General features: G+C 36.6%; 3 protein-coding genes across 4 annotated transcripts; 1 reads left to right on the top strand and 2 right to left on the bottom strand.

Moving 5' to 3' along the window:
• Positions 1-47,204: 47,204 nt before the first annotated feature.
• Positions 47,205-52,042, top strand: LOC140860105 (rab GTPase-activating protein 22-like). 2 transcript variants are annotated; one of them, XM_073262898.1, is made up of 6 exons: positions 47,205-47,783; positions 47,900-48,114; positions 49,485-49,620; positions 49,741-49,790; positions 50,383-50,436; positions 50,531-52,042. In XM_073262898.1, exons 2-6 carry the CDS (start codon positions 47,951-47,953, stop codon positions 51,768-51,770), a joined length of 1,644 nt encoding a protein of 547 aa, XP_073118999.1. In that variant the 5' UTR covers positions 47,205-47,783; positions 47,900-47,950; the 3' UTR covers positions 51,771-52,042. The 2 variants fall into 2 exon arrangements, with proteins under 2 accessions (XP_073118999.1, XP_073119000.1); XM_073262899.1 differs by having other exon boundaries at positions 47,894-48,114.
• Positions 52,043-52,675: 633 nt separating this feature from the next.
• On the bottom strand, positions 52,676-54,292 carry LOC140860098 (cytochrome b5). Its single transcript, XM_073262877.1, has 4 exons — positions 54,217-54,292; positions 53,985-54,098; positions 53,234-53,300; positions 52,676-53,128 (listed from the first exon to the last, which is right to left on the bottom strand). Exons 2-4 carry the CDS (start codon positions 54,069-54,071, stop codon positions 52,878-52,880), a joined length of 405 nt encoding a protein of 134 aa, XP_073118978.1. The 5' UTR covers positions 54,072-54,098; positions 54,217-54,292; the 3' UTR covers positions 52,676-52,877.
• Positions 54,293-61,122: 6,830 nt separating this feature from the next.
• On the bottom strand, positions 61,123-64,949 carry LOC140859958 (metal-nicotianamine transporter YSL3). Its single transcript, XM_073262625.1, has 9 exons — positions 64,792-64,949; positions 64,430-64,675; positions 63,803-64,184; positions 63,456-63,628; positions 63,210-63,307; positions 62,955-63,089; positions 62,670-62,859; positions 62,471-62,582; positions 61,123-62,355 (listed from the first exon to the last, which is right to left on the bottom strand). Exons 3-9 carry the CDS (start codon positions 64,158-64,160, stop codon positions 61,421-61,423), a joined length of 2,001 nt encoding a protein of 666 aa, XP_073118726.1. The 5' UTR covers positions 64,161-64,184; positions 64,430-64,675; positions 64,792-64,949; the 3' UTR covers positions 61,123-61,420.
• Between the last annotated feature and the right edge of the window lie 7,140 nt (positions 64,950-72,089).

Genomic DNA, 72,089 nt, shown 5'->3' with positions numbered 1-72,089 from the left:
TCAGACATCGAGACACAAAATCAGTGATATCGGACTTCATTGGTTTCCACCAATATCGAGTCTTCAAATCGTTGTACATCTTCCTACCTCCAGGATGAATACTATAACTACTACAATGCGCCTCTTTCAGTAGTTGTTGTCTCACATCAGAAATATCAGGCACTACAAGGCGATTGTTAACATATAAAAGATCATCTCGAACCTGATATTCAGATATATGCCCTGATCGGACTTTCTCAATCGAATTCTGCACATTCTGATCAAGTCTCTGAGCATCTTTAATTCTCAAAAGTAACTCTGGTTCAACTTGAATTTGATAAAGTCGCAGAGGCGGACCATTCGTGTCAAATACTAATCCAGAAAGACAACATTCTTCAATCAAATAGGATATACCAATCGTCGATAAAGACAAAGAACATACCTTTTGACTCAGTGCATCCGCAGCTGCATTCGATTTTCCTGGATAGTATTTAATCTCACAATCAAAATCTTTAAGCAAATCAAGACATCTACGCTGTCTCATATTCAATTTTGACTGTGAAAACAAATATTGTAAGAGTGGGTGCCCAGTGAGCCAACTGTGTGGCTATGGGCTTTGATGACTCTTTGTATAAACAATCTTTTGTTTAATATTATTTACACTTTTATTAATGGCAATGACTTTATATTACTTCATATTGTTATATTGTGATATACTATTGTTGTTTTGATAAAGACCTTGAATATACTATAGTGTATGTAAGATGTGGTAGAACATGAGGATGTCTATCATGAAATACATCTTATAGTCACTGTATATTCTAAAACCGTTCCTAGTCGATTGAGCCGTCCGATAATAAGGATAAGGATCGCTCGAGTTTGAGACTAGCATTTGCGATGCGGAGTACCACGTTTCATTGATAGGGAACATGGAGATGTTCGAAGCATGCAAATGGATATTCATAGGATGAATAATCGAACTACCCTATCCGGACTTTCCAAGTGGTTATCACTTATCGAGTGGATAAAGTCCGCGGTTTTGGTTGTACACCATTAGTCCTTACGACTTGAAACATCATGGAGACTCTATATGCTAGTGCTGTGCTTTGACTCGTTTACCGACTCTATGGGGGTCATCAGGTGTCGAGATTGGGTACAGTTACGACACATATAGGAGTCAATGCATTGTTGTCAAGGATTCACCACATACTTGCGAGTGTGGATATCCTATGCGATCTGAGGAGATATTAGTGTGACAAATCTCTGGCCAGAGTACTTGATGTGATTTAAGAAATGGTTTCTTAGTAGCACATGCGATGTCACTAATTTGATCTTCAAGATGTATTGCATAGTTATCGAATCTTGAGCGACTCTCGATATACCAATGGTTGTTGATTCGATCGGGATATATGGATGAAGGGACCGTACTGTACGCTAACCAAAATCTACTGGTTCTTGTAGGCACTATCAGTGATACCTAGGGAATCATGGGGCGATGTTGCTAGGCGCTTTACCATGATTCGTTGGGCAAGTCGGAAAGTGTTGTTCCGAGTCACAAGGAGTTGTGAGCCCACGGCTAGCTGTATCCCTGAACCATTGAGGGTCACACAGTGTAATGGAGTTTTAATCCCCGTTGAGATAGTTAAATTTAAAGAGTTAAATTTAATGAACTAAGGAGTTGGACTTCTTAAATAAGAGTAAGGGAGTAGGATTTCCTAAAATGACATAGGGATGGACATTTTTGGAAACCACTGAATTCGGATTCAGGAAAATTTATTTTGACTTTAAAATGTGCAGAAATGGTTTCTGTGCACATTGGTGAAATCGGTTCATCAATCGGAGTCACGATGAATTTTATATTAATTTCTGAACGTGCGGGCTTTGCTTGTCGGGCCTTAACTTATGACTAATGGGCCCTAAGCTGTTAGTGGCCTGCATTATAAATAAGTTATTGCAGTACAGAAATTAGACACAACAGGTCATTATTTTGAGAGACAGAATTCGAAACCCTAGCCTCCTCTCTCTCTCACAATTCGGCCGCCCCCTCCTTGCTCTGTCAGAGAATTTCCGGTCTGTGATTTTTAATTGCAGTCAGGAATAACGAATCAGATTCGTTTAATCTCTTCGCAGAAAACTTCTGACAGATTTTCTAGTGCAATCTGTCAGAGGGATTTAAACCCCATTCGTGGACCTGATTGAAGGAGTTCATCAGTTCCTGGGAGATACAAGAAGCGCAGAGAAATCTGTGTGGTGTCCATTAATCTCGCTTCGAGATTGGAGGTAAAATTTAATTAATTGTTATTTGAATTTTACACACACAATAATTTAATCGTTGAATGGTTGATACCCACACCATGGAATCGTTCCATGATAAAATTTTTAAACTTCCGCTGCACCGGGTATCAATCGTGATTGATCTGAACGCCAGTTATCCAACAAATATTTCAGACTCTTGTGATCAGAATAGATTTCAAACTGTTCCCCGTACAGATAATGTCGCCAAATCTTCAAAGCAAATACAATGGCGGCCAATTCAAGAGCATGAATCGGGTATCTGGTCTCGTGAGGCTTCAACTGTCTCGAGGCATAAGCAATCACATGCCCTCGTTGCATCAATACACATCCCAAACCTCGATGAGATGCATCACAATAAACAGTGAAACCACCAGTACCTAAAGGGATTGTCAAGACTGGTGCACTGGTCAGTCGCTTCTTCAACTCAATAAAACTGGATTCACAGGCTTCACACCAGATAAATGGAGCATTCTTCTGAGTTAACTGAGTAATCGGCTTCGCAATACTAGAAAAATCTTTAATAAAACGACGATAATACCCAGCCAAACCCATGAAACTACAAATTTCAGGAACAGATGTAGGTCTAGACCAATTGATCACAGCCTCGAATTTACTTGGATCAACAGATATACCATTTCCAGATATGATATGTCCAAGAAAAACAACCTGTTTCAGCCAAAACTCACATTTTGACAGTTTAGCATACAGTTTCTCAGCTCTTAATGTCTTCAACACGATTCTCAAATGTTCAGCATGATCAATCAAATTCTTCGAATATATCAGAATATCATCAATAAAAATTATAACGAAGTCATCAAGATATTTCTGAAACACACGGTTCATCAAAGCCATAAACACTGCTGGAGCATTCGTCAGACCAAACGGCATAACTATAAATTCATAATGGTCATACCTGGTTCTGAAAGCAGTTTTCGGAATATCAGAATCTCTAACTCTCAGCTGATGGTACCCAGATCTCAGATCGATCTTGGAATACACAGAAGAACCTTGCAACTGGTCAAATAAATCATCAATACAAGGCAAAGGATATTTGTTCTTTACCGTTGCCTTGTTCAGTTGCCGGTAGTCGATGCACAATCTCATTGAACCGTCTTTCTTCCTGACAAACAATACTGGAGCACACCAAGGAGAAACACTGGGTCGAATGTATCCCTTGGCCAGTAAATCTTCCAACTGATCTTTCAACTCTTTCAATTCTACTGGTGCCATTCGATAAGGTGCTTTAGAAATCGGTGCAGTACCTGGCATCAGTTCTATGTTGAAATCAATCTCACGATACAGAGGTAGTCCTGGAATCTCATCAGGGAAAACATCCGCAAATTCACTAACCACTGGCAAATCAGCCAGGTTCGGGCTAGCTTTCAAAACATCAACTGTATAGACAAGAAATCCCTCTGCTCCTTTCTGCAAAATTCGTGTCATTGATAATACAGAAATAAGAGGAATCTTAGCTCGAGAACCCTTACCATAGAATTTCCATTCTCCAGCCATCTCAGGTCTGAACCTCACTATCCTCTGAAAACAATCTACGGTAGCTCTGTACTTGTTTAGCATATCAATCCCGATAATGCAGTCAAAATCAGACAAACCAAGCACAAAACAATCTATCTCGATCTCATTACCATCATACCGTAGCAAACAATTCTTAACTATCTGAATAGATATAAGACCTCTTCCCAAAGGAGAAGAAACAGATACTACAACAGGTAATGTTTCAACAGGCAAAGAATGTAATGAAGCAAGTCGTGCAGAGATAAACGTATGGGATGCACCTATATCTATCAAGACATATGCAGGATAACCATAAAAAGAATAGTTACCTGCAATCACGTCATCTGGTGCTCCCTGTGCCTGTTCCTCCATCAGTGCAAAGACATGAGTCTGTTGTCTCGATGACTGACTACCTGTCTGATTCCCTCCTAGCCTTGGCTGTTGCTATGGATGTGATGGTTGAAAGGAATGAACAAAAGAGGCTTGCCTCGTAGGTTGAGCCACTGATCGTGATGACTCTGCACCTCGTGACTGTCCCGAACCTCTCTGAGGACACACCCTCACAAAATGGCCAGTCTGATGGCATATATGGCACCTCCCAGATACACCTCGGCACTGATCGGTTGGATGACCTCCAGCACAATTGTTACAAAACACTCCTGACTTCTGTTTCGTACCACTGGAACTCGAAGAACTGCTCCCTGACTTTTTAAACTGTTTTCCTCGAGCTTGCAAATATCCTTTCTTGCCACTGCTACTACCACCACTTTCAAATCGAGGAGGTTGTTGTGGAATGGGAGCTGGGGGTTGTGACTGTCTCGGAGGCTGAGCGGTATACAAAGCTCCTCACTATTGTATCAAACCAGCTTCCGCTCCTTTGGCACTGTTCAAAGCATCAGCAAAATTATTTGGTCGCCTTGTGTTTACCAAAGTAAAGACGTTCGGATTCAGTCCATTAATGAACTGATCAGCCATAGCCTCATCACTATCCGCAACATGTGGAGCAAAACGTAGCAATGTAGAGAATTTGGCAACATAGTCTTCAATATTTAAGTTTCCCTGCTTCAGATTAGCAAATTCTGCCCCTTTATCTTTGCGGTAAGACACTGGAAAGAAGCGTTGGTAAAACTTAGTTTTGAAGACATTCCAAGTAAGTACAGTTCCTCTACGCTCCAAAGCTTTCTTAGTCGTGGACCACCAGCTCTTCGCAACCTCATGCAACTGATGTCCAATGAGTCTGACTCGCCGCTCATCACCATAATCAAGTAAATCAAACAACATCTCCATATCATCAAGCCATCCTTCACATTCAACTGCATTCTCAGTACCTTTCAGTGTAGGTGGATTGAAAGAGTGGGTGCCCGATTAGCCAACTTGTGGCTAAGGGCTTTTGTGACTCTATGTATAAACAATCTTTGTTTAATATAATTTACATTCATTAATGGCATTTTCTTTGTCTTTCTTCATATTGTTATATTGTGATATACTATTGATGTTTTGATAAAGACCTTGAATATACTATAGTGTAAGTAAGATGAGATAGTGAATAAAGAGAGATCACTATTATGAAACACATCTTATAGTCACTGTATATTTTAAACAGTTCCTAGTCAATTGAGCCGTCTGCTAATAAGGATAAGGATCGCTCGAGATTGAGACTAGCATTTGTGATGCCAAGTACCACGTTTCATTGGTAATGGACATGGAAATGTTCAAAGCATGCAAATGGATATTCATATGATGAATGATCGAACTACCCTATTTGGACTTTCCAAGTGGTTATCACTTATCAAGTAGATAAAGTTCGCGGTTTTGGTTGTACACCATTAGTCCTTACTAATTAAAACATCATTGAGACTCTATATGCTAGTACTGTACTTTGACTCGTTTACCGACTCTATTGGGGTCATCAGGTGTCGGAATTTGGTACAATTACGACACATATAGGAGTCGATGCTTTGTTGTCAAGGATTCACCACATACTTGAGAGTGTGGATATCCTATGCGATCTAAGGAGATATTAGTGTGACGAATCTCTGGCCAGAGTATATGATGTGTTTTAGGTTACTCGATTTTCCTAGTAACACATGCGATGTCATTATTTGATCTCCAAGATATAATGCATAGTTATCGAATCTCGAACGACTCTCGATGCACCAATGGTTGTTGATTCGATCGGGATATATGGATGAAGGGACCGTACTGTACGCTAACCAAAATCTACTGGTTCTTGCAGGCACTATCAGTGATACCTAGGGAATCATGGGGCGATGTTGCTAGACGCTCTTACCATGATTCGTTGGGCAAGTCGGAAATTGTTGTTCCGAGTCACAAGGAGTTGTGAGCCCACGGCTAGCTGTATCCCTGAACCATTGAGGGTCACACAAGTAATGGATTACTAAACCCCGTTGAGATTGTTAAATTTAAAGAGTTAAATTTAATGAAAGAGAAGTTTGACTTCTTAACTAAAAGGGAGTGGAATTTCCTAAAATGACATAGGGATGGGCATTTTTGGAAATCATTGAATTCGGATTCAGAAAAATTATCTTGACTTTAAAAGGTGCAGAAATGGTTTCTGTGCACATTGGTGAAATCGGTTTATCAATAAGAGTCACGATGAATTTTATATTAATTTCTATAATAACAGGCTTGGCTTGTTGGGCTTAAGTTATGGATTATGGGCCCTAAGGAGTTAGAGTCCTAATACAATTATAACTTAATCTAGTCTAGAAATTATCTATAAATACATGTGTAGTGTTCGAAAATTGACACAATTCATTCTAGCAATTTTCGAAATTCATATAAAATAATTCAAGGGGATTTTCGAAAATCCTCTATCCCTTTTGAGAAAATTCGGTCTGTGATTTTTGTGAAAAATTACATTTCGAATTAACAGATCAAATCTGTTTATTCTCATCGATAAACATCTGATTGATTTCTAGTGCAATCAATCAGATGGGTTTCTATTTTCTGTTCGTGGACCTTATTCCGGAGATTGATCGTAAAGCCATCGGTTCCCGGGATACACAAGAAGAGCAGATTAAATTATGTTGGAGTCCATTATCAAGCCTTTGCTTGAAGAGGTAAAAATTTAATTGTGATTTTATTTTTACTTGCATAATTTAATCGTAAAGTTTTGATACCCATGATATAGAATCGTTCCATATATAAAAATAAAATTTTTAAACTTCCGCTGCACCGGGTATCAATTCTTAATTGATCTGAACACGTTTTTCCAACAGTGGTATCAGAGCCAGGTTGCTCAAATCAAACGATTAAATTAATCGATTGTACAAAATTTTTAGCCTCGGTTTTTGAAACAAAACAAAAAATTTTAAAATTAAATTTTGAACAGGGCAACGGGGCAGCGATCGTTGCTGCCCGGGGCAGCGAGATCGCTGCCCAAGGAAGCCAAGGGGCTGCCCTACACTCCACGTGGGGGCTGCCCTGCCCCACGTCCGGGCAGCCCGGAAAATTAAAATTTTTTTTCCAAAATTTTAATATTTTGGAATTTTAGTTTTTGGTCCGATCGAAAATTGTTTTTGATTGGTCCACGAGGCATCGGATCAAATTGTTTGAGTCCAAAATTTTTAAAATTGATTTTTGGATAAATTTGAATTTTTGGAAAATTTGTAAATCTTATCCGTTAAATTAGAATTTATAAAATTAATTATTTTGGTACAATTGATGATAAGATATGATATTATGAATGTATTAGATAAAATATGATTTTATCTTTTAATTATGATGCCATTGCATGTTATCCAATGTTTTAATTATTGAATTAATTATTGGATAAAAGGATGATCGATTGCCATGACCAATATTGTAGGTGTATGTTAGGTACTTTACATTTGGTTTATTGTTGTTGGGTTTTATTAATGGGCTTGGTTTATGGCCCAATTTGAATTGTCATTTGTAATAAAAAGTGAGCTTGGTTTATGGCCCGTTTCCACCCCTTAAATATGTATCCCCTACTTGTCATCGAAATTTATTGTAAATTTGTTAGACTTAGTGGAAGATAAATATTTGAAGACAATGGTGGGCCCAGCAGACGATAAAGACCGAAGAAATGTAAATGGAAGCTCAATGTAATAGGATTGCATTGCATACTTGCATATCACCTAGGATTGGACTTAGACTCGTGATTGGCAACCACGTGTCGATTAGATAATGGGATCGATCATCCTTAAATAATATATGATATTATTGATGTATGCATGTTTAGACTAAATTGTATGAATCCCGCAAGCATACATAAATTGCATGATGAGACAGATTTTCAAAAATTAAAAATCCCTCATTTTAAATATGATTTAAAATGGATATCAAGATAAACAAAAGGGAATTTAAATATTGTTTAAATATTTCTACCTTCCATCAACGATCAATGTATGAGATGCTACCCACGGGAACGGTCCGGCTCATATTATTGGGGGGGCCCGTTCGTCGGAAAGCTGTACATTGGATCGAAACATGTTGTAAGTTGGGTGGAACTCCCATGGGATTGGCTCATATTATTGGGGGATCCACATGGCGACCGTCCATCACAACTTAATATTGATAGGTTATCTTGACATGTCACAATAAACGGCGTCATATTATTGGACCCTTATTGGACATGAGGTAAAAACATGGGGGTTACTTTGGAAGTAATTGGGCTCTACCTTTTGAAAATTATGGTTGGCTGATATTATTCGGGACTATAGTTTGTCAATTGGACTCCATGTTCCCACTAAGGAAACAAGTTTCCCGTTTTCACTAGAGGGTAGTGAAATCGTTAAAATAGTGAGAGTGAAATTCATAAAATTATATTTCGCCATATTTTATGTCTTAGTAAATTAATTAAACAATCATCGATTATTGTCTGTTTCATCTCAGTATATCATTATGATGAATCTTCGTAATCCACATGTTTCAATTCTCAAACAAAACAAACTTTCTGGCGCAACTATACGGAATGGTTCAATAAGTTAAGATTGTCCAGAGTTCGGAAAAGATTTTCTAAGTGTTAGAAAAGGCTTCTCCGAAAACAGCTCCGGCTGATGTAACTGCCGAAAGATTGGCCGAACTAGAGAAATGGTTGGACCATGATCTCAAGGCCAAATGCTACATGCAAAATTGGACAAGTCTAAACAAGTTTTCCATCACTGCAAGAAACCCGGTCATTGGAAACGTAACTGCAAAGGGTATGTTTTACATTGAAATAAATGTTTTACTTAGTACTACTTCTTGGGTATTGGATACCAGATGTAGATCTCATAGTTGCAATGAGTTGCAAATGATGACAAGAAGTAATAAGCTTAGGAAGGGTGAGACCCAGCTAAGACTCGGAAATGGTTCTAGAGTTGAAGCCCAAGCTATAGGAGACATTTATTTAGTTTTGCAGAACGATTTTAAGTTATTTTTTAGAGACGTTTTATTTGTGCCAGATTCGATTAAAAACATTATTTCTATTTCTATGCTTGATAGAAATGGTTTTTCTTGTAATTTTGTGTTGATAAGCCGGTAACAACAAATAAAAAGAAAAACGATAGTCAAAACCCGGCAAACCTTTGGCATGCTAGGCTAGGTCATATTTCCTCAAGGAGGATGAACAAGCTAGTGGGAGAGGGCATATTTGATATGTCTGATATTAACTCTCTACTTACTTGTGAGTCCTGCCTAAAAGGAAAAATGACTAAATCTCCTTTCAAAGGGAAGCCTGAGCGTAGTCAAAATCTGTTGGATTTGATCCATACAAATGCTTGTGGACCATTTAGTATCGGTACTAAATTTGGTCACACCTACTTCATTACCTTTACTGATGATTATTCTAGGTATGGGTATTTATATTTAATGAAATATAAGTCTGAATCATTTGAAAAGTTCAAAGAATTCAAGGCTGAAGTAGAAAACAAACAAGGTAGAAGTATTAAAGCACTTCGATCGGATCGAGGTGGAGAATACTTAAGTACCGAGTTTTTGAGCTATCTAAAAGAGAATGAGATTCTCTCTCAGTGGAATCCTCCTATGACACCTCAGCTGAATGGTGTCTCGGAGCGTCGCAATCGAACTTTGTTGGACATGGTTCGATCTATGATGAGCTTCACTGAGCTCCCTCATTCGTTTTGAGGATATGCACTTGAAACGGCGGTGTTATTATTGAACAATATTCACACCAAAGCAGTGAATAAAACTCCATACGAGTTATGGAATGGCAAAGCTCCTAAGTATTCGTACTTGAGGATTTGGGGATGTCCTGCTTACGTGAAGCAGATAGTGGGAGACAAGTTGGATAGTCGATCCACCTTATGTTATTTTGTAGGATATCCGAAGAATTCAATCGGATATTATTTCTATCATCCTACTGAAACAAAAGTGTTTGTTTTGAGGAATGCCACCTTCATGGAGAAGGAGTTTTTATTAGATAAGAAAGGCAAGATGATGGAACTCGAAGAAATTCGAGAAGAACCTGAGATACAAAATAACGATCCCACACCTCAAGAACCTTCAGTGGACACGCCTACATCTAGGAGATCCGAGAGGACTTCTAGACCTCCTATTCGATATGGTCTTCTTCTTGAAGGGGATCAAAGTGAACCCGACATTGGATGTGATTCAAGAAACTTCAAGGAAGCAATTTATGATGCGGATTCGAATTTATGGCTTGACGCTATGCGGTCGGAAATAGACTCGATGCATACAAACCAAGTTTGGTCTTTAGTAGATCCTCCCGATGGAATTGTTCCAATAGGGTGTAAATGGATCTACAAGAGAAAACTTGGGCCTGATGGCAAGGTACTAACCTACAAGGCACGATTGGTAGCAAAATGTTATACTCAAAGACAAGGAGTTGACTATGATGAAACCTTTTCACCAGTCGCAATGTTCAAGTCCATAAGAATCCTTATTGCCATAGCAGCATGGTATGACTATGAGATATGGAAAATGGATGTAAAGACTGCATTTCTTAATGGAAACATTAAGGAAAAAATCTATATGATGCAGCCCGAGGGATTCACATCCATGGGAAGCGAGCATAAGGTATGCAAGCTTCAGAGATCAATTTATGGTCTCAAACAAGCATCAAAAAGTTGGAACCAGAAATTTGATGAAACAATAAAGAACTTTGGTTTCATCAAAAACCCGGAGGAACCGTGCGTGTACAAGAAAGTAGTTAAGGATGCGGTGACGTTCTTAGTGCTTTATGTTGATGACATCCTACTCATTGGGAATGACGTAGGGATGTTGTAGTCAACAAAGATATGGTTATCAGGTAGATTCTCGATGAAAGATTTGGGTGAGGCCTCCTATATTCTAGGAATACAGATCTATAGAGATAGATCTAAGATAATGATAGGACTCACTCAAGCAACCTACATCGACACCATATTGAAAAGGTTTTCTATGGATGAGTCCAAGAGAGGACATATACCTATGTGTCATGGAGTTTCTCTATCCAAGTCTATGTGTCCCAAGACTGATGAAGAGATAGAGAAAATGACACACATATCATATGCGTCAGCCATAGGTAGTATTATATATGGGATGATATCTACCAGACCGGATGTAGCCTTTGCTCTGAGTGTCACGAGCAAATATCAGGCCAACCCCGGTCAAATGCATTGGAAAGCCTTGAAGGATATTCTTAAGTACTTGAGAAGGACTAAGAATATATTCATGGTTTATGGAGGAAGAGAATTGAAATTGGAAGGCTATAACGACTCTAGCTTCCAAAGCGACGTGGATGACTCGAAGTCAACCTCTGGATTTGTATTCATGCTCAATGGCGGTGCTGTCTCTTGGAAGAGTTCCAAGCAAGACACCACAGCGGATTCCACCACTGAGACAGAATACATTGCAGCATCAGCTATGGCTAAAGAGGCCGTTTGGATGAGGAATTTCGTCCAAGAGTTGGGCATAATTCCTGAAGTTGTTGGTCCAGTTCCGGTGTACTGCGACAACACTGGTGCCGTTTCTCAGGCAAAGGAACCAAGGTCTCATCAAAGATCCAAGCACGTACTAAGGAAATACCACATCATCCGGGAGATTGTGGAAAGAGGAGACATCACTGTCGAGAGAGTGGCCTCTACAGACAATATCGCTGATCCACTTACTAAGCCCTTGCCAGGACCATTGTTTGACAAACATCGCGAAGCAATGGGATTGCGTAGTGTGACTAGTTGGCTTTAGGGCAAGTTGGAGATTGAAAGAGTGGGTGCCCGGTTAGCCAACTTGTAGCTAAGGGCTTTTGTGACTCTATGTATAAACAATCTTTGTTTAATATAATTTACATTCATTAATGGCATTTTTTTTGTCTTTCTTCATATTGTTATATTGTGATATACTATTAATGTTTTGATAAAGACCTTGAATATACTATAGTGTAAGTAAAATGAGATAGTGAATAAAGATAGATCACTATTATGAAACACATCTTATAGTCACTGTATATTCTAAACAGTTCCTAGTCAATTGAGCCGTCTGCTAATAAGGATAAGGATCGCTCAAGATTGAGACTAGCATTTGTGATGCCAAGTACCACGTTTCATTGGTAATGGACATGGAGATGTTCAAAGCATGCAAATGGATATTCATATGATGAATGATCGAACTACCCTATTTGGACTTTCCAAGTGGTTATCACTTATCTGAAAGAGTGGGTTCCCGGTTAGCCAACTTGTGGCTAAGGGCTTTTATGACTCTATGTAAAACAATCTTTTGTTTAATATAATTTACACTTTTATAATGGCATTGACTTTATCTTTCTTCATATTGTTATATAATATGATATACTATTGTTGTTTTGATAAAGACCTTGAATATACTATAGTGTATGTAAGATGTGGTAGCACATGAGGATGGCTATCATGAAACACATCTTATAGTCACTGTATATTCTAAACTGTTCCTAGTCAATTGAACCGTTCGCAAATAAGGATAAGGATCGCTCGAGATTTAGACTAGCATTTGCGATGCCGAGTACCACGTTTCATTGGTATGGGACATAGAGATGTTTAAAGCATGCAAATGGATATTCATATGATGAATGATCGAACTACCCTATTCGGACTTTCCAAGTGGTTATCACTTATCGAGTGGATAAAGTCCGCGGTTTTGGTTGTACACCATTAGTCCTTATTACTTGAAACATCATTGAGACTCTATATGCTAGTACTGTACTTTGACTCGTTTACCGACTCTATTGGGGTCATCAGGTGTCGGGATTGGGTAAAGTTACGACACATATAGGAGTCGATGCTTTGTTGTTAAGGATTCACCACATACTTGCGAGTGTGGATATCCTATGCGATCTGAGGAGATATTAGTGTGAAAAATCTCTGGCCAGAGTACATGATGTGTTTTAGGTTAATGAGTTTTCTTAGTAACACATGCGATGTCACTAATAGATCTCAAAGATGTTATGCATAGTTATCGAATCTCGAACGACTCTCGATATACCAATGGTTGTTGATTCGATCGGGATATTTGGTTAAAGGGACCGTATTGTACGCTAACCAAAATCTACTGTTTCTTGCAAGCACTATCAGTAATACCTAGGAAATCATGGGGCGATGTTGCTAGGCGCTCTTACCATGATTCGATGGGTAAGTCGGAAATTGTTGTTCCGAGTCACAAGGAGTTGTGAGCCCACGGCTAGCTGTATTCCTGAACCATTGAGGGTTACACAAGTAATGGATTACTAAAACCCCGTAGAGATAGTTAAATTTAAAGAGTTAAATTTAATGAAAGAGAAGTTGGACTTCTTAACTAAAAGGAGTGGGATTTCCTAAAATGACATAGGGATGAGCATTTTTGGAAATCACTGAATTCGGATTCAGAAAAATTATCTTGACTCTAAAAGATGCAGAAATGGTTTCTGTGCATATTGGTGAAATCAGTTTATCAATCGGAGTCACGGTGAATTTTATATTAATTTCTATAACAACAGGCTTGGCTTGTTGGGCTTAAGTTATGGATTGTGGGATTTAAGGAGTTAGAGTCCTGATACAATTATAACTAGAAATTATCTATAAATATAAGTGTTCGAAAATTCCATAAGCTTTTAGTCTTGCAATTTTCGAAATTTCAGTCTATATTATTCAAGAGGATTTTCGAATTCTCTGTCCCTTTCGGAGAAAATTCGGTCTTGTGATTTTTGTGAAAAATTACAATCCGGATTAACAGATCATATCTGTTTATTCTCTACGCAAACTTCTGATTGATTTCTAGTGCAGTCAATCAGAGGGTTTTGTTTTCTATTCGTGGACCTGATTGAAGAAACGTTCGTTCATCAGTTCCGGGGATATACAACAAGAGCAGATTAAATTCTGTTGGTGTCCATAATCTCGCTTCGAGATTTTAAGGTAAAATATTTAATAGTGATTATTTGTTTTACTTACACAAATTTAATCGTAAAGTTTTGATACCCAGATATGGAATCGTTCCATATTAATAAAATAAATTTTAAACTTCCACTGCACCGGGTATCAATTCTAATTGATCTGAACACCGTTTTCCAACATTATCGAGTGGATAAAGTCCGCGGTTTTGGTTGTACACCATTAGTCCTTACTACTTGAAATATCATTGAGACTCTATATGCTAGTACTGTACTTTGACTCGTTTACCGATTCTATTGGGGTCATCAAGTGTCGGGATTGAGTACAGTTATGACACATATAGGATTCGATGCTTTGTTGTCAAGGATTCACCACATACTTGCGAGTGTGGATATCCTATGCGATCTGAGGAGATATTAGTGTGACGAATCTCTGGCCAGAGTACATGATGTGTTTTAGGTTACTCGGTTTTTCTAGTAACACATGCGATGTCACTATTTGATCTCCAAGATGTAATGCATAGTTATCGAATCTCGAACGACTCTCGATGCACCAATGGTTGTTGATTCGATCGGGATATATGGATGAAGGGACCGTACTGTACGCTAACCAAAATCTATTGGTTCTTGCAGGCACTATCAGTGATACCTAGGAAATTATGGGGCGATGTTGCTAGACGCTCTTACCATGATTCGTTGGGCAAGTCGGAAATTGTTGTTCCGAGTCACAAGGAGTTGTGAGCCCACGGCTAGCTGTATCCCTGAACCATTGAGGGTCACACAAGTTATGGATTACTAAACCTCGTTGAGATAGTTAAATTTAAAGAGTTAAATTTAATGAAAGAGAAGTTTGACTTCTTAACTAAAAGGGAGTGGAATTTCCTAAAATGACATAGGGATGGGCATTTTTGGAAATCACTGAATTCGAATTCAGAAAAATTATCTTGACTTTAAAAGGTGCAGAAATGGTTTCTGTGCACATTGGTGAAATCGGTTTATCAATAAGAGTCACGATGAATTTTATATTAATTTTTATAATAACAGGCTTGGCTTGTTGGGCTTAAGTTATGGATTATGGGCCCTAAGGAGTTAGAGTCCTAATACAATTATAACTTAATCTAGTCTAGAAATTATCTATAAATACATGTGTAGTGTTCAAAACTTGACACAATTCATTCTATCAATTTTCGAAATTCACATAAAATAATTCAAGGGGATTTTCGAAAATCCTCTGTCCCTTTTGAGAAAATTCGGTCTGTGATTTTTGTGAAAAATTACATTCCGAATTAACAGATCAAATCTGTTTATTCTCATCGATAAACATCTGATTGATTTCTAGTGCAATCAATCAGAGGGTTTCTGTTTTCTGTTTGTGGACCTTATTCCGGAGATTGATCGTGAAGCCATCGGTTCCTGGGATATACAAGAAGAGCAGATTAAATTCTATTGGAGTCCATTATCAAGCCTTTTCTTGAAGAGGTAAAAATTTAATTGTGATTTTATTTTTACTTGCATAATTTAATCGTAAAGTTTTGATACCCATGATATGGAATCGTTCAATATATAAAATTAAAATTTTTAAACTTTCGCTGCACCGGGTATCAATTCTTAATTGATCTGAACACGTTTTTCCAACACGGATGGTATGATTGAAAGCGTTTGAGCAGTGTTTCCATCGGAGTGGCAGTCATATCTATCATATCTCGAGAGGTACTTCCCTGTTCATTGCTCGGGACTGCAGCTTGAGGCACTATCGGTGTTACCACTGTTTGTTCCGGCAGAGGAGTATGAATTGTCTGCTCTGGTATAGGAGTAGGAACCTGTGGTCTAAGAGGAGGTCGTCTAGTCGTCGAGACATATCTGATTATCAAAATGGTTAGGATGCCATAATCATCAAATCTATCTCAGTCCTCCTCTGATCATCTTACCTCTGATCAAGACTCGGTTCTGATTCAATCTTAAAAGAATAATTGACGTACTCAAACAAGACCTGCTTCCAATCAATTCAGATAATCAGGTAGCATATCATAATTCATCAGAACACATGCCTCTAATCATTCCAGATATTCCAGTAAGCATGCGTCTTTAATCATCTTAAATCATACTTGCAAATAAAATAAATACAACATCATGTAATAAAATACTTGAAAGTAAACCATGCTAGCATTTACAACATGTAATTCAATCATGTAATTACATCATAGCATAATTAAAATAAAAAAGCAAGGAAGATGACTCGATGTACCCCACTCGCTATCTAACTCAGTCCAGAATTTTCTTGCTCTGATACCAACTGTTGTGACGACCCGAGTTCTAATCTCTCATTAAACAAATTATCATAAATAATTGTCAAAGAATCAAAGACTAAATAAAATAAATTTTTTTTTAAAAGGGTAGCACCTCGCTATTTTATTTAGTCTTTGATTCTTTGACTATTATTTACGATGATTTGATTAATGAGAGATTAGAACTCGGGTCGTCACATAAAATCTCTTATCATAGGGGTAAATGTGTGAGTTTGTATGACATGACTCATGATGGTTAAATGTGATATATTTGTTAAAAATGAATGATTTATTAGTTTATTAATATTTTTTAGGGGTTTTATGAATTAGAATTTTCACATGAAAGACTAATACAATTAGCCCCTGAATAATCATATATTCGTATCATATCTAAAATAATTGATACTCAGCAAATTTTATATTTGTACCATATTTTCAATGTTTTGTACTGTTTTTCATTTAAAATAGATAAATATGTAATTAATATCAATACTTGCATACTTATTTGAGTACTCGAAAATTATATATATATTAATACCAAATTTAAAATAATTTATGATCAAATATCATGTATTAATATTATATTTTTATTTTTTTTGTTTCGACTTTCATGCAAGAAAAAACATGTGAGCCTTAGGAGTGCAAAAACATTTTTTATGATCAATCAGGGAGTTCAAATAATATAATTTTTTTTTTCTGATAATGACTGAATGCAAATTTAGGTTTGAATTTGGAGATTTAAATCAAATTTACCTTTTTTATAAACAAAATGATAATATTTTTTTGTAAGCATATATAATAAATATTACATATAGAGATCAATTAATGATTTAATTCACACATATCATATATATGGTCTTTATCCGGAATATATAGATGAATGTTTGTATTAAGAGGTGTTTGGCTAAAATTATCAGGTATAACTTATATGCTCAATTTTTAAGCTGGTTTACGAGCATATATGTTGTCATGACTTATTTTAAAAATAAATTATTAAAGTGTTTGAATAAATTTATTTTAAACAAATTAAAGATATATATGTGTTTGATATTATAATTAAGATCATTTTGTTGTCAAAATTATCACAAATGATATAATATTGTAAAGGTTATTTAAAAATATTTTTAAAATTTTATCATAAATTTTAAACCTATATTAAAGAAAAAAATCGTATTTTAATTTAGAAAAATTGATATTATGTGGAATTTTTTAAAAATAAATATTTAATATTTAATGAGTGGAGGACATAGTGTGGATTTATGGAAATATACAATATTATTTTCGGAGAAGTAAAATTTTAAAAGTGTGGTTACCCAAACTTTTGGTCGGTTATAAGTTGTTTGCCAAATTGTTGCCAAAAAAATTGAGAAAGCTTATGCTCCAAGCTATTTTATAGAATTTATAAGCTCGAGTTCTTTTATGGTGCCCAACACTATATGTCCACTTCATGCCCACCATGTACAAGTCAACTCATCTATTGTACCGGTCAACTCATATATTGTACATGGTGGACATGAAATGGGAATATAATGTTGGGCACCATAAAAAAACTCTATAAGCTCAGCCAAACATAATCTTAATACTAAATAGTATCTCATGTATTCTTTTGTTATATATACCCCATTAATTTGCATTCTTGTAATTACTTTAGTTGCCTCGAATATTAATTAAATTCGAATAAAATGAAGTTTGTGTTTGTATACTTATATTTTCCAATTATATTATTAATCTGAGTGAACAAATAAAAAATAAATATATATAGGGGAGTGTTACTTACAACCCATTTTCTGTTAATACAAAAATACAATGAGACGATTTTAAGAATATATCAAATTATTGAGGTAATCTTCTATCCGACCTGATTCATAAAAATATTACTTTTTATACAAAAATTATTTTTCATTGTAAGACGAGTCAACCCGTATCTTATATATAGATTCACGAGACCGTCTCACAACGATCTAATCTTTTGTTAAATACACCCCATACTTGAGTTTTACACTCAAAATTAACAATAAAATCATTTAATTGATTGTATTTATTTTTTATAAAGTCACTTGTAGTATCAATTCTTATGATAAGTTAGAAAGAAAAAAAAAACATAGTTAAATCGGTCGTTTACATTTAATATTACTAGAGATATAAGAATTATATGAAAAACTAAATATTCCCTTTATTGCATCTTAATTTATATTTTAATTCACATTTCTCGTTCTTATTTTTATAATTTTTTATGACATATTTTCTTTAATTTTGTTCATAACTTAATTTTTTTTTTTAAAAATAATCATAATATATAACAGATACATATTTACTACAAAATTTCATTTTCAAATACAATATTGATTATAAAATTTATAAATAATATATTTGTGCATAAGATTCTTCAAATAAAGAGCAAAATATACATAAATTAATTTAATGTTTATTGACATAATGTAAATAAAATATTCAAATAATATCTTTATGTTCTGAAAAAGTAATCATGCTAATAATCTTTAAAAAACATATATATTGAAAATTATAATTTTGGTCTAATAATTTTGTCACTTTGTATTTTTGGTCCTCTATGTTTTTAAATTTCAGTTTTAATCTTGCATGTTTCGATTTTTAATAATTTTAGTCTTTTTCATAAAAAAAATGCTGATTTGACACTATACATATCACATCAGCACTACATTAATGATATATTAGCACCACGTTGAAAAAATTAAATGACAAAAATTATCAAAAAAATAAAAATAACGAACTAAAGTAAAATTCTGACAAAATAGAGCTAAATGACAAATATATATGACTAAAAAACAATTTTTCATATATATACCATATATAAAAAAACAAAAATTCAACATGTTACATAATTCTTCCAAGTCCCATTACTTATGAAAAATAAAACTACGTCAATTTATTTCATCTTATATTTTGAGAGCATAACAGACACGATAAATAAATTGAAACTAATATTTATGGAATTTACCTGATCCTCAAAAATAAGAGAATTTTTTTTTATTTAAATTGAAAAAAGAAAAAAAATCATTTATATGTAGATCGGGTTGACCTCTTCTTACAAATAAATATTTGTGTGTGTGTGTGTGTGAGTCTAACAACGACCACCTCAACAACCACGCTCGCCACATACTGCTCCATGGTCGTATCGCTCACCTCAGGCCAACAATGCAGTTGCTGCCCCATCCTTGGATCCACATATGTTGGAGCAGTTTCAGCAGTTCCTCGCTTCTCAGCCTCATGTGATGTCTGCCTCCTCTCATAAAGGTTTGTCTTTGTCCGATAATTCAGGTAAACCGTCTCCCCTATGGATATTAGACTCAGGTGTTTCTCATCATATGTCTCCTGATATTGATTCTGTAACGACCCACTGTATCAAGACGGATCTTTTCAGCGTGCTTATGCTCTCACTCACAAGCACCCTGAGAAACTTGTCAGGGGGTCACCCATCCTAAAATTGACCCAAGTTAAGTACGCTTAACTTTGGAGTTCTTATATGATGAGCTCCCGAAAAGAAGAGGCACCTTCTTGATATGAGTAGTACATATGAAATATTTTAAGCTCTCCTCAACTATGTAGTCCCATAACTATACAGTCTCAGAATCCCTCTCATTCCGGCAGGATCGGTTCATTCATGTCTCCCTCCGCCTAGAAGCCTACCAGGAGCCACTTATTGTCCGTGCAACCTCTTGGCACCGGCGATCACTCCTTGCCTCCTCAGCCCCGGGCGTCACATGCCCACCAGCTTCCGCTTGATTCGTCCCCGAACCATACCGTACTAAGAGAGGTCGTCTCTGATACCATTTGTAAAGATCCAATGTATCAAGACGGGTCTTTCCAGAATTCTTATGTCCTCACTCACACGCACCCTGAGAAACTTTCCAGAGGGTCATCCATCCTAAAATTGGACCAAGTCAAGCACGCTTAACTTTGGAGTTCTTATATGATGAGCTCCCGAAAAGAAGATGCACCCTCTTGATATGAGTAGTATATCTGAAATCTTTTAAGCTCTCCTCAACTATGTAGTCTCATACCTACACAGTTTCAGAATCTCTCTCATTCCGGCAGGATTGGTTCATTCATTTCTCACTCCGCCTAGAAGCCTACCAGGAGCCGCTCATTGTCCGTGCAACGTCTTGGCACCGGCGATTACTCCTTGCCTCCTCAGCCACGGGCGTCACATATTCTTTTGCGTCTGTTAACTCTGCTCCATCTTTGTCTGTCATGATCGCCGATGGTACTCCAATGTCATTGGCAGGAATTGGCTCTGTTCACACATCTCATTTATCACTTTCAAATGTATATCATATTCTTAGTCTAACTTTAAATCTTGCATCTGTTGGTCAATTGCGTGATTCGGGTCTCTCGGTTCTTTTTTACTTCTACCAATTGTTGTGTTCAGGATTCGCGATCTCAGAAGGTGATTGGGATAGGCCGTAGGGAAGGGGGACTCTATGTCTTGAATGAGCTAAAAATATCAGATGTTGCTGCATCTAGTGTGGATTTGTCGTCTTTTCATTTGAGTCGTTCATATTCTGATTTGTATCTTTGGCATTCTCGTTTAGGTCATGTTTTTGGGTCTCGTTTAAAGTTTTTGGTGTCTACAGGAGTTTTGGGTCATTTGGATAGTCATGATATTTCTGATTGCAGTGGTTGTAAACTGGCTAAATTTTCAGCCTTGCCTTTTTATAAAAGCATTTTTTTTCAATTGCGCCATTTGATCTTGTGCATTCTGTTGTGTGGGGACCTTCTCCTGTATACACCAAACGAGGTTTGAGATATTATGTTTCTTTTATTGATGATTTCACTTGTTATACTTGGGTTTATCTTATGAAACGCATGTCTGATTTCCTTACCATATTTCGTAACTTTAGAGCTCTTGTGAAAACCCAACACTCATCTGTCATTAAATTTTTTCGGTGTGATTTGGGGGGTGAATACACTTCTAACGATTTTTCTCAGTTACTTGCTTTTGATGGGACTATCCACCAAACCTCGTATACAGACACTCCTCAACAAAATGGTGTTGCTGAAAGAAAACATCGTCATCTTGTTGAAATAGCTCGTTCGTTCATGTTTTTAGCCGAGGTTCCTAGTGTGTATTGGGGGGAAGCAGCACTTACGGCTGCTCATGTAATCAACGGAATTCCAATATCTCATAATTCAGGTTTGTCCCTGTTTAAAAAGTTGTATGGCCATTCACCTGATTATTCCTCGTTGCGCGTCTTCGGTTGTACTTGCTTTGTTCTTCGACCACATGTTGAGCGTAATAAATTGTCTCCCCGGTCCGCCTTATGTGTTTTTTTGGGTTATGGTGTTGGTCAAAAGGGATATCGTTGTTTTGATCCAGTTAGTCAAAAATTGTATGTCTCGCGTCATGTTGTGTTTTTAGAGCATATTCCATTCTTTTCTGTTCCTGCTAGTTCACATCATATGACACCATCAGATCTAGTTCGTATTGATCATTTTGATACCGAACCCGATGAAGCTCTATCTGATACTTTGGTTCACGAGGCATCCACCTCCCATGCCCCTGCTCCTGCAACCACCCAAATGTCAGATGCGATTGCAGATGTTCCTCCTCTGCGTAAGTCCACTCGCACTCGTAAGTCTACTAAACTCCCCGATTTTGAGTACTCCTCTTATTCTACTTCATTTGCTTCCTTTGTGGCCTCTGTTCATCGTCTATCTGAGCCTTTGTCCTATAGAGGGGCAATTATTGATCCCATTTTGCAGGTTGCTATGGCTGAGGAACTTACTGCTCTACACCAGATTCATACATGAGATTTGGTTCCGCTGCCATCCGAAAAATATACCATTGTTTCTCGTTGGATCTACAAGATTAAAACCAAATCAGATGGATCCATTGAGCGATACAAGGCTTGACTTGTTGCTAAAGAATATTCCCAGGAGTATGGCATGGATTATGAAGAAATGTTTGCCCTTGTTGCAAAAATGCTGACTATTCGCACTCTGATCGTCGTTGCTTCCGTTTGCCGATGGAGAATATTTCAGTTGGATGTCAAGAATGCTTTTTGAATGGTGACCTTCATGAAGAAGTTTATATGATGCCTCCTCCTGGTGTCGCTCATCAGCCTGGTGAAGTTTTCAAGCTTCGCAAAGCTCTTTACGGTCTCAAACAAGCACCACGTGCCTGGTTTGAGAAGTTTTCTATGGTGATCACTTCACTTGGTTTCCTTCCTAGTCACCATGATTCGACTTTATTTGTCAAGCGTACAACAGCAGGTCGTATTCTATTATCCTTATATGTTGATGACATGATCATTACGGGTGATGATTATGATGGTATTGCATCTTTGAAATCTGAGTTGGCACGTTGCTTCGCTATGAAAGACTTGGGTATGCTACGTTATTTTTTGGGAATTGAGGTTACCTATTCTCCAAAAGGCTATCTCTTATCTCAATCAAATATATAGCTGATTTGTTTGAGCGTGCTCGACTTACTGACAACAGGACTGTTGATACTCCTTTTGAGACCAACGCTAGATACTCTCCGTCAGATGGCACTCCTTTGGCAGATTCCAGTCTCTATCGTACCATTGTCGGCAGCCTGGTTTATCTTACCGTGACTCCCCCAGACATTGCACATGTTGTTCATGTGGTTAGTCAATTTGTCACTGCCCCTACTACAGTTCATTGGGTTGTCGTTCTTCGTATTCTCAGGTACCTTCGGGGCACTCAGTTTCATAGTCTCTTGTTTCCTTCTACGTCTTCGTTAGAGCTGCGGGCTTACTCTGACGCGGATTGGGCTGGTGATCCTACGGACCGCAAGTCGACCACTGGATTTTGTATTTTCCTCGGTGACTCGCTTATTTCGTGGAAGAGAAAGAAACAAGATGTCATCTCTCAGTTTTCTACTGAAGCTGAGTATCGTGCCATGACCTCAACTACTTGTGAAATTGTTTGGTTGCGTCGGTTGCTTGCTGATATGGGTATTTCTCTTTGTCACCTTACTCCACTACATTGTGATAATCAGAGTGCTATTCAGATTGCACGAAATTCAGTCTTTCATGAACGAATCAAACATATCGAGATTGATTGTCATGTCACTCGCCACCACCTGCAGATCAGCACCACCACATTACCATTCGTTCCTTCTTCTCTGCAGATTGCTGATATGTTTACAAAAGCACACCCGGCTTCGCACTTTCGTTTCCTGTCTGACAAACTCTCAATGCTTATCGTTGTAGCATCGTAAGTTTGAGGGAGGATATTAGTTGTATTATAATATTATCTTTATTAGTGTTTAAGGGTATTTTAGTCTATTTCTTTTCATTGTAATCCCTAGTTATAAATACTCTTTATTGTATTCTGATTGCATTAAGTAAGTCAATAAGAAATCTCTAGCCTCCTTTTTTCTCTATGTCATCAACGATAAAATACAAAATATCTTAATATTTTATAAGTTGTCGAATAAATAACTTATTTTGACAGCTTATAAAGCTGTTTAGAAAATTTATATCAAACAAATTTTAACATCTTATAAGTTATTTTAAAGAGCTTATAAGTTCAATCGTCAAACACCCTTAAAGTGCAAATTTATAATTTTGATATAAAAAACTAGTACTTTTCGAGGTTAGATCAAATAAAAGCCCATATCACAAAATTAACCCGTGAAATTAAATAGCCTCACAAAAAATTTTAGTTCTTAATATTTAAGAGGTAAGTAAGTAATTAACCCATAGTTTCCACTTTCCTCTATGTTGTTAATTAATTAGTCAGTTTGACCAGCCAACTTTTCAATTTTTCTCAATAAAAGATACGGTGATCGTATTCATTAGTCATTACAACAAGCAAAGAAGATATCGAATACATTACAATAATAAATAATAATAAAAAAATAATCATAAAAAGCAGATTTCATTAAATATAACAATATTATTCTTTAGACATACAAAAACCCCTCGTCGAGTAGTAAACCTCTGGATTGTATGTAATATTATTACTAGGTTCACTCATCAATCTGTAAAATCTAGCTTAAATGGGAAAATTACTTTTTTAGTCCAGTATATATATTTTTATATTTCAATTTTAGTCCGTTATCTTTATTTTTTTGGCAATTTTAGTCTTTTTTCTGATGTGACGCGACGTGGCACCAATATATTGCTGATGTGAAGCTGACGTGTATAGTGACATTTAAGCATTTTCGAATAAAAAAGACTGAAATTGTCAAAAATCAAATCATGCAGGACTAAAACTGAAATATTATGAAAACATAAAAAACTGAAATCGCAAAGTGACAAACATACATGACCAATGCACTTTCCCAACTTAAATTAGTCGCTTTTTTTCTTTTCTTCTCAAAAGGCAATTGGTCCCTTTATTATTGCCTTGTTCTGCATGCATGGCCACTCTCAACAAAATATGAAGACGATGATCAGTCTAATTAATAGTTATAGGTGTCACTGTGTGCGCGACTATATTATTGGCTTCCGCCTATGATCCAGAAAGTGTAAAGATATTTGATTCAGAGTTTGATGTATCTATGGCTCTTGCACATTATACCGCGCAGCTTTCCAATAAATACATTAAACAGAAAGGATCTTTCAGCGTTGTGCTCTCTCTCGGAGGTACCCTTATAATTAGTACACTCAGGTACATAATCGAAATAAAATTTATGAAAATTTTTAATATATGGCATTTCAGGGATCGTGTAACTATGAAAATCCAATATCATTTGAATCGTACGTACAATAACTCAGACGACATGTTTGTTGTATCAAGGCAGTGTTTGGGAGAGCTTTTAGTAAGCGCTTCTCAGCTTTTTGTTAACAAAATTTCACAAATTAAATTTCAAATTTTTTTAAAGTAAAAGCCGAGAAGTGCTTTTCAGAAGCAATCCCAAACACTACCCAAATATGATTGCTACAAATTTTATAAATCGATCTATTTTACATAAAAGAAAAAATGATTTTTTGTGTCCATTAACTTGTCGATTTTTTTGATTTAGCCAATTAAATTTTTTTTGGCACCTTAAATTTTAATTTTTAGTTATTTTGGCATTTGCTGATGTGGCATTTTGACATGTCAGCATGCATTTTCCGTTGTCACATAATCATTTTTCAGTGCTACATTAGCAATTAGACCAAAATAGTCAAAAACTAAAAGTTAGTGTATCAAAACAAAACTTTAAAAATTTAGTTGACAAAAATATATATATACGAGTTAATGAAACAAAAAAATTATTTTTCCTACAAAAAATGGCTACTATATATGGATGAAGATTCTTAAAAACACATCGAGAGGTAATGCATGTGATCGCATCGCCATGATATTTACATATAGCAATATAAATAATCCTCTGCACACTAGTGTGCGGGGATCTGTGAACGCCGCTGAGCTGGCAGCTAGCTGAGGGTAACCGTAACCCTAAACTCAAAAACTAAACTTTATCGTGGGACCTACTATAACACATCATTCATACCTCAAAACAAAATTTTTATAACTTCTCTCTACAATCTTAAACCCAACAACTAACTTTTTTTAGGGTCCCACTAATCAATTCTATACATATTATATAATTATTATTATTACCTAAATTTAAATTTTATAACAAAATAAAATTAATTTTAATTAAATAATGCTAAATACGTAAAAAAAAATTAATAAATTAAATTTTAATTGTTTATCTAATTAATTAAAAAAACAAATTATATTTATATATTTATATAATATATATATATAATATAAAAACAATTGCATACTACAAGAAAAACTCCTACAGACAATTTTTTTTTTCAGTTGTCGTAGGGGGCTTAAAAATGTTGTAAAAGTTCGTGTTGTTAAAAATCACGCTCAAGTCTTTGAGAGAGAAGACAACAGTTTTACAACATTTTAAAACTGTTGTCTTTTCTCTCAAAAACAACAACAACATGACCTTTTACAACAGTTTTAAGCTCTTTACGAATTATTTTTTTTCAGATAAAAAACAAAAAAAAAATAAAAATTATAATATTATAAATCGTTCAAAATAAACAAAAATTGAAATAAAATTATTATACAATTTTCCAACATTACAAAATAATATTTACGACATTCTAAAAATTTCATACGCAACCAATCAAATGACATAAAAATAAAATTCTAAAGTATACATGATAAATTAAATACAACAAAAACCATAAACATAAATCTAAAATTAACTAAAAATTAATTTGTAGCTTGTTTGATCTAATTTCTCTGTCATTGCAATTGCCTGCGAAAACAAACACAACCATAATTGTTGAAGTGAAGTTAGTTTGTTAACCAAACATAAATTATAACATTGTTCATTCTGGAACTGCCCCAAAAAATAATGTGCATCTTGCATGTAATAATCAAACAATTATAAGGTAATAACACCAAAAAAATATGTCTAATTAACTACCAAAAAAGAAATCATATTCAATCGAATGCATCAACAAACACAAAACAAGAAGACTTACTCAATCTTTTTCAGTGAGTGAGATATATCTCGTTGCATGAAGAGATTCTAAGAATTCTAATAACTTTACAGAGAGTTCTTTCTGGAAAACACAACTGCATATGATCAAAGAACTGAGCATTTATGATTTCAAAAAAAAAATCAAATAATTAGATTATCTTATTTACATTGGTTTCGGAGATAGGAATATTCATGACATCACAAAAATCCAACAATTTTTCTTTAACACATTTGTCAAGCCTATATGTAACTTTAGCCCTCTATTTTTCCTGTTACACACATCCATTATAAACTTGAGTTAATTGTTTGTGCACATATTATTTATGACTCAATCCAATGACACGACACCACCCAGGGGCCCACACACTTATGGTATAAAATTTTAAAACATATTCACAACTTCAAGATCCAACAAACTTAAAACAATGGATTTTTTTTTTCTTTTTTAACTACAAATCATGAATTTTCCTTTTAAAATGTAGGCAGGTATAAATTTCTGGATCGAGTACTAACACAAAGGCCAAATAATACTCCTTTATTTCCTTCCACTACAATTTAGCACCCACACACTTTAATACCAAGGATATAACCAATGTTCTAAACAGCGCTAGGCGGTAGTCGGGCGGCGACCCACCGCCTAGCGCCTAGCTGACTAGGCGTCCGCCTAGGCGGTTTTTTTTTAGCCTAAAAAAATTAAAATTTTGGAATATTTATGAGTTTCACTATGGAAAATAATTTTTATATCTTATGTTTTTTTCATTTTTTGTGCAAAATTCTTTCAAAAAATTAAAATATCTACTTTTAAGTTTTTTTTATTAATTAAAAAAATAAAATTTTTTTATTTTTATTAATGGATAAACCGACTAGGCAGTAAGTGGCATAGGCGGTGCCCAGGCGGCCCCTAGGTGGCCTAGGCGCCTGAGGCGCCGCCTAGGAAGCAGGCGCCTAGGCGATGCCCAGGCCGCTTAGGCGGCTGAGGCGCCGCCTAGGCGACCAACTAATCGGGCGACGCCCAGAGTGCCGCCCAGGCATTAGTCGAGGCAGCGGGTCGCCGCCCAGCGTCTAGGCGGGCCTGGGCGGGGAATTTTATAACACTGGATATAACACCAAATAACCGAGAAGAAGAGAAAAACATACCTCATTTTCAATCCATACAAAACCAAAAAAGAGGCCTATATTTTTCTTCAAAGTTTGCACCTATAAGAAAGAATTCAGTGATTAAAATCCATATTAATGGAAGAAATTAACTACAAAAACCTGAACATAAGAAAGATGAAACAAATGAAAGGATGACAGAACATAAATATTTGACATAGAAAAAGGAAACCTTCGTTTTTTTCCAAAAAAAAAAGGTGTGAAAAAGATGCAGGTTCTCATCAAATTTTCTCTTAGACAACTTGAATGCCACAAAAAATTCATAATGTAGATAGCAAGATAGAGATCCAATAATATCACTTCATCCAATATTAGCACAAATATAAAAACGGAGACCAGCAAGGTAAAATGCATTTAGATGGCTACCTACGTGCAGTACAGCCTCATTAGTTTGTTTAAAATAATGTTTTCCATTTGCTGCTTGAATGTTATATTTTGGTTGGTTAAATCATTCAGGTAGTTTATGTTAGATCAAATAAAATCATTCAGCCTCATTGGTTTGTTTAAAATAATGTTTGCCATTTGCTGCTTGAATGTTTCCATGCTTTTATGATTAAAGGGGTGCGTTAACCACAAATAAAATATAAATTTTTTTTATACATAATATAAAATGAAGGCTGAAGTTGGCGTTCAAATTCGGACACCAACTTCAACATCTACATTGAACGTGCAGGCTGCAACGTAGCAGTCTACGGGTGCAGGCCATTGCAGCTACCCTGACACCCACATCATTTTTTTTAAAAAATAATTAAGCCCAATTTTGGGCCCAATTGACGAAGACATGTCTTCTTCTCTCGGGAACGCTCCGCCGTTGCCGCCATTGACTCCACCTGCAAGTTCTTGGTTACTCTCTACACCTCCTCATTCTCCCACCACTCCGGTTGCTTCAAAAGCTCCGACAGCTTCTCCGATCCGGGTTGCTTCTGAAATCCCACGGTAGCAGGGAGGACCGTGATGGTTGGCCGCGGTAGACGGCGGCAAGAATCTCCGATGAAAAAGCTTATGTCGGAGAGTACCATCTACGGTGTAGGAAGGAAGACAAGCTCGGAGTGGAGGGGTGTCGTGATGAACGAGAGAGGAGAGATAGAGCAGGAGAGATGTCGTAGTGATGGGTGGGGAAGGGAGACAAATTTTTGGTCCAATTATTTTAAAAAAAAATGATGTGGGCATTAGCTGGACTGCTATCTCAGCGACGCCCATGGATCTCCTGCACAATTCTGTAGCAATATATATGTGCATGTATGTTTATGATTTTTTTTAAAAAAAAATTATATATGCATGTTTGTCATTTTTTTAAAATGATGCAATTGTGAATATTGGTGGTGTATCAGACAATTAGTGACCCTTTCGTATAATACATATGTGGATTGGTCTAAATGGATGGCGTTTTTGGGTGGATGAGAGGGTGGTTCCACTGGATGACCCCCTCAGTAATTACAAATTAAATTAGCACTCGATGGCTTCCTTTCTAAGGTTTTCTTATTTCCTAATCTACTCAAAGCTCACGTATAATCTATTAATTAGTCACAAGTTATATTGTTTTAATTTCAATAAAATTAAGATTTCAATTACTTACATGTTGAATTTGAAAGATATATCTTGTAGGCTGCATTTAAATCTTCTAAACTATGTAAAGATTCAACCGTTACGTTTTGATTATTCTTTAATAATATTCTCTCTTTCTCTGTAATTATACTCCTTTCGAATATATAGAAATCAAATTAATTAAACATACGAATATACGATCTTGTCTTTGATTCCAGCCGTGTAGTACTGAGTAATTGTCTTTTAACAAAAAATTATAGTTAGCAGCAATAAGATAACTCAAAAAATTTTAGTCACCGCAACAACTTAAACGGCGCCACATTTTTATTGCTCATAAATTTGTAAATTTGAAGTATTAAAATAAATTTTACCAAATTTTTTTTAATTAAATCACCTATATTTATATCTGTCAATCTAAATCTAAATAAATGAAATGCAACAACATACACTGTGAGAAATCAAATTTTCAGCATAAATAAATATCCATAACCGATAGAATTAAGAGTAGATTTTTCAAATTCAAGGATGAAAGCCAAGAGTTGTAACAACCGAGAATTTGTAACACCCAAAATGAAGAGGAGTAATGGCTGATAATGAGATTTATTGTCAATGAATGAGGGTGTTTCAGCTCCCAATTCTTAGCCTATAAAATGAGGATTAAGCGGAGGGAAATCACACAATTCTGAGCACCAGAAGCCGAGTGACCAAGCTGCTGTTTTCAATTTTTTTAGCTCCAGTTTGCTGCCATTTTTTTTTTAGTTGAGTAGGGGCTGCTATTGAAGCCACCCTATATTCCAGATATCAGAACTATTGCCTAGCTTATTCCTTACCCAATCTCTAAGCCTAGCAACAATAGTTCGAAGCATCAAGTTTTTGTTCACATAAACTCGGAACTCGGCATCGTATCGAACAAAGTTTCTGTCCAAAGTTCGAACAGATTTTTGTCCATTCTTGAGGCCTCTGAATCTGCCCAAATTCGAGCACCAATAGCAGCAGTTGAGGCCCTGATTCTGCTCATCGTTGAGTGCAAGAAGGTGCGCAGAAAAATCAGACAAGTACGATATCGGTTCGAAGGAGTTTCTGTCCAAGATTGAGCAGACTTACTATCCACCATCGAGAAGAATTTTTGTTCGATTTCGAAGGAGCAATCTACCCAAACTTCAAAAAATTATCTACAGCAAACAAAGCTAAGAAAATCTATCCGAAGTTGATCCAAGAAGGAGCGTCGAAGTCGATCTAGAAGCTTCAATATTTTTCTGTCCAAATTTCAAACAATACCTTCGGTCCTTCACTTGGTTTTGAGGTTGCTTAAGTACGAGGTCATCTAACAACGTCTACTCCTACACGATTTTCTTAGAAATCAAATACTGTAAGTGGGCTTTTATACTTCTATTGTGTGATATAAGTTTCTACACTTATATTTATTTTTGTGTGAGTTTAAGCTATATAAAATAAATTACTTATGCTTTTAAAATTCGATCGGCATGATAATATATTCGTTTCTCTTTGATATGCTATTTGTTGGCTATTCGTGATATTATTTGAAGCATTTAGAGTTATTTGGAAATATTTGAGATGCATTGTTAAGAGTCGATTTAGAAATGGTTAAGAAATTTCCGATAATTTGATTTGATTTGATATGGCCCTGATGTGGTGGGTTATAATTACCGTTCCTTTGGCCTCGCCCCTTAGAAGAGTAACATAAGGGGACTGATCAGTAAACCACGAAAAATGAGATAATTAATAGTGCAATATTTGCTTCATATTTGTATCAGATTCAACTTGCTTAAATTTTTTTCGAGATTATTATATATATGCATGTGTATATTTTGGTGTTTATTATGTCCGATCGGCCCCTATTTGCTGAGTGTTTCTCAAAATACTCACCCCCTTACATTCCTCCCCAGATAAGAATGAAGATGAGTTAGATGACGAAGAACAGAATATGTTCTGGGGCTGGTGAGGACGGATTAGTTCAAGTTGAAGAAATATTTTTACTTTAAATTTCAATTTCGCTTCCGCATTATCGCACTTGTATTTTTCTCTGTAAAAAAGGTTATGGTTTATGAAATAGACTGGTTTTTGGCAAGATTTGTACTACAAGACTTGTGTTTCAATGTTAAATTGTTAAACAACGCCGATGTCAACTAGGCTCGTTTTCGGGGCGTGACATTTAAGTGGTATCAGAGACGTCAGGTTTCATAATCTGGATGGGAGGAACTTCTTGCTGAAATAAAAAAAAATTTAGTTGTTTAGAAGTAGCCCTAGTTCAGATAGATCAGCTAGAAAAATAGACCAGTGGGGAGAGAAAGAATCTTATAAGACAAAATAGCTGACTGATGAAATAGATTTGTTGAGACTAATCGGATACTATAATGAACTTCAGTTTTGTCCTTGAATGTGTGAATGGACATGCAAGTACTCAAAACAAGTTAACTACAACTCAACACCAGTTAGCGCAAAAAACACACATGAAGAAGAGCCAATAGAAGTACACACGCCTGAAATGCGACAGACTAATCTTATCACTGAAAGGATGAATTTTAATTCATAGATCTATCACACAATATCTTGTGTGTTTAGCTAAGGGTATACCAATTAGGGATGATTCTAGTTAAGAGAAACTCAGTTGATGGAATTTAGGTTTGAATCCAACTATTGAAAAATATGGTTCAGGATATATTTAGAGAATAATTCAACTATTAGTGATTAATCTAATAGGATTTGGATAGATAATCCTCAGAGACAGAATTAAGAAAATTCCGGCAAAAAAAAAAACTTGTTGAGATTTTTTTTGGGTTTAAATAAGATCGGATACAAAATAGTTATATTTTTTTTTTAAAAAAAAATGTACTATTCTTTCTTAGGTTTGTTTTCCTCTCAATTAACCTATTGAATTGATTCTCATTTCATCTTGCCCAAAGGTTTAGACATTGTATCTGTCCATACCATATTTTGTATACACTTTTTTTTTCTTTTCGTTTCATTTTTTTTCGCCTCTGATTATACATTTTGAGTAAGACTCTATTTTTCCAAGTCATTCTTCATCTTGATCCAATAAGTCAGTTTGACAATATCATTATTTTTAATTTTCTTGTTATTCTATTCACAGACATACCACAGTCTACATAAACTATTTTAGTTTTAGCTCCGATGTTCGAACATATCAAAATTTGCTAATTTCCTACTTGTATTTCTTTTAGAATATATCCCTTTTAATTGTTATTATTTTACTCAACCATGTTATCTAGTCATATGATGAACTTTATATGATTATCAGCCTAACCTATTTGCTAATATATATTTTCACTCATAGTCCAGATAATCCAATATTTTTTTTCTAAATATATCCATCATCCTAATTTTATGGGTTCGATTGGGTTATTTTGGCAATTTGTTTGAGTTACAAAGTTTTTTACATCATTATTCAACTAGATTTATCACCTCACATTTGATTATGTTACCTGGTCATACCATTTGATGTAGCTGATTCATTTGTTTAACCGATATGGTTAATTTTTCTGATAATTCACCTATCCGAGCTTTTCATATTCACTTCCTCGTCTACATATGACAAAATCCATAACTCACTTCTATTATCCAAATTATTTTACTTAGTTGTCATAATCATATTGATTATACTAAGTTAAATTAATGTCTTGTCTATCGTTAAGTTGTTTCAAAAATCATAAATCTAGTCAATATTCTTATAGTTCCATGATGGAAAATCTATTCAATTCTCTTCCATCAGTATCACTTCTGAAAACTAAGATTCAAAATTTTAGACTAGAATCCATTAATATTTTAAGTGGAGGTTAGGAAACTAGGCTGCATATTAGAATTATCGTAGAAATTTTGAGAATGTTTACTCAGATCGACTTAAGTTGGACTCATTTTGGAAATATTATTTAAATACATGTTCAATATAAATATTTAAGATATGGTTTAAGATTTATAAAGAATTATTTTGGAGATAGTATTTATTATATTATAGATAAAAATTTTAAGTCATGATTGTCGAAGTTTAAGTTAGTTTTATAATATTGAATTATAGATCAAAAAAAATGGGCTGATATGAAGAGACAACTGTTGGAGTTCGAAATAGGTGAGAAGGCTTATGTAAAAGTTTCACCTATGAAGGGGGTAATCCGGTTCGGAAAAACTGGGAATTTAAATACGAGATATGTCGGACCATTTGAGATTTTGGACAAAGTATGACATTGGCATATAGACTAGCATTACCACCAGATATGTCAAGGATTCACAATGTTTTCCATGTGTCTCAGTTGAGAAAGTAAATTTCGGACCCAAGTCATGTCCTTGAAATTGAACCCCTTGAATGGAATCTGAATAACGAGCTAAAGTATGAAGAGGTTCCTATTAGAATTGTGGATTCAAAGGACCAAGTGTTGAGGCGACGAATCATCCCCCACGTTAAAGTGCAGTGGTCTAATCATTCTGAAAGGGAAGCCACACGGGAACTCGAGGAGAAGATGCGGAGATGTATCCTTATCCTTTTGAAAGGCAACTCGACTCAAGTTTCGAGAACGAAACTCTCAATAAGGAGAGTGGGATGTGAGAAATCAAATTTCGAGCAGAAATAAATATCCATAACCGATAGAATTAAGAGTAGATTTTTCAAATTCAAGGATGAAATCCAAGAGTTGTAACAACCAAGAATTTGTAACATCCAAAATGAAGAGGGGTAATGGCTGATAATGAGATTTATTGTCAATGAATGGGGGTGTTTCACCTTTTAATTCTTAGCCTATAAAATGAGGATTGAGCTGAGGGAAATCACACCATTCTGAGCACCAGAAACCGAGTGACCAAGCTGCTGTTTTCAATTTTTTTAGCTCCAGTTTGCTGCCATTTTTTTTAGTTGAGTAGGGGCTGCGATTGAAGCCACCCTATATTCCAGATATCAGGACTATTGCCTAGCTTATTCCTTACCCAATCTCTAATCCTAGCAACAATAGTTCGAAGCATCAAGTTTTTGTTCACGTAAACTCGGAACTCGGCGTCGTATCGAACAAAGTTTCTGTCCAAAGTTCGAACATATTTTTGTCCATTCTTGAAGCCTCTGAATCTTCCCAAATTCGAGCACCAATAGCAGCAGTTGAGGCCCTGATTCTGCTCATCGTTGAGTGCAAGAAGGTGCGCAAAAAAATCAGACAAGTACAACATCAGTTCGAAGGAGTTTCTGTCCAAGATTGAGCAGACTTACTGTCCACCATCGAGAAGAATTTTTGTTCGATTTCGAAGGAGCAATCTACCCAAACTTCAAAAAATTATCTACAGCAAACAAAGCTAAGAAAATCTGTCCGAATTTGATCCAAGAAGGAGCGTCAAAGTCGATCAAGAAGCTTCAATATTTTTCTGTCCAAATTTCAAACAATACATTCGGTCCTTCACTTGGTTTTGAGGTTGCTTAAGTACGAGGTCATCTAACAACGTCAACTCCTACACGATTTTCTTAGAAATCGAATACTGTAAGTGGGATTTTATACTTATATTGCGTGATATAAGTTTCTACACTTATATTTATTTTTGTGTGAGTTTAAGCTTTATAAAATAAATTATTTATGCTTTTGAAAATTCGATCGGCATGATAATATATTTGCTTCGCTTTGATATGCTATTTGTTGGTTATTCGTGATATTATTTGAAGTATTTTAGAGTTATTTGGAAATATTTGAGATGCACTGTTAAGAGTCGATTTAGAAATGGTTAAGAAATTTCAGATAATTTGATTTGATTTGAAATGACCATGATGCGGTGGGTTATAATAACTGTTCCTTTGGCCTCGCCCCTTAGAGGAGTAACATATATGGGACTGATCAGTAAACCACGAAAAATGAGATAATTAACAGTGCAATATTTGCTTCGTATTTGTATCAGATTCAACTTGCTTAAATTTTTTTCGAGATTATTATATATATACATGTGTATATTTTGGTGTTTATCATGTCCGATCGGCCCCCATTTTCTGAGTGTCTCCCAAAACACTCACCCCCTTACATTCCTCCCCAGATAAGAATGAAGATGAGTTAGATGACGAAGAACAGAATATGTTCTGGGGCTGGTGAGGACGGATCAGTTCAAGTTGAAGAAATATTTTTACTTTAAATTTTAGTTTCGCTTCCGTATTGTCGCACTTGTGTTTTTCTCTGTAAAAATAGTTATGGTTTATGAAATAAACTGGTTTTTGGCAAGATTTGTACTACGAGACTTGTTGTTTCAATGTTAAATTGTTAAACAACGCCGATATCAACTAGACTCATTTTCGGGGCATGACATACACGACGCAGGTGCCCATTCCTAAGGAGAACATCTACCCTATCTCGGCCGAAGAAGTAGCCGAAGACTACAAAAGTTACTTGAAATCTTTGGCCGATCAGAAACTCTTACCGTTATCGGCGGCAGGACGCCCCAAAATTGACCTTATTCTACTCGGAGTTGGCCCCGATGGCCATGTCGCATATCCTGACCTCTTCCCGCATCGAGGATAAACAGTGGGTGACATATATTCATCACCGACTCCCCGAAACCCCCGCGTGCCATCGAGGATCACCTTCACTTTCCCGGTGATAAACTCCGCCCCAAACATCGTGATTGTGGCGACGGGGGCGGAGCTGGCACGCCCCGTTGGTTTCACGCTTAGGTGCGCCATATGGCCTGTTCCACCGATGCCCTGGCTCGGCCAGGTCAAGGCGGCGGAGGTATTATTATGTTTTTTGGATAAGGGAGCTGCTTCGGATCTCCATTAATTGATCTATATATTTATCCCCTGCATGTGTTTTCTTTTTTCTCTTTGATCAAAATAATGTCATAACTACAAGAAAAAAGGTGATGGATAACGTTCTTAAAAATCTATTACTTTGAAATTATATTCGTCGGATATTATATTGTTTTCACCACACTCAAACTTTAGTTATAATTTAAACCTGCTTGGTAATGTTAATTTGGAGTTAAATACTCGAGTGATATATCACACTATTGAGAGACCATCTCATAAGTTGAAATTACGAGACAGATCTCCTATTCAAACTCGGGTATGAAATTTTTTTTTATGTTAAAAATTAAAGTATCATTTTATACTCTATAAATCGGATCCCACTAATAAATATCCGTGAAATAATTTCACAAATCATCTATGCCATAAAAATATTGCTCGCTTGGTGTGGATTTGTTTGATCACCATGTAGTATATATGAAGTGGGGGCAAATTTAGTTTTTGGTTTCATATGCAATATGGATTCATAAATCGCATCAAATATATAAACATATAATGTTTGATTACAATTACATTTAGTGATATGTGTTTTGATGTTTGATATATGTTCTCTATTGATATATATTATATGTTAAATATGTACTTTTGTTGGTTGGATTAGTGAAAGAATAATATCGTCGGTCTTAAATTATCTATTCATTTTAATAAGTATATTTATACAAAGTAGATTGAATATTGATATTTCAGATATATAGAATTTTTTGAAAAATGATGTGTATTAGTGATAAATCTAAAAACAATGTGATTTTTATGCCATTATTCTTCGTTTTAATTTTAAGAGGTAGATGAGTGCTCGATTGCTCTGTCAATATATCCGAAAGGATTTTTTGTACAACAATATTTTCAGAGAATTTATTAGTTATGAAAAAATAAATTAGACAAGTATAAATATTGTATAATGTACATGTTGGTTAAGAAGTTTTCGGCGTTCACATTAATTCTATGACCAGAGAGAGACTGTGTGTTTTTTTTTCCACCATTGAATGACATGTTACACAATCGATTAGGTGAAGATAGTCACTTTTGTTATGAACTTGTTATGAACTTTTCAACAGAATGCACGCAGCAACAGAGAATATAGCGGGCCGAGAGTTTGACTCTTTATCTTTAAGACAAATTTGCCCGCCTAGGTGCTTACGGGTTAATCAAAATATCTCCCAAGATAGAACGCTATCTATCAACTTCGATTAGTAGCACTACAAAATCGAAGCACTACGAACACTTCAAAGTGTTTTAGAAATTCAGACTCTAAACTCAAAATTATGAGTATGCAAGAGGAAAGAAGAGAATCCAAAAATAAGCGAGTTGGAATTAATGCAGATGGGGTCTATTTATAGATGTTGGAAGGTTGCCTCGGACAGTCACACCGCTTCACTGCACACATGGCTGAGGATGGTTCGGTCTGAAGAGACGCACCCGTTCAGCCAAAAGGACGCACTGGTTCGGTCGAAGTGGTGCACTGGTTCAGTCGAAGGGGTGCACTGATTCCAGCCGAAGAGACACACTGGTTCGGAATGGACACAACTCTTCAGACAAGAAATTTAATCTATTTATTTTATTTTCGAAAACAAAACAAAATAAATAAATTTTTATTTCATCCAAAAATTAAATATGTGTCAAAGAGCCAGCCCAGCCCACGCCCACGTCCGGTTTGGTCCGTGCCGAGCCGAGCCTGCCGGTCGGTCGGACGGATGGCGGCGGCGGGCGCGGCTAATGGTTCGAACCTAGCATAGTCTAGGTCCGCTCCCCTTAACAAACATGGGTACCCCTTGGGACCCCAACCCCTTGTCTCATCTTAGGCTATATATGTAGACATCTATTCCCACATTTTATCAATGTGCAACAATGAGCATCTATATCTCATTCACCACCAATTGTCCAAACAATTTTTCCAACAATCCCCCATATGAATGTGAATTTATGCGAATATGTATGCATATGATAAAATAAAGTTTCTTGCGAAAAATTATTGCATGGGAAGAGGTAGCTTGCGGCTTTGAACCTTCTTAGTGAAATACTATCGGATTTACTAGGCTGCTTAGTGAATGTGATGTCTTGAACTATTCAGCTGTTGATGTAAGCCAAGAAAACAGTATTCACACAAATATTTTTCTCACTTTATTTGTTCTCATGGTTCTGTCCGTTTTTGCCCTGGACAACATCTTGTATTCTTAAGTGTTTCATTGAAGCGGCCCATCTTCACACTTAAATAGGTGACCTCCTATTATATTAGTATCCTATCATACCCTATTTCTTAAAGAAATATAGGAATCATTAAAAGTTTGTTAAAACTTAACCTCACTACTTGCACATGTTGCACTTTATCCTAGGAATGAGAATAGAACGAAGTTCTAAGTGCATGCGAACATTCATAACTTGATATTCTCATTGAACCAAGATCTTGGGATCTACAAGGTTGGGTTTTCGCTATGAATATTCTTTAATTTTGTAGGTTTTAATCTCATTCCTCTTGATAAGCAGTTTACTTGATCTCTCCTTAAACCTTTTGTCAACGGATCCGCTAAGTTATCTTTTGATTTTACATAATCAACTGCGATAACTCCATTTGAGATCAACTGCCTAATGGTATTATGTCTTCGACGTATGTGTCTTAACTTACCATTATACATACTACTTTGTGCCCTACCTATAGCCGACTGACTATCGCAATGTATCATTATTGCTGACACTGGTTTTGTCCAACACGGAATATCTTCTAGGAAATTACGAAGCCGAACGCTTCTTCTCCCGCTTTGTCTAAAGCTATGAATTCCGATTCCATAGTTGAACGAGCTATACACGTTTGCTTAGAAGATTTCCACGACACCGCTCCTCCACCGATGGTGAACATATATCCACTTGTGTACTTATAGTCTTTTGTGTCGGATATCCAATTTGCATCACAATATCCTTCAAGTACAGAAAGATATGTCGCATAATGTAATCCATAGTCCATTGAATATCTTAAGTATTTAAATACTCTTTCTATTGCTTTCTAATGGTCATGACTAAGATTACTAGTGAATCTACTCAATTTATTTATCGATTAAGCAATATCAGGACGAGTACAATTTGTAATATATATTAAACTTCCAATAATCCTTGCATATTGCTGTTGAGATATGGGTTCACCACGATTTTTAGATAAATGTAAATTTAAATCTACGGGTGATCTTACAGGCGTAATATCATATGCATTGAATTTCCTAAGTACTTTCTCAATATAATGAGATTGTGTTAGGGTAATTCCTTCATATGTTTTTTCAATCTTAATTCCTAAGATAACGTCTGTTTTTCTCATATCTTTCATATCAAAATGTTTTGTCAACATTTTCTTATTATTCATGATGATATCATGACTACTACCCATTATGAGCATGTCGTCTACATATAGACAGACAATTACATATGAGTTAGGTGTGTCCTTTATATAAACACATTTATCACACTCGTTAATCTTGAATCCATTTGACATCATAGTTTTGTCAAACTTTTCATGCCATTGTTTAGGAGCTTGTTTTAGCTCATACAATGATTTAACGAGTTTGCACACTTTTTTATCTTGACCAGGAACAATAAAACCTTCGGGTAGTTCCATACATATTTCTTCTTCCAACTCACCATTTAAAAATGCCGTCTTTACGTCCATTTGATAAATTTCGAGATTATTTAAAGCAGCAATTGCTATAAGAGCTCGAATAGAAGTTATTCTCGTAACAGGTGAATATGTATCGAAGAAATTCAACCCTTCTTTTTGTCTAAATCCTTTAGCTACTAACCTTGCTTTATATTTTTCAAAAGATCCATCAGCTTTGTATTTCCTTTTTAGGATCCATTTGCATCCTAAAGGTTTGCTTCCTGGTGGGAGATCCACTAATTCCCAAGTATGATTTTGCATGATGGAATCTATTTCACTGTTTATGGCCTCTTTCCAAAGCGGAGCGTCAGGACTAGATAACGCTTCGCTTAAGGTCCTTGGATCATTTTCTATAGCATAAATAAGAAAATCAGGACCAAAATTTTTAACTATCTTAGCTCTCTTACTACGCCTTGGTTCTTCACTTTCATGAGTTTCTTCATTAGTGGATTCATGAACTCTTTTGGAAGAGCTCTTTTCTTTTCCTTCTTTACAAGGAAATACGTTCTCAAAAAAATGCAGCATTCCTTGATTCAATAATCGTATTTTCATGTATATCAGGAATCACTGACTTGTGCACTAGGAATCTATATGCACTACTGTTGTTTGCATATCCAATGAAGATGCAATCTACAGTCTTAGGTTCAATTTTCACTTGTTTTGGCTTTGGTATTTCTACTTTTGCCAAACACCCCACACTTTCAAGTATTTATATGAGGGCTTATGTCCTTTCCACAATTCGTAAGGAGTTTCATTCTTCTTTTTATGTGAAATTTTGTTAAGAATATGATTTGTCTAAAGTATTGCTTCCCCCCACAAGTTTTGGGGTAGTTCAGAACTTATTAGCATGGCATTCATCATTTCTTTCAGAGTACGGTTTTTTCTTTCCGCAACACCATTAGATTGTGGTGAATAAGGAGCAGTTGTTTGATGAATAATGTCAGATTCATTGCAAAATTCTTCAAACGGAGCAACATATTCACCTCATCTATCACTACGAATTTTTTTGATTCGTTTTCCAAGTTGATTTTCAACTTCATTTTTATAAGTTTTAAAAACTTCTAGAGCTTCATCTTTGCTTCTTAATAGAAACACATAACAGAATCTAGTGCAATCATCTATGAATGTAATAAAGTATTTTTTTCCTAACTCTAGTTTGTACAAACTTTAAATCACAAACATCAGTGTGAATTAGTTCTAGAGGTAATGTACTTCTTTCTACTGTGTGAAAAGGTACTTTAGTTAATTTAGCTTCAACACATACTTCACATTTGTAGTTTGAATTAATCTTAGTCTTTGGAATAAGATTTAATTTTTGAGTTTTATCAAAGAGTTGAAGTTAACATGTCCTAATCTAGTATGCCATAAATTAGAACATTCAACCAAATAATTCAAAGCATTAACTTTATTACTTTCAAACTCGCGAAGTACAATCATTACATTCATCTTGAACAGTCCATTTTCTATATATCATTTTCCTAGGAACTATCCATTTTTCATGATTACAACTTTGCCGGCTTCAAACATTATTCTAAATCCGGCCTTGACCAATCTAGAGCCCGATACAAGATTCTTTCTTATGTCCGAAATATGAAGGACATCGATAAGATTAAGCTCCTTTCCCGAAGTCATCTTGATCACCACTTTGCCTAAGACAATGATGTTAGATGTTGCATTATTATCCATGTAGAGTTGTCGTCCACTTATGGGTGTATACTTGGAGAATAACTCCTTGTCAGCACATACATGTCGTGTCGCTCCAGTGTCGATAAACCACTCTTTAGGATGATCAACCATATTAGCCTCGAATACTACTGCTGACAGATCTATCTCGGACAAATCAATAGGCACAGATTTGTGTTGGACAACATTTTCCCGGTACTGATTGTCCTTCTTCGGTAAGCGACAATCCTTGGCTTTGTGGTTCGTCTTCCCACAGTTCCAACAGGTTCCTTTCCACTTCTTGTTCTTCACTTGCTTCACATCTTTTCCAAGCTGTTTCCTTTTCTTCGTAGCATTTGGCTCCACCAGGTTTGCCTTTGCTTCCATTGGCATCTTATCAGTTTTGATCTCCGCTTTGCGATTGTCTTCCTTAATTCGCAGCCTAACGATCAAGTTCTCGAGCCCCATTTCTTTGCGTTTATGCTTCAAATAGTTTTTAAACTCCTTCCATAAAGGCGGTAGCTTTTCGATCAGCGCAGCAACTTGGAAGGATTCACTGATCATCATCCCTTCAGCCATTATGTCATGGAGGATGATTTGGAACTCTTGCACTTGGCTAATCACCGTCTTGGTATCAACCATCTTGAATTCGAGAAACTTTCCGACTACAAACTTATTTGTGCCAGCATCCTCGGTCTTGTACTTTTTCTCCAAGGAATCCCACAATTCCTTAGCAGTCTTGGTTGCAGAGTATACGCTATATAACGTATTATCCAACCCATTCAGAATGTAGTTCCGGCACAAGAAGTCGCTGTGAGACCATGCATCGAAAGCAGACCTTGCTTGTGTGTCAGCATTCGGTGCCGGAACAACAATAACTTCCTTCAAAAACCTTGCAAGATGAAGTATTGTGAGGTAAAACAACATCTTCTGCTACCATGTCTTGAAGTCAGTACCGGAGAACTTCTCAGGTTTCTCGGCATGTGCAGTAGAAGCAGGGGCCATAGGTGGCGGCAGCGTAACAGGTGGTGGCGGCGTAACAGGGGGCGGCGTGACACTGGAAGATGGACTAGTAGCCATCAAAAATTTGTCTTAAACTTGTTATGAACTTGTTATGAACTTTTCAACAGCATGCACGCAGCAACAGAGAAGATAGCGGGCCGAGAGTTTGACTCTCTATCTTTAAGACAAATTTGTCCGCCTAGGTGCTTACGGGTTAATCAAAATATCTCCCAAGATAGAACGCTATCTATCAACTTCGATTAGTAGCACTACAAAATCGAAGCACTACGAACACTTCAAAGTATTTTAGAAACTCAGACTCTAAACTCAGAAGTATGAGTATGCAAGAGGAAAGAAGAGAATCAGAAAATGAGCGAGTTGGAATGAATGCAGATGGAGTCTATTTATAGACGTTGGAAGGCTGCCTCAGAAAAGTCGCATCGCTTCGCTGCACACATGGCCGAGGAGACACAATGATTCGGTTTGAAGAGACGCACCCGTTCAGCCGAAAGGACGCACTGGTTCAGTCGAAGGGGCACACTGATTCCAGCCGAAGAGACCCACTGGTTCGGAATGGACACAACACTTCAGACATGAAATTTAATCTATTTATTTTATTTTTGAAAACAAAACAAAATAAATAAATTGTTATTTCATCCAAAGCCAGCCCACGCCCCGGTCCGTGCCGAGCTGGTCGGACGGTGCGCGCACGTGTGGCTAATGGTTTGAACCTAGCATAGTCTAGGTCCGCTCCCCTTAACAAACATGGGTACCTCTTGGGGCCCAATCCCTTGTCTCATCTTAAGCTATATATGTAGACATATATTCCCACATTTTATCAATGTGGGACAATGAACATCTATATCTCATTCACCACCAATTGTCCAAACAATTTTTCCAACAACTTTATCTCTATATCGAGAAAAAAATTATTTCTAACAATTATAATAAAGTTACCGCACAAATTAAAAGTTTCAAAACATCATGAACATACTCGAAAATAACAATTGTAATAATTATTTTGTAATTATTTATGAACTATGATAAATCAAAAATAAAATAAAATTATATAATATTTTTTTGTTTCGTTCATTATGTATATATTATTGCTTACATCGAACCAAAATCCTAACTCCTAAATAGTCACGAAGATAGTAACTTATAGTCGGGTCGAACAAATAACTAGTTCATGATATGCTGGAAATTAAAGATAAAAAGACATATATGGGTTTGGTAATTTATTGGTCCACATAATCTACTACTCCCCACTTCTTTTCTTTTCTTTTTTTTTTTTTTTGAGAGTTACTACTCCCCACTCACACTTGCGCGAGCACATGCATTCGGTTCCAAGCCTAACCACCGTTGGGTCCATGTCAGCCCCATCGAACTCCGATCTCTCCTAATCACATCCTAAGCAATTTAACGTGTGCACGTTAATTACTTAAATAATATTTGAAAAATTTTTAAGAAGCATTGCTCAATTTTTCATTAGCAAAATTTAAAAAAATTTGAAAGAAAAGTTACTAAATTCTTTCTAAAAGTTCTCCCAAACACTACTTTAATATTGGTTCTTGATCTAGACTTGTTATGCTATGTTAATTCCATAAAATTTCTCCGCATCTACCCGTGTAAAGTATACATGATTAAGATATGTTTGAAGTTAATTTATGCTAAGTGCTTAATTGATTATTATATATATTTGACCATCTAATGTTTGAGTTGCAAATTTTTATGGCCAATTAGATATGGGCTTGTGATGATATATTACGGTTTGCGGTATCAATCTAGCTTCTATTGTACATTGTGGCCAATTCACATTCATATATCTTTTTTTCCAATTTTAATTTTACTGTTGTCCTAATAAACAAAATAATTATATATTTAATTTTCATGCAGATAAAACATATTATGATCCAACTTTTCATAACCAAAACAAACACAATATTATTTATCACAATTTTTTAATGCTTTGAATCTCATCAAGTTATTTTTCTCTTTTCATCATCAATTATCTTATTCTTTTACTTTAAATGCGTATGGTATATATAATACTGTGTGCGACCAATAACTAGTGCGTATGACAAAATATATATATATACTGCAAGTATAATTATTGCTTAATGTTGGATACTAAAATATCCTTATTTAATTTTAAAGATTGGATTGGATGCAGAGAAAAATTGAGAAGTTTTGTGTTTTTCAGAGAAAAGAAGGTTTGAGAAGTAAAGACGAAACAAAGGAGCCAATAGCTCAGAAATTCTCTGAACAAATTAAAGTGATCATATGGAAAGTAAAAGAAGACGAAAAAGAAACACCACAACCGATAAATAAGTAAAGAGAATAAAATATAACACTTTGCTTTGAGGGTTCATTTCTCGAAAAAGCGAAAGAAAACGTCCACACAACTACTTAATATATTAATTAATTAATTTGTCTAAATGAGCCGATTCTAAGTATTTATATCTCGATTTGTTTCATACGTACAGTGAAAATTAATAATAATATTTTTATATAAAAATAATTTTTTTTATCATTTGAGTCGAGTAAAATTTTGGTCTAAAAATTTAATTCGTGAAACTGTTATATGAAGATATTGTACATGTAAATATATTGAACAGTATATATCTTTAAGATTGATACTAAAATCATTAATAATCATGATACGTGATGGAGCCACGCATTAGTGATTAGAGTACATGTTTTAAGAATTAAGCACTAATTACTACCAAGCATGATTCTGTCTCGCATGTTCCCATTCGGATATTGGACTTTGTTGCGGTCAAAAAATGGATTGCTCAACAAATCCTTGATTTTAGTGCATTGTTCTTTTTTCTTTTTTCTTTTTTTACGGTGATTTTAGTGCATTGTTAGATATATTGATAAATAAAAATTTATTAATGAACTCAATCATAACTGAACATTTTTGGATTTTCTTCTTTTAATATCGTAAACTGAACTTTGGCTGTATTTGTTTGGTACGTGAAGTGTCGATGTATTCTACATTTAAACAAAATTAAAAATAAAATGCTACTATTTTGTTGTTTTTTATATAATTTATCAAAAAAAACATTATATGTTTTTCAATACTTAGTTGTTAGAGGTATATTATTAAAACAAAATTTATTAATTACAAAAAACTGAAAAGAAAAAGATTGGAAGAACAAAAATAGTGAGATGATAAATGTAGATGGGTCAAATCCTTCCTTGTTCAATGCAGGTCTAGATCACGGCATCGGGGCAAGTCTAGATCAGGTTATTTGGGCCGGTCTAGATCAAGTCAAACGAATCTACAAATGGATTCGAGGTTGATATCTTACGAGTGGGTCTATCAGGTGTTTGAGTCCAATGAAGACTCATAACCAAACACTAAGATTCGAGTCTCATTCTAGGGATAGGTTCGACCCATGAGAAAAGTATTGAAAAAGAGGTATGTTGGTTTTCAAGGGGTGAGAGAGAGCCCTATCAAGTTGAACCCTAGCCATGAGGTCTCTAGGGTGAGTCGATCAAGAGCTTATGACAGTATGAAATGGAAAGGTGAAATTAGATGGGGGGAGTGTAGAGGAAAGAAGTGGAGGAGGGGCTAGCTCGCCTAAGGTGGGCGACCCCTAGGGTGGACGAGCCCTAAGAAGATAAGCTTGACTTTGTGTCTTAGGTTGTCTTTGGAAGGTGAGCGCTGAAAAAGAGGGCGTGAACTACATGTTCGTGGTCCCTTACAAAGTGTTTGTGGTCTCTTACCTTAACTCCTATAAATACGAGTTCGCTCCCTTCATTTGGATTCATTCACTTTCATTTTGAGGGGAGTCCTTATTCGTTCACGTCTCTGACTTGAGCGTCGGAAGGGCTATGTCGGGACATCCTCTCGGTCCCGTCTAACATTATTTGCTTGATTTCAAGTTCATCTCTGGACTTGAAGCTTTGAGATTGAATTTGATCCAGACCACCAAATTTTAGTGAATATCAGAGGTATATAAAAATTTAATAATATAGATAAATATAAGATTAAATTTAAATAATATATTTATATTATATTAAATAATGAATGTCCTAATAGTCGTAATATTTTTCAGTCCTAGTTGTTAATTGTTATGAATTTTTTTTAAAAATTAATATCAAAATATTATGCTTTGGATTTGATTTTGATAAATATATTATTTTTTGAAATTTTTTATTATATATTCATTATTATTTATTAATATTAAATGTGTCTAATTTGTAACGAGTGTGCGAGCTCAACTTGAGAAAAGTCGATGCTGCGCGTAGCTAGCTTTCATTGGCTAAAATCATATGGGCCCCACATGGGCTACACATGGGTACTACCCTATGTGTAATATCGACACTTTCCTCAACTTAAACATGAACCTGAACCTGAACCCACTAGATTAGGTTTTGGTGCGAGTCAAAGAGTAGCGGATCGGGTCTAATTTTCTTTTTTGAACGGGGTCTTGTGATTGGTCAAAACCGTTCCAAACCCATCCTCACACCATCCCTACATCATATAATTAGTCATCCCCATCCCAAATTTATTGTTAGGATAGTATATTATAATGTCGCTATAATTCCATTTTCAAAAAAAAGGTCACCGTAATTACTACACTCAACCAACATCTTATTATTGCAAATAACAGATTTTTTTCCCTAAAAAAAATTTGATTGCATTCTCGAATACGACGTCGTATCTCACGGTGGAACCAGAGGACCACCGCTTGCCCTTGCTCTCCCCCCTTCTCTATATATAACTTTCTTCAGGATCTCCGATGGCGACCATCTCCCCCAAAATTTCTGAGCAAGACCTAGCTGAAGAAGTTCGGCGTTATGGATCACTGGGATAATTTTAAGGAAAAATTCACGATTAGCACTGAATTAAAGTAAAATCTGCCGAAAAGGCAAAGAATCAGCTGTTTTTTGCATTTATTTTGTGCTGCAAAATCTACTGGGCATGTTGCGGCGGCGCAGGAGCTAAGATTTTCTATCGAAATTTCATTCCATGATTTCCGGCGGCGCTGACGGCAGCACAGGCCGTAGACGGCGGGATCAGTCAGCTAGGAAGAGCGGTGTTAATCGGAGGTGACGGATTCTGGAACTACGGCGTTGCAGATGGCCGTATAACTCTCGCCTTCACGGCTCCGTACTCGCACTAATTGGTAAAAACGTAAATTATATCTCTGTTTTTTTTATAAAAAAAAAAAAAAAAGAAGAAGAGGAAGAATTGTGCAAAGTATTACTGAAAATTTTCTGGAAATCGGTGTGTGAGCCCTAGGAAAAAGTCATTTATTGGAATAAGTAGGAAAAGATAACGAAAGGTTCATAGATGAAAGCTCTTAGACGATGTCAGACTTCCTCATCGGAAAAATCGTCGCCACAGTCATCATCCCCAAATTCGTCATCGTTGCCGTGGATCCATTTGAGATCGGTTCTGTTCTTAGTGGCATCCTCTTCACCAGCTAATTGCTCTTCATCATCTCCTTCTAACCGGTTAGACTCTCTCAATCTCTCTAAAGTACTTCATTGTTACTTTTTTAATGTTTTGTTTTACTTCTCATACTTTCTGATGCAGAGACTGAGTGATTCAAGTTCAGATCTTGATCTTTCAATTTTAAAGAATTGTTCTTTTTTTTTAAAATCTAAATGGTTTTCCATGTCAAAAAAATAAAATAAAATAAAATCTTGATGGTTTTCCTACCAGTGAGATCGATCCATTATCTCCTTATAGCTCAGCCCATTTCGATAAATGCATTTTGGCTCTCATCTAGGTACGGGTGTGGATTAGGACATTAATTTTTATTTTGACTCTGTAATTAAATACGACTGTATATTATTTTCGGTGGTCAAAGTTGGGCTACAAACTTTGATAGATTCATATGATGTATTTATTTATGTCCGAGTGAGACGCCCTATTTTATTCTGTCCATACTTGAAATTTTCTGGAAATGAAACAGTAACGTGTTTGTTTGACAATTTTTTTCTAAATTTAAAGAATTAGTAAATTGGATTATCTCTGACAATTTTGACGAAGTTAAAACATTTATATTTCTTTCTTTTTTTTAAAACCAAAATATTATTATATTACTATTTCTGATTTGATCCGATGGGAAGTTGACGTGAAGTTAATGGTAATGATATTTTAAATTGTTGAAATTGAAATATTTGATTAATTACCTGTATTTTTTCCACTTCTTCACCCTTTCTAAGTAACTGGAAAGTTTCAAGTTTTGAGTCAATTCATATCTTTATGCTTAAAATGCTCAAGTGACTTGTAGAAAAGGTGAAGGTTTTTTATGGAACCAAACAATTGCTGAGAATAAAACTCTCGTCTTGACATTTTAGTTTGAGGATTTGTGTTGTTTAATATTTCTGGGAAGTGATTGAATTGTTTTCCCTATGGCCATCAAGGCTGCCTTTATTTTGGCATGCCCTGCCTCAACTTGCTTGCCATCCAACTCTAGGTGAAGAGAATTTGTCTAGCTTTTTGATTGTCAAAATCTTGTACTCATAATAGAATAGGGTGTGCAAATGTTTGTATATGTTGTAGAGATCAAAATTCTTTTAGCACACGTGATGTAGATCTTCAGTTGATGGAGAGAGCATCGGAGAATGGTCTTTACTTTAGCGTCTGTAACATTTTTAAGCTGCACGTTGTGAATAAAACCTATGATCTAAATTTTCTGGTATTGTTGGAGAAGTATACATCACTGTGTCTACCATCGTTTTCACCGAATATAATCAGATTCTCTCTCGGAAAACTATTTTTTATATTGACTGGAACTCGTCATTTTTATTATGTTAACATGACCTCGATTGTCAATTCTGTCCAACTGAAACATTCATACTACCGTCCATTGCAGGGGTCATCTCAAGTCCCCATGGTCTCGAAGAAAGAGAAAACGCATACTCTCCTTTCAGCAATGGAGGACTTTCTTCACGCCAGAGGGAAAGCTTCGTGATGGTGGCTCTAAGCTTTTGAAGAAAGTTCGCAGTGGGGTGGGTTACGCTTCATTTAACTTCAAGTTTCTGTTTTTGGAGACGCTTGATTGTCCATGATTGTGTGAAATTATTCTTGGAAAACCATTTGACTTTGATTTTGCATTTGTTTTTGTGTAGGGTATTGATTTGAGCATTCGTGCAGAAGTTTGGCCATTTCTTCTTGGAGTGTAAGTTCATTTAACTTCTGGAATATTTGTCTTAATATCATTTTTGTGCCAAGTTTGTGATCTGACTGTTCTAGAATATCTCTTTAATGGTCAAATGTTTTTATTCAAACCTGAAAGAAGACCCAACATCCTTTCACTTCAGATATCTTTTCCTTATGATTTTCCCTTGTGTTGCAAAGGAATTGAATCAAGTTGAATACCAGCTATGTTTATACTCGAACTCGGATCCGAAGTTTTCTCCCCTTTCTTTCCTAACCTTGTTAGCTCTTTTCTCGCCATTTTCATTTTATCTTTATCATGAAAATTCTTCTTTGCTGGCAAACATAATTAGCTTTTTCAAAAATTCACTCTAATTGCCCAACACCATGGTAAGGTCATTCTGGTTGCCTTTCTTTGATAGCTTTTCATCCATCCTGATGCTCTTATGGTAAATGATGTTCTTGTTAAGTATAAAATGGATGCTTTCTGACTTAATTTAACCGTCTACTCTCATCTAATTGTTTTCACGATATTCCCTTGCCCTGTGTTTGAGAAAGTAGAGATGGAAAATTCTTACCTGCTTTGTTCGCAACTGTTTCTCCTTTTTGGGCAGTTATGACCTAACCAGCTCCAAAGAAGAAAGAGATGTTATTAGAACTCGAAAAAGGTGCAGTCAAAAACTTCAGCCCTTAACCTGCAAACGTTTTGGTTTCTAATTTATTTCGTGTTGGCACTCATTGGCATTCTGGTAATTCGTGCAGAGAAGAATATGAGAACTTACGAAGAATATGTCGCCGAATTCATAAACATAATAACAAAGATTTTAATTTAAATGGAACTGAGGAGACTAGCAATGGAGATGGTGGAAGTCCAACTGATGGTATGGATTCTCTGAGCTCGGAAGATGTCATGAGTGCTAGAGACTCTCTTTCTAGCGAGGAAAGGTTCCCATTTAATGAGGATTCAGAACCGACTGCTGGAGCAAAGGTCAATGGTTATGCTAGCTCTAAACGAACCGCAGATTCAAATATGGCCTCAGACTCTGAATCATTGGATTCCAACTCATCTGAGGAACTTGAGGTGAGTCAAGCTTTCAACTTCATGGAAATCGAAGAGGAGAATGCTAATGGCATTCTATCAGAGGAGGATTTGTCTCATTATGACGTGGAAGTTCAGTCACAACCTTGCATTTCAGAAGACTTTGTCATGTGGCAGCGAATAATCCGCCTTGATGCCATTCGTGCAAATGAAGAATGGATAAGTTACTCCCTAGTTCAAGCTACGGTAACCAGTGCCAAAGCTCGGCGTTCTGCTTCAATCATAGGATTGAAGGATTATGATCACCTTGACCCTTGCAGGATTTTACATGCCTCCCGTTTAGTTGCCATTCTTGAAGCCTACGCGCTTTACGACCCTGAAATTGGATATTGCCAAGGAATGAGCGATCTGCTCTCTCCCATAATATCTGTTATCAGGGAAGACCACATGGCTTTCTGGTGTTTTGTGGGTTTCATGAAAAAGGCCCGTCATAACTTCAGGCTTGATGAAGTGGGAATCAGAAGACAGCTGAACATTGTTTCTAAAATAATAAAATACAAGGATTCACATCTTTACAGGCACTTGGAAAAACTCCAGGCCGAGGATTGCTTTTTCGTGTACAGAATGGTGTTGGTGCTCTTCAGAAGGGAGCTGACCTTTGAGCAAACTTTGTGCCTTTGGGAGGTCATATGGGCCGATCAAGCTGCGATCAGGGCTGGGATAGGAAAATCTGCATGGAGCAGGATAAGGCAACGAGCCCCTCCAACCGAGGATTTATTGCTTTATGCGATAGCTGCCTCTGTTTTGCAGAGGAGGAAAAAAATCATAGAAAAGTACAGCAGCATGGATGAGATTTTAAGGGAGTGCAACGCCATGGCTGGGCATCTCGACGTATGGAAGCTGCTCGATAGCGCTCATGACTTGGTAGTGATACTCCATGACAAAATTGAAACTTCTTTATGATAAGTATCTTACCTGATGAAAACAAGTAACCTACTAATGTAACGATTTCAGTTATGTCCACCTTATAAAGTCAAAAGTCAAAAGAAACTCGACGGTATGTGGGGAAGTTAGCAAGCTAGTGCCACAAGGCGGCTAGAAGATATGACCTGTGTGTGTATCATATCCGATAGGTGCCAATTCTTTTTGGCCGATCGGAATAGTGTAGACTTTCATGTATTCTGTTGATTTGATTAGACCTGCATGTAAAAGGAATTGTTCTTGGATTGTGTGAAATGTGTGCTTTCAAACTTAGCAACATTTGGTAGAATTTGTTTAACGCAAGAAGCCTTTTCGGATGCTAATGTATATCTCACAATGGTTCTTTCGGTTAATCGCGTTTATTATAGTTCATCTTATTACAATGTTTAATTGTGATGACCGATGAGAGACTCAACGGTAACCAGGTATCTCTCACCTTTTCTTACTAAAAAATTTGTTCTTTAAAATTGGATTTTGATTTTTAAAGGCAAAATGGAGGATCGAAAATATTTTCTAATCTCGAGTATATGCATATAATTTATATTATTTTGTCGATGTAAATTAAATCTGAAATTTTATTTTGTTTTTATATGTGCCGTCAAAAATAAAAAAAACAGTAAATTTCGGTTGGGTTCAAATCATTAATAATGGAAACCAATTCATATCTAAGTAATGCGATTTCATAAGATGATGCTATTGGGATCATGTAACGGGGCATCTTACTTTCCATGGAGTCATTGTTGTTCATGTGGGTTTTACACGATTGAGCGATCCAGGTATATTATCATGTTGGATGAAGGAAAACTAATTGACAAAGCTAAGACTGAGACTAAAACAGAGAAAAATAAGCTAAAACTTAGAAATGCCATCAGCAAAACACATTAAAATTGTAAACATCATACTCTTTTCTCATAGATATTAGTGCTTTAAAATGGACTACAACGAACCAAAACAAGTACTTCGTCCCGAAGTCAAGTAAGCACAACCTCAATAATATTAATCCGTGAAAGAGGGTAATTTCCTTCATTCAACGCCTACAGGAGTTCAGTAAATAGAATAAGGCAAATGGTAGATTCTAGTTCTATGCGATCATTTCTCTTTGGTGTAATGACGGACAGCAAATGCCAAGCCCAGTATCAAGAGAGGCACAAGGAACTGCAAGATCTTAATCACAAACTCGGGAGTCTTGTCCGGATTGTATGGGGCTTGTGTTGGAGGGGTATAAGCGCGTTTGAGGGGGATGGTTGACATGTCTATCTCCCCAATGTAATATTTGTCCATCATCTCCCTAGCGGAATCACTGTGTCCGACATCTTCAAAGTCATTGGTTGCATCTTTTCCTGCAGATTGCCAACAGATTTTTGAATGAGTATTTGGTTTTGCATGATTCCTATGATGAACAAGGAACAGTAGAGTAGGGGTTTATGACTTTATGGCTACATGACCTGTTGCTGATAGCAAAACTTCATCACCTCCGGGATGATCATCCATGAATGGGGTTACATCATAAACCTGACAGATAATCAAGCAAACGTATTACAGAAAGCTCCAAGAAAACCAAACATTGGGCACAGAAAAACTACTATGCATCCGAATTGTTTTGCCTTTCGATTCTACAAACCAGGATGGGACATATTCCCATTTCCTCGTCCTTTGTAGTTTGAAATAACAAAAAGTAGAGCTTTTCGACAGACAAGAATTTAGGTGCATCCGCAGATTACGTACCCAGAAACCTAATTGTTTAACCAATTGCAGTAAATAACGGTACTTAGATGCCAACAGTGGTTACAAACAACATGACTAAAATATGCCTCCAAGAAGCACTCTCGAGGTGCGGTACTAGTTTTAAAATAAATGTATCTGGACAAGATATTCGACATCTACGCGTGGCATTCTACTCAAGCCTATGCAACAGGAGGGACAAGATCCTAATCACACCCATGGTTTTTCAAGTACACAGCAAAAACCTCCACGATGCGACGTTCGTACACCAGCATCAAACTAACAAACCATGCTAATGAAATAGAAATTCAAATGTTTGTATTAATTTCAAACAGCAATCATAGCTGCAGAAGAACCACTCAACCCATAAACAGATCTCCACAACATTCACCAATACTAGAGAACAAACATTAAAAATGAGACATACTTCAATTCAGATTAATACAAATTGGCAAGAACAAGAAGAGATCTGACCTTCCCATTTATAATTAGCCAGCAATCCTTTATCTTGTTATGGCTCGAAACCTCCTCAAATGAGCGGACTTTCGGATCTGACCCCATTTCCCTTCCCTGCAAATCAAACAATTTCTGCAGACCAAACGCATTTTTGGGTCAAAACCAACAGAATTTGTAGCAGAATCAATGTCTGAAAAAATAATAATAGTAATTAAAAAGGAAAAAAAAAAAAAAAAAAAAAAACGCTTACGGGAGAGAATGCCGGACGGAGTCTGAAATTTCTCGAACTTCTTTGGACAGATGGGAAGTATTTTCAAGAAACATCGTCACATTTGATGAAATGACTGTTATAGTCTTCATATTGATGAAAATTACAGAGTCGACCGATCCATTTACGATTGGGCCCACAACACTCACTTCCAGAAAGTTCCGATTCTGTTACTTTTAGTCCACTACACATAGTTGACTTATTTATTTATTTTATTTATTACTTAATTAATAAATCAGTTAGTTATATATCATTAAAAATATGTCGATGGCATAAAATGAGAGAACTAATAGGTAATATCGAGCCGAATAATGATAAAATTTTAAGGCTCGAATTCGGCTCGATAAGAGTATATTCGAGTTCGAGCTCGATTCGAAGTTCGATAATTTCAAATATTTTGGCTCGAGCTCGGCTCGAAATGAAGTTCGAGTTCGGTTCGAAATATTCGAACCTATTCATGAACTATTCGAATATTATGGTTCGAAAAGCTCAAAAAGTTCGAAAAAGTTCGAAATGCATGTATATATATTTATTATATAATTATATTATATTAATTAAATATTAAGGTTCGCGAACTATCGAACAGAGTAATTTCGGCTTGAGCTCGGCTCGAAAAAAAGTTCGAACATGTTCGAATTCGGCTCGAGTTCGATAAGCTCGAATACGAATCAAATATTTATCGAGCGGGTTCGTAAAGCTCACGAACATATTCGGTTCGTTTGCACCCCTAGGTGGGATAATACGAGACTACGGTGGTCGGTGGTCGCCCATTTCTCTTTCAATATTACACGTGTTTGGGTTCACATGAGCATAAACGTGTTGGTAAGGCCTGAGGTAATGTGGATAGAGATTCTCCAGCGTTGCGGATTCGATAATTGTGTAGAGCATTCCATGCTGAAATACTGTGGGGGTATGCTGTGGGGGTTGGTTATGTTGCTCCCTCCCTCAGGTCCTTGCCGCTCGTGCACATCCTTCGATTTAACCCCGCATGAGTTAATGAGTGTTTGACTTATGTGGAATGGGTTCCCCTTCGGAGTCAACCTTTTTTAAAATATTACACATGTTCGGAGATCGGCTAATTTGGTAGCACACTCGCTGCTTTTTTTTTTATTTCTTCCTTATCCTAATTTTTTTGAGAGCCGAGAAGTTTTTTTTTTTTTAGCTGAATGATTTTGTATTGAAAGACTTTCCTGCTATTCAATAAATTACAAGAGCTTATCGTCAAAAAAAAAATTACTGTTTTAATTTTTTTTTTAGCACCTAATTAGACTCTTTGGTGAAAATTAGTGTTTCTGCCTATTATTTTCGCAACTAAGCTAATGTTTTCGACAAGGAGCTGAAACATAAAATATTTGTAAATAATAATTAAATATTAATTTGTAATAATGATATGAAAGGTAACATGAAGAATCGTTCTATGACAACTAATTCAATCCATTTGTTTCATGAATATTAAGTTAAAAAATAATAGTGGGAAAATTTATATTAATAACACAGACGGAGCTAAAAAATTCAATTAGGGAATATGAGATTCGTTTTTATCATTTTAAATATTTTTTGTATTTATAATTCTTATTTTAAAAATTATTGAAATTGGGACTCAATTGACGGTGTTGGTTAATTTATATTAAAATAAAAAAATCTTTATTTGGATATGACAGAACAGAATTGAAGCGTGAGGGTGATGGTGCCTGATCAATTTATTACATAAAAATAATTTTCACCAAGCAAAGCAGGGTATTATGGGTGGGGCCAACCAATCACTCTTTCGTCTTTGGATTTGTATTTTGACTAAGAGATAGATCGAATAACGAACATTTAAATAAATATTAAACGGGTAAAATGTAAAATCCAATGACTTATAATTGACTGGTAATAATATCTCATATTAACGATGAGAATTCAAGATCGTCCGTACCAGATTCAATTGTGTCAAATTTTGGTTGATTCGAAATTCAATTATAACAAATTTGATTGATGGATCTGATAGTAAGATTTATAATTTAAGTATTATACGAGATTCAATTGCAACAAATTTTTCGGGAGAGGGAAAAAAAAAGAAAAAGAAAAACCAATTATTAGTGTTAATGTGAGTCGTGTGGTGTTGGTGATGTGAGTATCTTCCAATGAGGCATTAGCTCACCACGTCCACCTGCCCCCTCACCCCTCTCTCTCCATTCCTCTCCTCTATATATGCAATGTTGTCTATATTTTCTATAATATAATTTGCTGGTGGAAACCATGGTGGAGTTGATTCCCAGCGCCACCCACACGGCCGGAAACCGCCGCTCATCCTCCGGCGACTTCCTCCAACACCCTCGTTCGGCCTTTCCGTCGCTCGAGCTCTACGAAAGTGACGTCGTTTGGTCCTTCCTCCCGTCCCCCGATTCGCGTTCCTTCTCTGATTCATCCTCCCCTTCTCCGCCGTTCATGCACGATCGCCGACGCCACAATCGCTTTAACACACCTCAATCTGGTCTTTCCGCCGCCCTGGGCGACGACCAGCGCCGCCTTGTCGGCAGCCAATCGAAGATAATCCCGGCGTCGCCGAGGTCGGAGAATGTTCAGGTGAAATTCCACCAGTCGGCTCCGGTTAACATCCCTGTCTGGCCTAAGAAGTTTCACGACAACTTCAATGAAACTAATAACGGTGATGGTGATCTGAAGGGGATGGATGAGGTGGAGGAGGTGGTGGTGGTGGTGGAGGAGGAGGAGGAGGAAGATGAGAAAATGGTGCCGCCTCACGTGATCGTGGCGCGATCGCACGTGACTTTCTCGGTCTTCGAAGGTGTGGGGAGGACACTTAAGGGGAGGGACCTGCGCCGCGTTCGAAATGCGGTGTTCCGGAAAACAGGTTTCATTGATTGATTGAGCAAAAAGAAATTTTGAAAGATGGCCAAAGGAGTAATAATAGTGCCGAGTCTCCCTTTTGTTGTAATTTATGTTTCTCCTTTTTTTTTTTTTTTCCTTCTTCTATTTCGTTTTGATCATGGTGATTGGGTGGAACTGAATTGATTATGTTTGGGGAAAAAGGTGTAGTATGATATGGCCTTTGCCTTGGAATCAAAATAATGACTATTTATATGCAATTATGTATATCTACTTCATTCTTTCTCAGTTTAGGAGCCAATAATGTGAACCAGAGCTGGATTTGAGTTCCATGAATGCTACCCTCCTTGATGTCGAGAGATTGAATGTTGTTGCTAACACTTTTTTTATGCTACCATACCGTACACGCTGGAATCTTAAACTTATACTCTTGCATTTGATTGAAGCCTGGTATAGCCTAAAAAGGATCACAGGAACTTTATGTTTCGCATGATCTAGCCTTCTACAGCAGAAAGTTCCTGGCTTTGTGACTCTCTGTTGCTCTGTAGATGTTAAAGTTGTCTCGTAGATCAACTCCTGCTTTGCTAACTTAAGATTCAACAGCAACTCCAAGATTAAGTAAAAGGACCTTTTGTTGTGTCGCATATGTCCCAGGGTGAGATATCTTGTTTGTAAAATAGAACCGAATGCATGGCCAGTGTTCTTGTTCACAGAAATAAAGACATGTGCACGTATCAGTGGTGTTGATGTAGAATGATCATTCAGGTCGGCTTACAAGCACTCGCTGCACCAAGCAAAGCAGAAATCTGCTGCTGAGATTTTGTCTGTAGATATGAGGTGCAGATCTGTTAGATTCCCCATGATCTAACCTCCAAACCACTTAATATGACTTTGGTTACAATATTTCTAGTGGATTCCTGGGACCATTGGCATTGGACGGCAAATCGATGAAGTGGGCGCATGTTTTCAGTTTTTTCCACCGGCGCTTAATGTAAATACTTTTTTAAAGGTTAAATTAAGGTTCAGTCATTTGCTTAAATCCATTTTGGCATGTTATATACAGAGAGATTATGTACTTGTACCTCGAAGGAATGAGCTAAATATTCTTCTGCTATTTACTTTCGCGTGTGATATACATCAGTTGGGAAGACCATGTCTATTTGATGTTCTTGGATAATGCAAATTGTCGGATTCACAGTTCAAGAAATGCCTTGCCGTGTGAGAATTGTACAAGGAATGTTGTAATGTGGTTTAGGTTGTTCTTTTACCTAATCTCACTCTTATCGTTTCATTATATCTTGATGTATTTTGGGCGTTATTTTCGTTGGAAAAAGGGTTATATTCAATGACACTATTATACAGATATGGTTGAATCTACAGTGGGACAGTGAAGCACTTTAGAAAACTGACTCCAAGTGTGGTTCTATGCTGCAACACATTGAGCAGATACCATCTGTTAGGACATGGGGCTCTCATTTACTTTGTCATTGATCAGACATAACTATCATCTTGGAATCCTCTAGGTGCTTTTACTTTTCACTGGTTGTGATGTATCTTAGGATTTTCATTCTGGAAGATAGTTGCTGCTGACTGGGATACACCTACACCAAAGGATAAAGCGGAGAATCTATCGGATGTGGCAAAATACCTGTGGTTAATCCCTTATTGATGTTCCTTTCCTTTTCCTCCTTTTCTATCTTCAATGTCCTCTCACCATGCCTTTTTCTCTCCCTTCAAAATTTTTATGTTTTTCGTGCCTGTCGTTTATGTTTTGATGAACTTAACGTGCTTCTTAGTGATACTATCTGTGCTGTTGCAGATCAATTAGGTGCCCTCATGTTTTGTTACATCCTTGTTACATTTCAGGGCTTTTGATTTTATATATAATCGGTCCTAACATGTTTTCCCTGGCTTGGAACCTGGAATTGGGATTTCTATTGCATATGCCATGTCAATCATAACATGTTTTGCCTTGCTTAGAACTTGGATGCGTAATTTTGTTTTTATTTTTATTTTTATTTTTTTTTGAGAATGACACACATAAGTTGATCGAGACTACTCGCATCTGCCTTGTACCTAAATAAGTGTTTGTCTGATGTGAAGGTCTTATTACTTATTAGTCATGAATTTTTTCTGCTTCTCTTCCATCCTTTAAATCTTGATAAATTGATATCTGAAATTCAAGATGAAACACTATTTTTGAGAAGTCTTGCTACTCTTTCTTTCTTTCTCTTTGGCTAACAGGGTTGTACTTAAGCTTGGTTGCGCTTGAGTCTTGAATACCATTCAAATCTAGCTCAAGTATCTGAGCTTGACAAGGTTCATATTTGTGTTTAAAAGACTTGACTTTCTCAAGAATCAGTCCAACTAAATAGTAACGGTGGTATAGAAGATTGACGAGGATTGTGGTTGGTTTTCCAAGTTAAACCGTTGTTTGGTGTCTTTTTTAATAAATCTAGGTAGTGTTTGCATCTTGTAAAAATAATCACTGTTTTAGTCAATCTATTTCGTAAAGGACTAGGTGGCATTAAGGGAAGCAAATTTAACGGACGTACCACCCCTTCGACTAACAGCTCGTTTCTTGATAATATATCATAATTCAATTACTACCATTTGTCCTACCAAAATTAAAACAGAAGCCCGGAATCTTTTCTGCTCCATGTAAATGATAGAGGGAAAGAGTTGCACACCTCAGAATTTTTTCTCTCGCAGGTGGGAGAACATCAAGAATCAGACTATTCCTCGTACAAGTAAAACTCAACTGTCTCAATTTTTGGGTAAATCTTCATGAAAAATCTTAATTTACGATTATTATTTTTTTGGATATGGTGTTAAGAAAAAGAACTTCGGTGTCTGGTTTTGTTGCGATTCTTTGTCAACAAGAATCATACCATCTTGGCCGACGTGATTGAAGGAATTTTTGGGGAACCCGTGGAATTATTGTTGGGAGCATATGGATTTTTTGGCAAAAGAGTAGAGTGACTGAGGGATAACAAAAATTGGTTTAGGTGGTAATTTTAATATGAAAGAAGTACTAAAATTTTTTAATTTATCTCACACATTAAAATCATACTAACATAATATTATTTTATCACATATATTACATTTCTCTATCCATAGTCTATTTTATTATTCGTTTACTAATATTTAATAATCTAATTATTCGAGCCAAGTGTTTTCGAATAATGCTAAAATAATATTCATAAGAAAGAATATTCTTTAACATGTACAGATAAGTCAATTTGAATTACTGGACAGTATACGTTCCCATGACTAAAATAAATATTTATAAGCAAGCCCGTAACATTTAACTTATGTATACAGCAAGGCTCAGTTTGATATGTGTGATGAGATAAATAATATATAGATAAGTAATGTAATGTAATAAAAAATAATAAGAAAGGATAGTGGATATTTGATTTGATTTGATTGATATATTATAGTTTATTTAATTTGATTGATAAAATTTTATATAAAAATATTAAATTATCATATTATCCTTTTAATAATAAAAAAAATATAAATAATATTATTTATATGGGATAATATAGTAATTTCAATTCAATGATTCGATTGATGTAAGATAAATAATTAATGATTTGATTGATGTAAAATTATAATTAATAGATGGATAAATAATATGATGACAAGAACGTGTGATTAGACATGATAATTTTATACGTAGATTATTAATAACGGTACCAAACGGAGCCTTGATGTTTATCCTCTGCACCAGCAGTTGCACGTAGGGGTAGAAAAAAGTATCAAATTTTCAGTATACCGAGGTTATCGTACCAAAAAAATATCGAATTTACCGAAATTTTCGGTACGGTACGACACGATACCGATTTTTTCGGTACGATAACGATATGAAATTTGAAAAATTACGGTTTATCGCGGTATACCAATATACCGAAATATTATATAAAAAATTAAAATATATAATTATTTTTAAACAATAAATTATAAATTATAAAAAAATATAAGACATTTTTTGGTATAAACGGTATATACCGATATCGTATCGAAATCTTGATATACCATAAAATTTCGGTATAATTGATATGCTAGTTATACGTACCGAAAATTTCGATATGATATCGGTATAAAAAATTTTATAACATAATTTTCGATACGATATACAATATGCATTTTTCGGTACGATACTTTATGTCATCCCTAGTTGGAAATCAAAGTAGCACTAGATTTTTTCTAACAGCTAATATTAATATATTATTGTCATATCTGATAAATATATAATTTGCTTTCATCTTAATATCTATGGTTTGCCAAAATTGTTCGGTATTTTCCCATCTCAATTATTACGCTATACACTACTCTCAATTCGGCTGAAATCTCATGAGCTCTTTCCAGGCAAGAAGCTCATACAAATTGGAGGATGAACCTTAGCTAAAGCGAGTATCGACGACGGAAGAATCCACAATCCATCGCCACATATCAGACCTGAAGCCACTGCTGGCAGCATCAAACCAGCCTTCCTACTATCCACCTTACGCCAAACGAAAACAACCAAACTCCCCACACACATATCAATAGCAAAATAAGCCCCCACAAGAAATGGCACCGCCATAGCCATCGGTAGAGGAACCCATTTTCCGAACTTATCCGGTATCACATCTCTCAGCAGGTTAGTCAAAACAGCAAACGCAAAAAACCCATAACAGAGTTGCAAGCAGTGGTGAGGCAGAGCAGAGAAGCCCTCTACTCCGAGAATCGCCATGTTTCGGTATACAAGTGCATAAGGAGCTTTATACTCGCCATCAGGATTCCCCACGTCAAAGGCCTTGTAGAAGAGGAAGAATGAGAGAGGAGCCACCACGCATCCTATGGCTGTCCCAATACCTTGACTAAGAATCATGGATCGAGGTGATGTTAAGGTGAGATGCCCTGTTTTCAAATCATGCATCAAGTCCGAGGATATGGAGACGATGGATTTGATTATGCCGCATCCGATGAGTCCTGCAACTACTCCATTGTCTCGCCCGGCTAAGGCCGCAAGAACGAAGAGAGCCACTTTCCCATAGTTATATGCCATATTCATGTCAGTTAAACCGGCACCATAGGCGTTGCAGAAGCTCAGAGCCGGTGCGAGAATATAGGCCACAACAACATAGTACCACTTGAGCTGAGGAAACATGATTGGGACCACAATCACAGAAACTATCGAGAAGAGCATGTAACCGATGCATGCTACCCATATAGGAATGCTTTCTCTTATGAAGACTTCATTTCTTCGTAGATTGTCCAATGGTTCGTCCTTCTTGTCTGAAACTGATGTAAGAAACATGTTTTATTTCAGTGCAATAAAATTCTAACATTCTTACAACTTCAGATTCTCTTATGAGATTTTACAATAAAAACCATAATCTTAGCAATAGCAGCTTGCCTGATACATTCTTCTTCTTGAATGCAGCGTGCATGCTCCTGACGGTAAACAAGAGTGTCTTGAGAAAATTGTAGAGACCGTCTCCTAAAATAAGAGCGATAGAAATGAAGACCTGCGGAAAAGCACAAATTCTTCATTTCATGTTCAGATTCAAGTGGATATTAAATCATCCACCAACTAAGATTTCTTGTGAACTAACCTTGTATCCATTTAGACTCTTCATGCTACTTTCCTTGATGTTTTTAGGGAACCATTCTCCCTTCTTTTCACTTATCAATGGCCACATCACACCCCAAGAAAGCACAGCTCCAAGAAGCAAAGAATAGTTCACAAGGTGGGAGCAAATCATTCCTGCTCCAACATACGTCATGCTGAAATCGAAGTAAAATCTGCCAAAAAAAAAAATTTAAATCAAATCACCTCTGATGGAAGAATTTGTGTATATTGAGACATAAACTTGTAAAAGAAAGTGTTTCCTATGTACGTTTGTTTCCAAGATTTCAACCCGAACGTGGGGAAATTGACAAATCCGCAATTTTCCCCACCAGAATATAACCACTGAAAGAAACTCCATATGAAACTAAGAGAGAAGAACTTCATGAACCCGCGAACCTGTTTCCTGAAATTTGAAAGAGTCATTCATTCTCTTCAATCCCATGAGAAAGCAACAATTTGCCACTCTTAAATACAAAATCTGTACTCCATCTGATTCATAATAGAAAGATTCAAACTTGCTTACTTTGCCATCTTGTCTCCTTTAGTAGTGTGAAATCCATTTATAAGAACAGCAGTTGCAGTTCCACTAGGGTAAGGTAATTTATAGTCTATAATCATAACCTGCCAATTATATTTACATTCAATCAAAGAAATGTATGAAGGAGGACTTTAAAGATGACAAAGAAATCAACAAAATAAGCCATTCCTAGGCAATGGCCGTTTCGCGTGGGGCGAAAAAGTACACGACCCGACCAGATCATGAGCATACCTTTCGTAGAGGAACCAATGCAAACAACCCCACAAAGCTAACAACGAAAAGAAATCCAATCATCCAATCAAGCCCAGGCTCTTTATAACTCCCACTTGGATTCCCTTCTGTATCAACTCCAGCCTGCACAAGTGTCTTTCTGTCCAATCCAAGAAGATAAGATCCAAAGCCACCTGATTAAACCATAACCAAATCACCCAATTTGAAATTTTATGTAAATGTTTTTTAGAATACAAGTTTCACCCCAGAAGCATCGAATCATCCATTTCTGGGATCCGCCCCTTCCCATAAAGACATCACATCTCCAAGAAAACCAAAACTAAATTCAAGATTTTCAAGTTTCCAACCTCCTAATGCAATACTATAGCAAGCAACAGCACAAGTCTGAATGATCGTATTTTCCTGTCTAGTAAACGGAGTCGTCACGAAACCAGCCTTCTGAAGAATCTTTGTCCATGTTCTTACAAACACAAAAGCAAGAAGTGCGGCTGATACATTGAGATTTGGTACAAGTCCAGTCGTAAGATTGAGCTTCATTACTATGATACTGTAAATGATCCCGATCACTAAACTAGCCACAATTCCTCGAATTGTTATATGTTTATTCCATGGAGGAATCCTATCCATTTCCTCAGCCTGGCCTCTCGTTTCTTCCAAATCTTCATTCTCCATTTCCTCCATTTCTCTATGGTCGCTGCTCACCATTTTGAAGCAATTCTATTACTTTCTCTGGTTTAATTGAACAATCATCCCATTAGTTGTTGGCCTTGTGAAGCCTAAAATATGCTGAAAATAAGGCAAAACATGCCGTACTCGAGTTTTTGTCTGCTTTTTCACAGAAATATTTGGCAAATGTCGAAATTAACTTGGTATGAATATAAAAAAAAAAATGAACAATTTTCATAGGGATAGATACACATAACAAACGTAAATAAATTTCATCTCATGCATGATAGAAGTGTTAATGACATTACCCCAGCAGTTGTTTTTGTGCTCCTCGGAATCAGATGATCACTGAAACACGAATTTCTCCAAAACCCAACAAAAGTACGGATTTTTCGAAACCTCAGCGAAAAACCCACTTGAATTTTTTTCACAAACTGTTGTATTAGAAGCTCAAGAAAATCATAACCATTAAATACTGAAAATCTTGTCTGTTCCATGTACTACCACTCTGTAATTGTAGTACGATCCAAGAAAGCATTAATTCTGTACTACAACTGCAATAAATAAATAAAAAGAATCCCATTTTAAATTCAGAAAACTTTTAACATTTTTTTAAAAAAAAAATTCAACAAATCTGTTTTTGGTGCGTTGGAAATGCGCTTTCCATTACCTTTCCTTTCTTGACTGCCTTTTTACTCTGAAAACTTTCTCGTTTCACACACAAATGAACGAATGGTACGTGGCTTCTTGACTCTTTTCCTCCCACGGATCAAAGCTTCAAACTAAAAAATCCCCTTGTTTCGGAATGACAAATCGGCGATTAGCTGGATGTTAATTAAAGGGTTCTTCTAATAATTTTGCTCGTTGTTTGTTGGGTAATTTTTTAAGAATAATGTTAATCATACAACTAATAATATAACGTCCGACGATATTTATAATAATTATATCGTGATATTTTGCTATTATTTTATTAAAATTTAATATTATATCGTGAGATTTTACATTTAATATATTATAAAATTTAATAAATTAACTTTTTTTATTTAATTTGATAAGTAGTTTCGTTATATATAAAACATCGTCGTCTTTTAACGAGATTATGACCGAAAATGCCTTCTTCGGAACCCTTTTTAGGAGATTGTGGCAGAAACGTAACCCACGAAATGCGATTGGAAAGTTGCTGTCCCATCACGTAACCTCTCTTCTCTTTTATACCAATGCATTTATACAACTTGTTTGGTTCCAAATTCCAATCATCTTTTTCCAGACAAGTGAAGCGTGGGCTGCTTTAACATCACTTTGACTTCAAAATAGTTCACGATGTATTCTTTTTATTTTAAGTATTTCTTAATAAATACACAACTAATTTTATTTCTGTCTTATAAAATTTCTCTCTTACAGAAAAAATTCAACACAAATTCAATATAGATTTGAAATTTATGGTCTTACTTTTCTTAATAACAAAATATATTGCAAATCTATGAATTTAAAATTATTCAACCTCAACACAACCTAAAAGATTTATCATAAACACAAAATATAAAATAGATCACCCATTACCTGAACAAAAGAGGCAGCGGGATTTTGTTGTTTGTATTAAAAAATAAAGCTAAAAATGTTTAGCATTAGCAGAGGTAAAATGTAATTAGTTGGTAAATAAAATAAGGTTTGATTTATTTGATTGATTCCATTGAATTGATAATTTATTTATGTCCCGTTTCAGAAAATTATGATTTTGTATAAATGTGTAGCGTGTGATGAAGATGCGATAATTTTTAATTAAAATCATCATATAATAAGTTCGTAAAAAAAATCATCATATAATCAAGTTTTGAATTTTAGTTATAAAGCTAACTAAGAATTTGGAGTTAAGAAATACATAAAAATGATTATTTAAAATCAAATTGCAATAATTATTTTTTTTATTGATTGCAAATACTCGTTAAATTCATGAATTTTGTGAAGTTAAACTTTTTCAAAATATAACAAATAACATAAAATTTTCTAACACGAATTATAAGTCATCCAGATACAATTTGATGCCCCCATAAATAATTGGGTCTGGTCCGACCCAAACCCGACAACCCATAATCAGGGAACGTGGGTCAAAATCACCTACTATTGTTATGAGACAAGATTTAAGATAATACAAAGCTCATTCGATCATGCCCCATGTACCAATTCAAGTTAGATAAACCTATTCAAGACAAAGGGAAGAGCCATTGACTCAAGCCCTAGCTGATGAGCTCACTGGGCCGAGCCCTATCTAGGCATGGTAAAAGACCAAACCCGGAGGAAAATTTTGACATCATCAATTGGCGCCGTCTATGGGAATTTGAAGAAAAGAGACGAGATGGCTGACGCGAATGGAGTAAATGCACATATGGAATAACTAGTTACTGCCACTGTTGAAAGGGCTATGGCTGCAAGGGCGGAAGCCAATCCCCCTCCCCCACCGCCAGATCAGAACGCACAATTGGAAGAAATCAAGAAATTGAAAGAGGAGATGGAACTATTGAAAAAGAAATAGTCCGGATACCTATCCACGCCGGTCCGAAATATTCCTTTCTCTGTTGAAATACTGGAGTCCGAACTCCCTAAAAACTTTAAGTTTCCACATGTTGGGGAATATGATGGAAAAGGGGATCCGGAAGAGCACATGTCCCGTTTTGAGAATGCTGCACTGCTGCACAAATATTCAGACCCGATCAAGTGCCGGGTCTTTCTCAATACTTTAATTGGGCCAGCACAATAATGGTTCAACCTACTGTGGCCAGGGGATATCAAGGAGTTCAAGGATTTCAGTAAGGCCTTTCTACACCATTTTGCTAGTAGCAAAAAACACTCTACGACAACTCTCAGCCTTTTCGCTATCAAACAGCAAGGCCAAGAGGATTTGCGCACATATATTCATCCATTCAGTGCTTTGGCCCTTGAAGTGCCTACTGCTATTACCGATTTGCTCATCAGCGCTTTCACCCAAGGACTTGCTACAGGGGATTTCCTTAAATCATTGATCAAAAAACCGTCGTCTACATACGATGAGTTGCTTGATCGGACCGAGAAATACGTGAATTTAGAGGAGATACAAGTTTCTCAGTTGAATAGGGGGATAGACAAGCCTCCAAGCCCAAAGAACACCATGATCCCTAACACATCTCGGAAGATGGGACCAGCTCCTTGACCCGAGCTGCTTGGACAATTCACATCCTTCACCCCTCTAAGGATGAGTAAGACTCAGGCCCTGCGAATATGCGAAGAAAAAAGACTTCTACAAAGACCCCCATGGAGTGAGCAGGGGCCTCGCAGGCCAAAATCTGATAAGTATTGTGATTTTCACAATGAATATGGGCACACCACCAATGACTGTCGACAATTGGAACAAGAGATTGAGAGGATAATTCAACAAGATGAGGTAATGAAAGATATATTGGTAGCGCGACAATGAGGAAGGTATCGGCCCGGAAAAATGGATCGGGATGGTCCAAACCATTCTGAGCAAAAGAAAAGAGGTCATGGAACGCCCAACACTTGAAGAAATACTATGCATAGGTGCCTGGACAATCCTACTCCACTACCGAGCCTCATAACACAATGGGTTGTGAGTTATTTCATTAATTTTATTTTTAATTTTGTTAACAATAGTAGTCAAGTTATTTTGTTATTTTTCAAATTTTGGAAATATCTTTTTGAAAAAGACATGTTTTTTTCAAACACGAAGAATTTAAAAGCCCGACCAGCTCGGCAATATGTAAACCCACGCCACTCGTGGTTATCTCAAAAATCCGACCAGCTCGGCAATATGTAAACCCACGCCACTCGTAGTTATCTCAAAAGCCCGACCAGCTCGACAATATGTAAACCCACATCACTCGTGGTTATCTCAAAAACCCGACCAGCTCGGCAATATGTAAACCCAAGCCACTCGTGGTTATCTCAAAAGCCCGACCAACTCGGCAATATGTAAATCCATGCCACTCGTGGTTATCTCAAAAGCCCGACCAGCTTGGCAATATGTAAATCAACGCCACTCGTGGTTATCTCAAAAGCTCGATCAGCTCGGAAATGTGTAAGCCCATGCCACTTGTGGTTATCTCAAAAACTCGACTAGATCGGTAATATGTAAACCCATGCCACTCGTGGTTATCTCAAAATCCCGACCAGTTTGGCAATATGTAAACTCACGCCACTCGTGGTTATCTCAAAATCTCGACCAAGCTCGACACCTACCGCGCATTTCGTGGTCAAATTCAAAGCTCAACCAGCTCGGCACCTACCACGTACTTCGTGGTCAAATTCAAAGCCCAACCAGCTCGGCACCTACCACGCACTTCGTGGTCAAATTCAAAGTCCGACCAGCTCCGTACTCACCCAGCCACTCGTGGTCAAGATCAAAGCCCGACCAACTCCGTATACAACACAAAATTCGTGATCAAACTTAAAAGCCCGATCAGCTCGACGTACATCATGCGATTTGTGGTTGAATTTTAGCAAAATTCCAGCTCGGAGTATGCTTTACATTTGTTAAAAGATCATAATCTTATTCCAGCTCCGGAATATACTTTGCACTTGGTGGATCTTTGTAGTAGCCCGGTTCCATTTTACAAGATTAAATGATTTTAAACATGTTAGAAAATGACATATATTTTTAAAAGTGTCAAAACATGTTTAATGAGTCCTTATTTGGTTAAAATAAGTGGAAAATCAGATCCGGAACGTCCGAAAATGGTAGGGTAGGTCCCGGGGGTCCAAAAATGACTTCGGATGGACCAAAACAGTTCGGAGCATACGGACCAGCTCGGGCCCTCCGAACCACTTCGGGCCCTCCAAACCACTTCGGGCCGTCCGAACTCAGCAGAGCCCAGGTGTCTAAACGGCTCGGACAAGTGGCAGTTCGGACCGTCCGAACTTCGCCTATAAATAGGCCCTCCGAAATTCAGAATTTCACACCAAAATCAAGTTTCCTCTCTCGGTTCTTAGGATTTTTTTAGGGGTTTATGGGTGTTTCCAGCCTTTCTAAGCTTGGTCCGGAGGTTGACCAGGTGCTCCGAAATTGCGGTGCCCAAGTTCTGGGGCAGTCGTCATCAGCGGGCTGACGACGAACACAGATATAGATCTGGCTCCTTATAGTAAATAGGGAGTATGTCATAGTCTAGTTAAGACTTCTAGAATAAAGTGTTAATGCATGAGTATTTTGCATTGTAGTGCGGACTGTAGGCTTGGACATATTGCTGGTATAGCTTGCCTAGTAGAACTAAGGTACGTAAGTACAGACTGAGATAGCCGGCTGAATATACATGTTTATGTGTTGCATTATTATCTGTCATGATATGCATGATTTACTGTTCCTAATTTGTATGCGGCATTTGCATACCATGTTGAGCATGTTATCCTTTTAAGATAGCCAGTTGTTCTAGGGTCGCTCAGCCCTAGGGTTATTGTTATTATACGATCGGGTATCGTGTGACACCCACTGGACCGACGGGGCAGCGTGTGCGGTTTACCCAGGACGGTAATAGTCCAAGATCGGGTTCAGTATGTGTGGCACCTACTGGATCTTCGGAGCAGCGTGCACATATTGGAGGCGCATGTGTACTGAGCATGATTTTCCAGATATGATCCCAGTTACCCAGAGCATTCATAGTTCATGTTGCATGTGTGAGACCTCGATTCTAAACCACTAATCTCGGATTAAACAACAAGTAAGCGAACAAGAATCCAAGACTAAAACAATTCAAAAGTTTTTTTTTTTTTTTTTTTTTAAAAGACCCGCGCCCGCGCGAGGTACCAAGCTCGCGCGCGCGCGGGCAAACGATTCCGAGACCAACCAAAGGCTCGCGCCCGCGCGAGGCACCAAGCTCGCGCGCGCGCGGGCAAACCCTTCAGAGGCCCAACGGAGGCCTCGCGCGCGCGCGAGGAACGCCTTGCCCGCGCGCGGAAGGCCTGGGCAGAAATGCTCAGGCTTCAGAAAAAGAAAAGGGAATTCCGCGCTTGGTCCGACATGCCTTCAAATACAATTACAATAACAGGGTGTAGGGAAGCATGCCATAACAAGTCATGCTTTCAGAAGGCCTAAAAACAACCAGAAGTCTAAATCGATACAACAACAACATACTTCGATTTTAGATTACAATCCGAATACAAACTAATTCGAATAACAAAACATATATCAAGTTCGAGTTCTAACATGCTTCAATCTTAAACTAGATAAACATGCTAATTCGACTTCTAAACCGAGTCTCACTTCTACTACTTGCCCTCGAAGCTAACCATGCCTCTTCTGACTTGTTCCTGCCCCACCTGTTGCCAAGTACACATACAAAACAAAGCAACAGCCGGATAACCGGTGAGAATGATAATCCCAGTAAAAGCAACATATCAAGTAATGGATATACAATATGCTATCAAACCACATATTCAAGTCGAAGTTAATGATATGCATGTCTTTAAAACCAGGATATCGATTCTGATAAACACGGGAGTATTGCTCTGCTTTTGGGATCCCGAGGATGAGATCACGTAACGACTCACCGACTCTCCCAATCGAGGTGGTGCCACGTATCCCACTCCTCTAGACTTTGAGCAACCATAACGAGTATGCTAGCACTAGGCGAAATACTACGACCTAGGCCACTCAATCATAGTTCCCAAAAGTCTAACAAAAATGGCGGTTCTGCCCGCTGAAATCAAAGTAGGCTCAAGATGAATGCATAACAGAAACATAAACATAAGCCACAAAACAAAACCCAATCAATCAACAATTACGAGTTCCACGTGCTAGAACAAGTATCAATGCAATATGTGATTTAAAAAGGGAAACTCGAGAACCAACAGTCCCGAGTATGCTATCCCGCTACGATGACTGCTTTTACCTCTCAATGCAGTAGCTCCAACTCTGGATAAGCTACAAAAGAGATTGTATCAACAACTAGACAACCTCAACAACAAACAACGGTTCAAGGAAATCTCTTTACCGTTCTTCGTCCAACTCTCGACGAACAATGCTGCTAACATAGGGCTCGAAACACTCCAACGAATCTGTTCAGATACAAGAGATTGATCAACAACAAAGACCAACTTACAAGCCACGTTTAACAACTCAAAAACGGTTCGAAACCCTCAAAACTCAAACCAACGGCATAACGGCTATAAACTGAACAAACCGGCAATGCAGACAGCAGTTCAATACTGATATCAACTCAATTCAATGCTAAAACCACAACAACAAGACAAACCCAACAAATCTCAAAACCCACATTTTCGAATAATACTTCCAAAAATCATAACAATTCCGAACGTCGCTCTAATTCAAAACCGACAGATAATAAACGATCAGAACTCTGTAGAGAACAACATACTCGAATCTAGAACGATTCTAACAACATCCAAAAACTAGAATGTATCGGATCGGAGAAGAACTTACGATAGAACGAAGCTCTCGCAGCAGTGATCGCTAATCTGCCTTCAGATTTAATTTCTAACGGACGGATCGAGCTCGGACTGGATTTTGAAAGCTCAAAAGCTCCAAGAGGCGTCTTCAATGGAGGCTCACGGTTGGGAGGAGGAAGGAGGTGACTTGTGAAATAAAAAATCAAGTGTAGATAATATATTAAATCCCCTATTTGCATTTTAGTCCCTGAAATTTCCAAAATTTGCAAAAAGAACCCTGATCAAAATCAAACCGGCTCGAGAACTCTGTAATCTCTGATTAACTCAAATAAACTCATTTAAGATAAAAACGGGGCGTTACAATTCTCCCCCACTAAGAAGAGATTTCGTCCTCGAAATCAACGAGAACCACAACTCATAAGATAGAATAAAGAACTAAAGACAGTAAGAAGAACTCACGTCATCCGAACAACTCTGGAAAACGTTGTCTGATGTCAGATTCTGTCTCCCAAGTCGCTTCCTCGACTCCGTGACGGCTCCACTGCACTTTCACCAACGGAATCAACTTGGTCCTGAGTT

The sequence above is a fragment of the Henckelia pumila genome, chromosome 4, assembly GCF_033568475.1.
Source record: "Henckelia pumila isolate YLH828 chromosome 4, ASM3356847v2, whole genome shotgun sequence".
NCBI classification, from domain to species: domain Eukaryota; kingdom Viridiplantae; phylum Streptophyta; class Magnoliopsida; order Lamiales; family Gesneriaceae; genus Henckelia; species Henckelia pumila.
This window is presented reverse-complemented; position numbering and strand designations above follow the sequence as displayed.

What these genes read in the sequence shown, in the direction of transcription:
- LOC140860105 (XM_073262898.1), top strand. Translation starts at nt 47,951, where the DNA reads ATGAAAGCTCTTAGACGATGTCAGACTTCCTCATCGGAAAAATCGTCG. An exon ending in TCATCATCTCCTTCTAACCG is followed by an intron (nt 48,115 to 49,484) that starts GTTAGACTCTCT and finishes CGTCCATTGCAG; the next exon opens with GGGTCATCTCAAGTCCCCAT. An exon ending in TGAAGAAAGTTCGCAGTGGG is followed by an intron (nt 49,621 to 49,740) that starts GTGGGTTACGCT and finishes GTTTTTGTGTAG; the next exon opens with GGTATTGATTTGAGCATTCG.
- LOC140859958 (XM_073262625.1), bottom strand. Translation starts at nt 64,160, where the DNA reads ATGGTGAGCAGCGACCATAGAGAAATGGAGGAAATGGAGAATGAAGAT. An exon ending in CATTGGTTCCTCTACGAAAG is followed by an intron (nt 63,308 to 63,455) that starts GTATGCTCATGA and finishes TATAATTGGCAG; the next exon opens with GTTATGATTATAGACTATAA. An exon ending in AGAGTCTAAATGGATACAAG is followed by an intron (nt 62,583 to 62,669) that starts GTTAGTTCACAA and finishes GCTTTTCCGCAG; the next exon opens with GTCTTCATTTCTATCGCTCT.
- LOC140860098 (XM_073262877.1), bottom strand. Translation starts at nt 54,071, where the DNA reads ATGGGGTCAGATCCGAAAGTCCGCTCATTTGAGGAGGTTTCGAGCCAT. An exon ending in GGCTAATTATAAATGGGAAG is followed by an intron (nt 53,301 to 53,984) that starts GTCAGATCTCTT and finishes ATTATCTGTCAG; the next exon opens with GTTTATGATGTAACCCCATT. An exon ending in AGTTTTGCTATCAGCAACAG is followed by an intron (nt 53,129 to 53,233) that starts GTCATGTAGCCA and finishes GGCAATCTGCAG; the next exon opens with GAAAAGATGCAACCAATGAC.